Source organism: Schistocerca americana, chromosome 8, assembly GCF_021461395.2.
Source record: "Schistocerca americana isolate TAMUIC-IGC-003095 chromosome 8, iqSchAmer2.1, whole genome shotgun sequence".
Lineage (NCBI taxonomy): Eukaryota > Metazoa > Arthropoda > Insecta > Orthoptera > Acrididae > Schistocerca > Schistocerca americana.
In genome coordinates this window covers 492,084,632-492,149,777 of record NC_060126.1, presented here as the reverse complement: position 1 = coordinate 492,149,777, position 65,146 = coordinate 492,084,632, and the positions used below count along the sequence as shown (strand labels likewise).

At 45.0% G+C, this 65,146-nt stretch overlaps 1 protein-coding gene across 1 annotated transcript; it reads right to left on the bottom strand.

Annotated features, from left to right (window-relative positions):
* Positions 1-14,195: 14,195 nt before the first annotated feature.
* On the bottom strand, positions 14,196-43,699 carry LOC124545940 (trypsin delta-like). Its single transcript, XM_047124902.1, has 2 exons — positions 43,370-43,699; positions 14,196-14,594 (listed from the first exon to the last, which is right to left on the bottom strand). The coding sequence occupies exons 1-2, from the start codon at positions 43,697-43,699 to the stop codon at positions 14,196-14,198; spliced, it is 729 nt and encodes a 242-aa protein (XP_046980858.1).
* Positions 43,700-65,146: the final 21,447 nt, after the last annotated feature.

Sequence of the window (65,146 nt, the reverse complement as noted above, 5' to 3'; positions counted from 1 at the left end):
CAATGCATTTCAGATGCTTCCATTCATATCATAATGATTAAACAAGTAATGATCGCATCATGTAATGTGCTGCAAAAAGCTCGGGGACGTTCTGACTCTGAACACTGGCACGTGTAATTCTTTTTTCTCAACACACCTAACGTGTAATATCCATAGTTATAAGTTTGTTATTACATTTCTAAATAATATCTGTACATACACAAAAAAATGGGAAGAAATAACCTCATTAGCCTAAACAACAGTGCTAAGGTCCCCTGGAATAGCAGGTAAAGGCTGCGTTTTATTCCATGAACACAGAAGATGCAACAAATTTTTGTCTGTCATTCCTTTTTTAGTGTATTGCAGCATGGGATTGCCTTTCTCTATATTCCTGCCATTAACAGATATTCACTAAACTATTGTCTTTGTGACCTACAGTGAGTTCCATCTTTCTAATTTTGCAGTGAAATTTGCTTATTGTCATCAGTGCTTTTTTCTTTCTGTAATTGCTACACCTCAATTCGGCAATTGTCCGCCATTGTACGTATCTTTCGTTATTTCTGTAATGGTAATCTCCTTCCACAAACACGAAATTGGTGGGTTCCTACGAGTTCTGTGTAACAATGACACCAAAGCACCGCCATACATTATAAAATTAATTTTAGGGAAAGGGCATTCAAATTAGACTTTGTGGTAATTCTACTGCAACCATCGCATACCTTGCGTAGAGTCTATGAGAGTAAGATGAGAGAAATAACACTGCATGCAGACTGTCACTATTTCATTTCTGAATATGTCTATAGGGCAGAGAAACATCTAGAATCAAACACTCTCTAGTAACCTACAAGTAATTTCATGAATCTGGACCTGCTTGATTCTATTCCAGACTCTCATAGCAGGTTAGAGCCTCTAATATTCATCCAAGGTTTGATTAAATTATCGTGAAATGTGCAGAACACAGATTTCCTCCGTTTCACCCTCTCTTTCGCTTTTTCCAGATGATGTTTCTCGCTACACTGAAAATCAGATGTACAAAGCTTGCATGCCATTTTATGATGTGGCGCGTAATTTCTCGTTGTGGTTGTAACCTCCCCCTCACTTATCGACCTTAATGACAGTGAAAAATTAAACCGCGTGTACCTAATGGAAATTTGGGAAAAGCAATCGTCACCGAAGTTAATCTGTCGGTAAAGAGGGAGGAAAGGGTTACATCTAAATGAAAGGAAAAATGCAAATGAAACTGGTGGAAATTAATTTTGAAGAGGGGTAAAGTTAATGAAGAAAGTAAATGTGCGGCCGTTACGTTAACAATTAACTAGCGGTAATTAGATATTTGAGATTTGGGGGAAATTACGGTCGCCAGTCCTAAGGACAATTACTATAGTAACTGAAAAAGAAAGGTAATTACACATATAATTAGCACTAGAAGCGTGGGAACTGAAGGTTGACACGTGTAGTGTGAAAACTGAAAGTTTGTCAGAAGTAATAACTTTCGCTGCACTCTGACTTAATTTAGCAAAAGAATTAATAAAACCGGAAAACTGAAAGTTAATTTAGTGACTGAAATTAATAAGAAGCTTTCTTTCTTAAGCACATCGAAATTCAGTAAAATATGGTTAGTCTTGGACTACCTCAACAATCATTTCAAAAGCTACTTGAATCTACGCAATTTAGAAATAAGAGATTTAGCTTTGAACTTGAATTAAATGATTCTGAACAATTAACAATAGTAAGATTTAGTACGTACCAAGCTGAGCTGCAGTCACAGGTAAGCTAAAATACGGTAACAAAACTCGCACTCTTAATTTGTGCTTGTGTAATCTAAATATTGTAGCCAGCTATGAATACTTAAAGTGAACTTTGAAATTAAAGCAGTGAAATGGAATTATGCTGGCGTTTGAATTTCAACGACACTCGGGTTCATTTCGGAAAAGGAAGGGACCCTGCTTGGCAATGCAATTGGGACAATGAGCAACAAAGGTTCATGCTACGTTGCTGTAATTTTGTGATTTGAACAGTTTTAAAAGTTTGAAAAGCTGAGGTCTGCCATACAGTTCTAAAACTTTACGTGCTTCCAGTCTTCCTTGTTGGTTGATTGAAGGTTTGAAGCTGTCGATCGAGGATGTGGCGACAGTCACTCATTGTTGGCCGTCGCTGTTGCAGAAGCTGGATGTTGGCGCGCCTTCTTCTCGAGACGGTCACCAGACGAAACGGGCTCTTGATGTGCGCCAGCTAATGCTTCCCGTCCGCGACACCGTGTCAGAAACTATCATCGCAAGTCGAGCGCAATTACATGCTGCCAAACCCCGAAAGCGCGGCAACTCGCGGGAGCTACACACAACACACCTGCTCCACTCGCTACTCCAGCCAGACTCTCCCATGCTCTGCCCGCGCTCCACGCGGCAGAGTTAACACTACCAAAGATCCTACATACTTTGATTCTTCACACGACCTATCGATGTAATCGTTCGATAGCACTTTTCCCTAGGCAAGACCCAGCGTAAAAATACAAATAATATTTACGAAACAAACCAATTATACATCGACATAAGTGCATATATATATATATATATATATATATATATATATATATATATATGTATATACAAACAGTAAAACAATTACAATATGTAAAGACACAGAAATGTCATATCTTGAGGTAACAAAACAAGGAAAAAAAATAATAGTATAATAGATGGAAATAGGAGGATATGCATTTCCGGCGTTACACGTGCCCCACATTGTCTGAGGATGTTCGTGTAACGTAAACAGACTCAGAAAATGTCCCAAAAAAGAAACAGCGGAAATGCATATGCTCAAAACATCAACAAAATTTAGCATTCGTCTAATTAACCATAAATCAATTTTTAGACCATAATAATTGAGTGGAGACACTCCTAATCTTATTCCACACTGCCATCTTGCACAAAATAAAACAGGTTGGCAACATATTAAAATTCATAGAAAATATAGAAAATGGTTTAGCTATTCCAAAATCATTAAAATTCGTAACACTATGAGAAATGGAATACTATTTGCAAAATTAATTAGAGTGCATGGTCATAAAAACAGGTAGATCAAAATACGCAAATAAATGATTAAATAGACTACACATTTTATATAACCTTTTCATAATTAATATTCTCGTCACGAGAATCTACACTCCTGGAAATGGAAAAAGGAACACATTGACACCGGTGTGTCAGACCCACCATACTTGCTCCGGACACTGCGAGAGGGCTGTACAAGCAATGATCACACGCACGGCACAGCGGACACACCAGGAACCGCGGAGTTGGCCGTCGAATGGCGCTAGCTGCGCAGCATTTGTGCACCGCCGCCGTCAGTGTCAGCCAGTTTGCCGTGGCATACGGAGCTCCATCGCAGTCTTTAACACTGGTAGCATGCCGCGACAGCGTGGACGTGAACCGTATGTGCAGTTGATGGACTTTGAGCGAGGGCGTATAGTGGGCATGCGGGAGGCCGGGTGGACGTACCGCCGAATTGCTCAACACGTGGGGCGTGAGGTCTCCACAGTACATCGATGTTGTCGCCAGTGGTCGGCGGAAGGTGCACGTGCCCGTCGACCTGGGACCGGACCGCAGCGACGCACGGATGCACGCCAAGACCGTAGGATCCTACGCAGTGCCGTAGAGGACCGCACCGCCACTTCCCAGCAAATTAGGGACACTGTTGCTCCTGGGGTATCGGCGAGGACCATTCGGAACCGTCTCCATGAAGCTGGGCTACGGTCCCGCACACCGTTAGGCCGTCTTCCCCTCACGCCCCAACATCGTGCAGCCCGCCTCCAGTGGTGTCGCGACAGGCGTGAATGGAGGGACGAATGGAGACGTGTAGCCTTCAGCGATGAGAGTCGCTTCTGCCTTGGTGCCAATGATGGTCGTATGCGTGTTTGGCGCCGTGCAGGTGAGCGCCACAATCAGGACTGCATACGACCGAGGCACACAGGGCCAACACCCGGCATCATGGTGTGGGGAGCGATCTCCTACACTGGCCGTACACCACTGGTGATCGTCGAGGGGACACTGAATAGTGCACGGTACATCCAAACCGTCATCGAACCCATCGTTCTACCATTCCTAGACTGGCAAGGGAACTTGCTGTTCCAACAGGACAATGCACGTCCGCGTGTATCCCGTGCCACCCAACGTGCTCTAGAGGGTGTAAGTCAACTACCCTGGCCAGCAAGATCTCCGGATCTGTCCCCCATTGAGCATGTTTGGGACTGGATGAAGCGTCGTCTCACGCGGTCTGCACGTCCAGCACGAACGCTGGTCCAACTGAGGCGCCAGGTGGAAATGGCATGGCAAGCCGTTCCACAGGACTACATCCAGCATCTCTACGATCGTCTCCATGGGAGAATAGCAGCCTGCATTGCTGCGAAAGGTGGATATACACTGTACTAGTGCCGACATTGTGCATGCTCTGTTGCCTGTGTCTATGTGCCTGTGGTTCTGTCAGTGTGATCATGTGATGTATCTGACCCCAGGAATGCGTCAATAAAGTTTTCCCTTCCTGGGACAATGAATTCACGGTGTTCTTATTTCAATTTCCAGGAGTGTATTTAACGCTAAACAAGAAAATAATGTACAGCAGATCGACAAAAACATAAATATTGACAGTAGAATTCTTTCAGCTTTCCAGGAAGAAAAACAATTCCGCCTTCCGTACTCGCAAGTACAAAGAATGCCGACAGCGGCACAAGAGCCAACAGCGGCACAAGAGCCGACAGCGGCCCGCCTCGCCAGTATTGTTGCGCCCGCCTGTGCGGCACGCTTGATCTCACTCGCCTGCGTAACGGCGTTTCCAGAACGTCCGTTTCACTGAATTCTTTCGGAAAAACTCACTCCCGAGTAATCTCAAGGAGTCCCTTAATACTATCACAGTGGATAACTCAACACTGTCCGTCATCACACGCATGTACTAGCCTGAAACTTAAAACAGCGTCTAAGTACATTGGCAATGACCAATAAAACACACATTCATTAAATCTTACAGCAAGTTACAAAATCATATTTACATTCCATAATCTACTGTGACTCAGCTGAAAACTTAAACTAGCAGCTTGAATTTTTCAGTTCATTAGATCATGATTAAATTGAGTAAAATTAAATTGATTAATCAAAATAATTACTTATTAATTACAACTTCTTTAATGACCTTGGTCAGTCAAAAGCATGGCAATCTAGCATATCGTTAAATCTTACACTCTATTTTACATACTGTACAAATTACCCATTGTGTGGTATTAATCGATCCTAGGTTGGTACAATTTCAAGTCTACAATGTTCCGTATACCTAATAGTTTTCCAGAGCTTGGATACTCTAAGCAATAAGCATTTGTGTGAGGTATACCAATGACTTTATATGGTCCATTATAAACAAACTTAAATTAAGAGATTTCATTGTCTATCTCGCTCGATTTCTCATGAGCTTTTACAGGTACTAAGTCTCCGATTGCAAACTTAGCAAAACGCGTTTTAGCGTCATGACGACGTATGCGAGCATCGGCTTTTAGCTTCATTACTTCTCGCAAACGATCCTTTTTTACGCCAATACTAATGTCAATCCGAGGAGGGAATTTGATTATCTCTTCCACTAGTCCCGGTTTGTCTGAAAACACACTCTTATTCCTCATTATTACTTCATACAGGCCTCGTCTTTGTTCGTGTGTTACGTTTGACACACCGTCTACAATACTTTCCAATTCACTTTCTACTCTATTGTCAATGCTAAGATTCCTCATGTTACGGCAGTTCAAACTCATTCCTACGTCAATGTCATCCGGCCAGTTAACAATGTGTATAGGCTGGTATTGCCTATGCACACCGTCTCCTGCCTCGTCAAAACCAACTACCATTGTTTTATCTTGGGACGTACATGTCAAAGTTTTGCTTTCGCAATTAATCACTGCACGGTACTTTAATAGCCAATCTAACCCGATAATTACTTCCGTAGTTAAGTCTGGCGCGACGACAAACTCTTGCTCAATTCGTGCCCCACATATCTCGAAGTTCACAAAAATCTGTTTTGTGACCGGTTTACTGGCCTTCCCAGTAGCACCGATAATTTTCACTCCTGTTACTGGCATAACTACGATGCCGGGTCTGTCTTTCAGTAACTCAAATATTTTCCCAGATACAGCACTCAATTCTGCACCGGTGTCAATCAACACGTTTAGTAGTAGGTCGTGCATATTAACAGACACTACTATCTGTCTACACTTGTCCTCGACTGTTTCATTATTTTCCCACAGCAAATCCTCGTCTATATCCAGGTCATTCCAGAAAAAACCATCTGGCTTTGATCCTAAATTCGGCTTGTCTGGCGGCTTTTTCAGCCTCTGTTCACATACAGTTTTAATTTCAACACGTTTGTCCTGAGGTTTAGTCTGTAGCTTCGCCTCCAATACCGAAACCTTTTCCTGTAACTTGTCAACTAGCAAGTGTTGCTTTGCTATCAATTCACTAATTGTCACCTTTGTTGATTCCTCTTTGGCCAGATTGATCTCATCTGCCAATCTACCTGGAGGAATGTGCCCAGTCGCATCTGAAATTACTTCCTCTGGATCTGCGCAACCCACACAGCTACCGTCTGACCGCATAACGTCAGCTCTAACCTCATACACGCTGTAATCTATGTGCTTTTCTACCAATCGTGTCCGGCTATCACTAAAATTTTCGTAATCTTTCTCCTTAATACTCTCGCAATGTTTAAACTGGAGGTTTGCGTCGGATGGGTCGGCTACTTCTACCACTACGACCTTCGGTAAGGTCTGCCGGTTAGGGCCAGAACTTTCCGTTACTACTTCAACATCCAACTCTTGTGGGACGAGACACGACGAATCTTGCTCGTGCTCCCCATTAATATCAACTATTTCTAGTAAAGTCTGCCGGTTAGGGCCAGAACTTTCTATCATTTCACAAACACTATCTTCCTGCGGGACGAGACGCGGCAAATCCTGCACGCGCTCCCCATAAACACTTCTCCCATACAGGCCCTTATAATCTCTTAGTTCGTCGTATAAGCGACCGAACTGCCTCAACCAGACCTCATCCCTCTCTGCATCCCCTCGCTCGATGACGGACGTTTTATCCGACATCTTATCTTCTCTCAACAATTGCGAATCATTCTTAAACTCAATCTCCAGTTCCGCTGTGGGTATTACAGCTGGCACTTTATAATCGATTTCCGGAACACTACTTAAATTGTTCTCACTGACAGTGAATGTATTTTCTACTGCCGTGTATACAGCTGATCTACTACTTGTGGGCGCACTCCTTTCTCTTAACACTGGCACACTCTCCCGCCGTTGATTATTCCATACGGAATTTTCATAACGACGACACCTCGGTCTTCTACTGTTATTGGGCCGCCAAAATTTCTCCACGCCCGGTCGGCCCCTCACCGGCGCGGCTAATGGTTTCCCTGTCTCGTCCCAGCAGATCTGCTCCCTGGATGCTGCTGATGCGGCTGATCACACCCTCTGGCGTTATTACTGTTCTGCGAAGCCCGTATCACGCTAGTATGATACTGGGTTCCGTCGTTCCTGTTATTATTTGCATTTTACCGATTGTCATTACAGCCCGAACCACTATTGTTATTGCTGCCAAGATTGCGGTATGCATTATTCCCATAGTTATCGTTGATGTGGTTGCTGTGGTACCCGTTGTTGTTACCACGGCCTCTACCACTGTCGCGATTATTGCGCCAATAGTCTTCGTCCTCAATTCTTTCCAGGAAATCATTGATTGTCCTGTAATTGCTTCCTACGTAGCGTTTTGTATCATCTGGAAGCTTTTTGTAGAGTTCCCAGACTATTTCGGATTCCGTGCGGCGATCACGCAAATATTCCAACTTGCGGATCCAGCCCTCACAAAACTCCTTCATCGAACCGCGCGAATTCGCATCGAAAGGCCTCGATACGACAAATTCGCGCCAGACACTTTGCTGTTTTTGCTCTGACCAGTATTCAGCCAGAAACAAATTTTTAAATTCATCAAAAGTCAGGTTCGTAATGTTGAGGTTTAAGCCCCAACGCTTGGCATCACCAGCCAACACATCAACAATCGCATTAATTTTTCTCTCATTAGTCCATGATCTGGGTAAAACTCTTTCACAATTCTTAATGAAATCCGTCGCGTGTATACCGCCTTTTTTCAAGGGGTCGAACCGCTCCTCTTTCGTCAACAATTCCGAACTATGTGCATAGATTGGCACATAGCTCTGTTTTTCGTCAAGTTTCTTTTCTAATTCCGACACTCTCGTAATTACTTGGCAAGTGGTTGTCGCAAGCGTTTCCACTTCCCTCTTTTTCTCTTCGCAGGTATTAGCCTGCTTCGTCACTTTGGTATCTACTTCGGATACGAAAGCCTTTAAAGTTTCCACCTTCTTTTGATCCTCTTTTTTCACTAATTGAATTTTTTCCGTCACCTTATTCTCGATGATCGGAGCAACTGATTCTCCTACACTTTTCTCGATTCTGCTAATTTCGGAATTAAAACGAGTATTTATGCTCGCAATATTCGCCCGAACGCCTATCATTTCCTGTTTAAGATTACCGATTTCGGTATTAATTACAACAATATCTTCTTTGATTTTATCAACTTTTGTGTTAACAACTCCAACATTGTTGATAACAACGTTAATAGCTTTGTTCTGATTGTCTAGCATCCGTTCAATTTTTTCAGACTGAGCTTCTTGCTTGGCAGCCCGAGCTTCTTGCTTGGCAGCCTGAGCTTCTTGTTTGGCAGTCTGAGCTTCTTGCTTGGCAGCCTGATCTTCTTGCTTGGCCGATTGACTCTTGATTTCGTTGATCAAAACATTCAATAAATCAGTTAAATTCCGGGAAACTACCGGTTTTACTTCCGTAGCGGCTTCCTCTTTAATTGTCCCCCTGTATTCGTCATCAAGGGATTCAGATTTGATTTTCACTTCCGATTCCGAAACATTTTCTAAAGTTTGGAATTCCATTTCTGCTCTTTGTTGCGTTTCGGCGGTCGCGTCTTTCATGCTAGCCGCCTGCCCCTGAACAATGGGTACCGCGGTGCGCGTTTCCCACTGTTCGACCGATTGTTCCGTATCCAAGTCTACCAAATTTTGGCAATTGTTGCCTTCGCTCATTTTAATAATTTTCAATATAAATGCTAAATCTCAAATATAATTAGGATTACTCCCACTAATATTCTCGCTGACGTATCGACCATTTCGTAACCAGTACTTTGTTACGAGATTTGCACAATGCAAATTCGTGTCCAGAACAACCTCAAATCTGAAGATTGTCCTGTCACCAGGTCGCCACGTGTATCCTCCCCCTCACTTATCGACCTTAATGACATTGAAAAATTAAACCGCGTGTGCCTAATGGAAATTTGGGAAAAGCAATCGTCACCGAAGTTAATCTGTCGGTAAAGAGGGAGGAAAGGGTTACATCTAAATGAAAGGAAAAATGCAAATGAAACTGGTGGAAATTAATTTTGAAAAGGGGTAAAGTTAATGAAGAAAGTAAATGTGCGGCCGTTACGTTAACAATTAACTAGCGGTAATTAGATATTTGAGATTTGGGGGAAAATTACAGTCGCCAGTCCTAAGGACAATTACTTTAGTAACTGAAAAAGAAAGGTAATTACACATATAATTAGCACTAGAAGTGTGGCAAATGAAGGTTGACACGTGTAGTGTGAAAACTGAAAGTTTGTCAGAAGTAATAACTTTCGCTGCACTCTGACTTAATTTAGCAAAAGAATTAATAAAACCGGAAAACTGAAAGTTAATTTAGTGACTGAAATTAATAAGAAGCTTTCTTTCTTAAGCACATCGAAATTCAGTAAAATATGGTTAGTCTTGGACTACCTCAACAATCATTTCAAAAGCTACTTGAATCTACGCAATTTAGAAATAAGAGATTTAGCTTTGAACTTGAATTAAATGATTCTGAACAATTAACAATAGTAAGATTTAGTACGTACCAAGCTGAGCTGCAGTCACAGGTAAGCTAAAATACGGTAACAAAACTCGCACTCTTAATTTGTGCTTGTGTAATCTAAATATTGTAACCAGCTATGAATACTTAAAGTGAACTTTGAAATTAAAGCAGTGAAATGGAATTATGCTGGCGTTTGAATTTCAACGACACTCGGGTTCATTTCGGAAAAGGAAGGGACCCTGCTTGGCAATGCAATTGGGACAATGAGCAACAAAGGTTCATGCTACGTTGCTGTAATTTTGTGATTTGAACAGTTTTAAAAGTTTGAAAAGCTGAGGTCTGCCATACAGTTCTAAAACTTTACGTGCTTCCAGTCTTCCTTGTTGGTTGATTGAAGGTTTGAAGCTGTCGATCGAGGATGTGGCGACAGTCACTCATTGTCGGCCGTCGCTGTTGCAGAAGCTGGATGTTGGCGCGCCTTCTTCTCGACACGGTCACCAGACGAAACGGGCTCTTGATGTGCGCCAGCTAATGCTTCCCGTCCGCGACACCATGTCAGAAACTATCATCGCAAGTAGAGCGCAATTACATGCTGCCAAACCCCGAAAGCGCGGCAACTCGCGGGAGCTACACACAACACACCTGCTCCACTCGCTACTCCAGCCAGACTCTCCCATGCTCTGCCCGCGCTCCACGCGGCAGAGTTAACGCTACCAAAGATCCTACACACTTTGATTCTTCACACGACCTATCGATGTAATCGTTCGATAGCAGTTTTCCCTAGGCAAGACCCAGCGTAAAAATACAAATAATATTTACGAAACAAACCAATTATACATCGACATAAGTGCATAAATATATATATATATATATATATATATATATATATATATACAAACAGTAAAACAATTACAATATGTAAAGACACAGAAATGTCATATCTTGAGGTAACAAAACAAGGAAAAAAATAATAGTACAATAGATGGAAATAGGAGGATATGCATTTCCGGCGTTACATGGTCATTTCACAAAATGTACATGGGAGGAAGTAGTATGTTCACCAGAATTTATTTCAGCAGTAAACCTCTCCCTGATGCACAAATCATCTCTTGTAATTTCTACCACAGGAATTCATTTAATACCTTCTGCCGAAAGAACGATCTGTTGAAAAACAAATCACTGTTCATTAGATGTTGTCTGCATCTTGTGTTAGTCTGATTTGGCGTGGGATCACACTGATGGATAACTCTTCAAAATTGGTCGAAAAAGTGTTTGTAAGCCACCTTCTTTGTGGATGGATTACACTTCCTGAAGACTTCTCCTCTGAACCTCAGCATGTCGTCTGGTTTTCCTACTATTTGCTTTATGTACTCTCTGCACTATAGCTTGCTATGGATAGTTACTTCCGAATAGTTTATAATCGCTTCTGTTTCTCTAGTGATTTCTCGTCAGTAATGTAATAGAACTGTACCAGATCTCTTCGCTCATTTACACTGAGAGCCAAAGAAAGTAGGACACCTGCCTAATATGGTGTTGGATAGACCATGAGTGACAGAACACCTCATGTTCCTGCTAGTAATAAGTCGAGTACACCATTCATTTGTCGTATATTTTTACGAGCTTCAAACGGGAGCAACTACAGTAATGGATAGGAACTGTAATTGCTTTGTACAGATGCGAGCTGAGTTGGTGACCCTTCGCTCACAGCTCCAGGCTGCATTGGCTTCCGTCACACAGCCTGAGGCTGCTGCGAAGGGGCATCACTGGTGGGGTCAGACGTGGGGATATGAGAGACGTTGAGCGCGTCCCACGTGTCCCACGTTCGGTCCACTGCTGTACTGCGTGCACTGAGGTTGACCCCTCACCTGTGGTCAAGTGGGAGGTCATTCCCAAGTCTGGCAGGCAGTGAAGAACTTTCCGAGGAGCCGATCGTAGGGCTTCCTTGGTTCGTTCTGCAAACAGGTTTCAGGCATTATCTGTAGCTGACGATGTCTCTGAGCCAGATGCAGTCGTCCACCCTCTTCCAGAGGGATTTTCTCTGCCTCGTGATGACTGGGTGTTGTGTGATGTCCTTAGGTTAGTTAGGTTTAAGTAGTTCTAAGTTCTAGGGGACTGATGGCCATAGATGTTAAGTCCCATAGTGCTCAGAGCCATTTGAACCATTTTTGAACCAGAAGGCATTCGGCACCGTTCCTCACAAGCATCTTCTAACCAAACTGCGTGCCTATAGAATATTGCCTCAGTTGTGTGACTGGATTCGTGATTTCCTGTCAGAAAGGTCACAGTTCGTAGTAATAGACGGAAAGTCATCGAGTAAAACAGGAATAATATCCGGCGTTCCACAAGTAAGTGTTATAGGCCCTCTATTGTTCCTGATCTATATTAAAGACATAGAAGAAAATCTGAGTAGCAGTCTTAGATTGTTTGCAGATGATGCTGTCATTTATCGTCTTGTAAAGTCATCAGATGACCAAAACGAATTTCAAAATGATTTAGATAAGATATCTGTATGGTGCGAAAAGTGGCAACTGATCCTGAATAAAGAGAAGTGTGAAGTTATTCACATCAGTACTAAAAGAAACCCGCTAAATTTCGGCGGTTCAAATGGTTCAAATGGCTGTGAGCACTATGGGACTCAACTCCTAAGGTCATCAGTCCCCTAGAACTTAGAACTACTTAAACCTAACTAACCTAAGGACATCACACACATCCATGCCCGAGGCAGGATTCGAACCTGCGACCGTAGCGGTCACGCGGTTCCAGATTGTAGCGCCTAGAACCGCTCGGCCACACCGGCCGGCGTAAATTTCGGCGGTAAGCCAGACAAATCTGAAGGCTCTAAATTCAACTAAATACTTAGGAATTACAATTACAAATACCCTAAATTGGAACGATCACATAGATAGTTTTGTGGGTAGAGCCAACCAAAGACTGCGATTCATTGGAAGGTGCAACAGGACCATTAAAGAGACCGCTTACACCACGCTTGTCCGCCATATTCTGGGCTACTGCTGTGCGGTGTGGGATACGAAACATATGGGATTGACGGATAACGTCGAAAAAGTACAAAGAAGGGCAGATCGCTTTTCATTATCGCGAAGTAGGAGAGAGAGTGCCACAGACATGATACGTGAATTGGAGTGGCGATCAGTAAAACAAAGGCGTTTTTCGTTGCTACGGATGCATGAGCTGTTAAGCTTGTTGTGCGACAGTTCTCTCACTAATCTGTCCTTGTTGCTTTTGGAATTGCGTGAACGATATGTTCCCGAAAGTCTGTCTTACAACGCCGGCCTCATACCCTGTTCTACACACCAACTTGAATAGTCATTTTGTTGCCAGTTCTTTCCATGAGTACATAAATTCTGATGGAATGTTGTCTATCCTTTTTGCCTTATTTGACCTCAAGTCGCCCACAGAGCTTCTAATTGCTAATACTGGATCCCCTATGTCTTCCACATCGATTCCAGTTCCTTCTTCTTTCACGTCATCGGACAAATCCACCCCTTCATAAAGGCCTTCAACGTAATCTTTTCGTCCATCCGCCATCTCTGCTTCGTTTAACAGTGGAATTCCCGTTGGCCATTAGATTCTTAATGAAACCATCCTTTTTTTTTTTAATTTCACCGATGTTTGTTTTGAATTTTATATGCGCTGAGTCAGTCCTTCTGACGATCATTTTTCTATCGATTTCTTCACATCTTTCCTACAAACATTTCGCATTTACTGCCCTGCACTTCCTATTTATTTCATTCCTAAGGGATATATTTTGCTGTATTGCTATTTTTCCTGAACCGTTTTGTATGTGTTGAAAAATGTTCAGAAATCAACAAGGATGCGTTTCAAGAATCACGTGAATCAATTTCGGCGTTAAGAAATACACTTATCTTCAAAAGAATACTCTATTGTAACCTTTGCAGTACTTCTCACTTTTCGACAATGAGTGTAGGTGTCCAGTACTGTTAACTGTTGTCAGTTATCTTGCCTACATTGTGTTTCATCAGAGTCAGATGAATAAACTATTCGAGAAATGGATTTTCGGGTAAGGTGTCTGGAAGACCCTTGTCATGCATTAGACGCGTTGGATTACAAAACTAGTATTAAAGAAAAATAATTGATTTGATCAGCACCAGACAATGTTTTTCCTATACAAAGTCAGTTGTATTTCCAGGAATTACACTGAACTTAAACAAAAATAAGCAATTTTTGATACAGTTTGTTGATAAAATTAAAGGTTGTCAGGTCCGAAAGATCCCTGTTATGCATCCAGGAGCTAAACTCCTGTGTTGTTCCTGATCCAGGTTCGGAAGTTGCCCACACTGGCATAGACAGAGGTAGTACTGATGCAGCCAGGCCGGGTCCAGTATGCAACGCCAATCTGCATGTCCCCATATACCAGGGGGCTCCCAGAATCCCCATAGCAGATGGCCATCGTGGGGTCCCCCGCACACACCATGCCCAGCGTCACTGCCGCAACGTCGGCCATCATGTCCCGGCAGGTGTCGCGGTCCAAGACGTGCATGTCCGCCCACTGCAGGTAGGCGGGGTTGAATTCGGTCGCGGTGACGCCCCAGCCCGAGATAGTGACTGGCAGGCCTGCTGGAGCGTCGTATCCATCGGCAGGGAGGTTGACCACTTGTATGTTCGAGCCTAGTGGGAACGACTCAGAAGCCTGAGTACAGAAAAAAAGAAGACCACATCATGTCTACTGCAGGTACGAATACATATTAATGAAATTCTGGGAACGCTGGGAATAGACTGGAACATTCCTTGAAAGTCTCTTCGGGATTGCTGCCGGATCCTAAAATCAACTTGACTCGATATTTCGGCGATCCAACTGGTCGCCATCTTCAGGAAATGCTCCTTCTGCTGATGAGTCCTGCTGAGAGTTCTCGAGTCAAGTTGATTTTAGGATCCGGCAGCAAACCCGAAGAGACTTTCAAGACTTATTACGCTGGGAAAGCCTACGTAATCACATAAACTGGAACACTCTATAGCTGATACAAATGCTACAAATGACCAAAACGTAGAAGAAATTATTGATAGTATTTTTTCAGAAAAATAATATATTTTCCTTAACAAATAAACTCTCCCTTAATTTATTTAATTATATATAGCAAGTACAATAATACCAACAATTAATATACTTCATGAACAGTAACTGGTGAATATGGTATAATGAGCCATGTTTTTGGGATACAAATTGATGAGGTTTTCAAACAGCAGAAAGATATTACTAACATTTTCAAACACTCAAATGCAGCGACTTTTGCACCAAGTGTAATTCTAGTTTGGGAAACAAACGAGGCAGTATCTTAAAATATTTCACATATTTGTACCAGATAATTTGAATTTCAAGTAACAAAAACTGGATATCAATAACCTACAAGCCATTGAAAAGACGAGGATCTAAAGTTCCTATTACCACTTCCAGCGCGCTGATAGTTGCGTAAACGACAGCTTGAGTGCTCATGCCGACAGGCAACCATTTCACAGCAGTTGTAAATAAATAGGCTACCAGGCAGTCTGCGTTCTTGACTTCAGAAGAGTTGAGTCGTCAGTTCCGTAAAATGGGCATTTCGCCTTCTACTTGTTACTGAAACATCAACCAGGAAAAGTATAAGCTACTGGTTTGAGCAGTTTCTACAAACTGGATGTCCATGCGTAGGAAGAAGCGCAAACTGATGCCATGTGTCAGATGAGGACGTGAGAGCAACGGACTGCGATATTACACCCATCAAAAAAAGTTTTGCATCACCCAGTTCCCAGAACTTCTGAAGATAGGCGTTGACTGTGGATATTGTATCACAGACACAGTTCCTTTGACTGTTCAGAGATGTCACTAAACCCGCCCAAATATGTAAACAACCATGCATGAGCAGCGCCTATTAGACGAAGTGGGTCCGACAGCCGATCAGTTCCAATCGTTCCACAAGGAAGGAGGTACACGGCTCGTGTTGTCTGTAGTTCAACCATGCCTAGACGGTCAATACCGCGGTTCGATCGCGTCCGCATTGTTACTTTGTGCCAGGAAGGGGTCTCAACAAGGGAAGTGTCCAGGCGTCTCGGAGTGAACCAGAGCGATGTTGTTCGGACACGGAGGAGATAGAGAGAGACAGGAACTGTCGAAGACACGCCTCGCCCAGCCACCCAGGAGATACTACTGCAGTGGATGACCGCTACCTACGTGTTATGGATTGGAGGAACCCAGACAGCAGCGGCACCATGTTGAATAACGCTTTTCGTGCAGCCGCAGGACGTCATGTTACGACTCAAACGGTCCGCAATAGGCTGCATGATGCGCAGCTTCACTCCCGACGTCCATTGCGAGATCAATCTTTGCAACCACTACGCCATGCAGCGTGGTACAGATGGGCCCAACAACTTGCCGAATCGACCGCTCAGGATTGGCATCACGTTCTCTTCACTGATGAGTGTCGCATATGCCTTCAACCAGACAATAGTCGGAAACGTTTTTGGAGGCAACCTGGTCAGGCTGAACGCTTTAGGCACACTGTCCACCGAGTGCAGCAAGGTGGTGGTTCTCTGCTGTTTTAGGGTGGCACTATGTGGAACCGACGTACGCCGCTGGTGGTCATGGAAGGGGCCGTAACGGCTGGACGATACGTGAATGCCATCCTCCGACCGGCAGTGCAACCATATCGGCAGCATACTTACGAGGCATTCGTCTTCATGGACGACAATTTGCACCCCCATCGTGCACATGACTTCCTTCAGGATAATGACATCGCTCGACTAGAGTGGCTAGAATGTTCTCCAGACATGAACCCTATCGGACATGCCTCGGATAGATTGAAAAGGGTTGTTAATGGGTGACGTGACCCTACCGACCACTCTGCAGGATCTACGCCGATTCGCCGTTTAGGAGTGGGATAATCTGGACCAACAGTGCCTTGATGAACTTGTGGATAGTATGCCACGACGAATACAGGCATGCATCAATGCAGGAGGACGTGCTACTGGGTGTTAGAGGTGCTGGTGTGTAGAGCAATCTGGAGCACCACTTCTGAAGGTCTCGCTGTATGGTGGTACAACATGCAATGTGTGGTTTTCACGAGCAATGAAAAGAGCGGAAATGATGTTTATGTTGATAATGTATACCAATTTTCTGTACAGGATCCGGAACTCTCGGAACCGAGGTGATGCAAAATTTTCTTTGATGTGTGTAGATACACTGGTAACCTGTGGTTGTGTACTTTAAAACTACATGTTTCCGACTGACTTAAGTTACTCATATAAAATTAGTATTTCATGAAATAAAAGTTTATTAAATTGTATCCATTTTTGAATAACCTGGTATGTACTCGTTATCACCCTATTCCCAGTCGCTTAAAACCGACAAACTATTACACCCAACCTCCAAGTCTGGATGTATTCGGACTATTCTTTCACTGTGTCGCCATTTTCACCAACAGTAGTGTACGTTAGTGATCAATTGACTGCGTGACACCTGGTATATTAGAGCCACAGTGACATCATCATCATGACAAATGGAACAGCTTATCATGTCACATGTATTAAAATCATCAGAGTGATCAGTTGCGCGCAGGCAAGTTTTGTGTCAGGTGGACGCATAGTGGATAAAGCACATTTGTTCACGGCTGTATAATTGGTGACAGACGCAAGGAAGGAAAGGCTTAAAGTAACGATAATGATGATGGTATTAGAGATGGAGCACAGGACTGAATTGAGGAAGGATACGATAGGAGTTTGACAGTGTCGTTTTGAAAGGAACCATCGTAGCATTTGACTTAAGTGAACTAGGGAAACCAAATTTGTGAACAGGGGTCAATAATTATACTTGCATATTATTATAAACAACCTGAGTGTGTGTGTTTTGTACTCGATATCGTTTCTTATTATGAGAGGTAATTGTATTTCAGTGGAAAATATTGCATTTTTACTGTCTTGTTGTACCATTATCTTTGGACATGTTTCATCTGTTTCATCTCCGCCTTCTTCCGACACAGCACTGTCTTTGGTCATTTGTAATGAAGATAAACATTGCAGAAGTTCTCCTAGGCATGCTGTTTAAAGTTATCACATTTGGTTTGTCTTTTAGAAACTATCGCCAGCTTTGCTAACATTTATTGGAAGTCACAGCCACCTCTCATTCACAGTGACGTAACAGGTTTTGTGAGGGATGACTTCCCTGAGTTAATCTTGCAAATCCTGATACGAGAACACGGCTCACCGTAATTTTGACTTTCTTCTAGAAAAGCCTTTTTAAGCAGTTGGGGTATTTTAGTCCAAGCAGGAGATCAAAACACCTCTGTTCTGACAAGTAATCTCACTCGAAAGCCGCTGTTACAATCACTATTAATTAATTATAACATTGTTAAAGGCAAATCAGTAACTTTCATAAGACTTTGCCTACATGAAATTTAATTACAGTTTTGCAATTCTCTGATCAGTCGTAGTTATTAAACGTACATCATGACATATTCTGTTTAACCTTTATTCCAGTATTTTCTAATAATTTTCTGATACATTTTTAGCCCTTCTAACGCTTTTTAAGCCGCCTGAATCAAAACATCGCAAACACCGTTTTCATGCCACCAGAATTGGCAAATTTTTGAGGGTTTACCAGTGCCACTTGGATGCAGTGAACTGTCTGCTTTACTAGCTATCGACATAGCATAGATCAACAAGATACTTATTTTGAACCATTAGATACGTCGCAATTCTGACGTACGTCACTACCCATTACGTCACTACCCATTACGTCACAGCCTCAGGCAAAGGACACACATTACGGCAGCAGAATTTATTTGGAGGGTTGTTGTGAGTTCAAATGGTACAAATGGCTCTGACCACTATGGGACTTAACATCTGAGGTCATCAGTCCCCTAGAACTTAGAACTACTTGAACGTAACTAACCTAAGGACATCACACACATCCATGCCCGAGGGAAGATTCGAACCTGCGACCGTAGCGGTCGCGCGGTTCCACACTGAAACGCCTAGAACCGCTCGGCCACGCCGTCCAGCCTTTATCTGCACTTGAGTAAATTGAGAGTCTATCAGTCTGATGCCTCTGATAAAACGTCAATATTTGAACCAGTTTGGTCGCTCCCATAATTTCTTTTGTGTAATTTAATAATTTCCTAAACGAAATAGTGATTCAAGATCAAACTGCTACTTTCACATACTGCAGTTGTGTGTTAACTGTACATAAATGTACGTTCGTCTTCATCTTCTGGTCTGCAACGAGGCGATGCTGTATCGGTGTCGGCTGCTCGTCATCAAAACTTAATTTACTAATTATGACATGGATGTTATTATTGCTCCATGTGTTTACTTTAATGTAAAAGGTACGTGGGCTACCTGCAAACAGTATAGGCTTCTGCCAGGTAGCACTGAACTTAGTACGACTTTCAGTTTAATAACTATGTTGTAGTTATAAATATATGCAATTTTGCAGACGTATGAAAGAATAATCTATTTCTCTGTAGTTTTTTGCTCTACCACAATGTTTAGGTTAACGTGAATTGCATATACCACTACTCTGTATGATTCTCTTGTTTTATGAAAAGTATTATGTGTTGACTAAAAAATAGTTATGATCAAGGATTTTCCCTATTTTGGATGTTTGTTCGGTGATTACTTGCCTAAACTTAGTGAGAATACATTTCTGAGCAATTAAATGAGCTTGAATTGGACGCTAACGCAAAGATAGTGGAGGAAGATACTAATATCCGCTACCGACGGCAAACGGAGAGCCAGAGAAACTACTCTCTAGGCCAACAGTGCCTCCTAAAAACAGCAAAGAAACTTCAGGTTGGCACAACGTGTCTCTCCTACCCAGTAAAAGCAGCAGTGAGAAAGGGGACATGAACAGGCGAAGATGCACGGCAAATAAAGAGGGGGAAATGGAAGAGACGAAAAGGATAATGTGGTGTCACAGCCAGACACCACACTTGCTAGGTGGTAGCCTTTAAATCGGCCGCGGTCCGTTAGTATACGTCGGACCCGCGTGTCGCCACTATCAGTGATTGCAGACCGAGCCCCGCCACACGGCATATCTAGAGAGACTTCCTAGCACTCGCCCCAGTTGTACAGCCGACTTTGCTAGCGATGGTTCACTGACAAATTACGCTCTCATTTGCCGAGAAGATAGTTAACATAGCCTTCAGCTACGTCATTTGCTACGACCTAGCAAGGCGCCATTACCAGTTACTATTGATGCTGTAAGACATGTACCGTCAAGAGCGATGTTCACTATTTATGGATTAAAGTTAAGTATTCCTCAGCTACGTCCTTTTTTGCTAGTATCATTTCCTTGACCTGTTCCAGACCTCACGCCAGCCTGCGTGAGCTAAAACGCGTGCCTTTCGGCTTCCTCTCATAGTGGGTTGGCTCTCTTGGCAATCCACAACAGATATAAAGAAGAAGAAGAAAGAAGACGCAGAAGAAGAAGGGAATGAATCGGAGTTCCTACAGTGGGACAGAGGAGCAAATATATGAATGGAAACCATGAGGACATTCGGATTCGATTGTACTGAACAAAATTTGCGTTAGACGTACCTTTCCTTGAGTGGAAGTGCCCTTTCCTGTTTTTGTCTACTAGATACAGTTACTCGCAATTTTAACGTTTAGGGAACTTGTAAAGGTGCATTTTTAACACTGTAATAGAACGGAGCACATGTCTAAGAAGACCACAAGCTTGTTGACAGGTTTTGTAGCTACACTCAAAATCGACGCAAAGGCGGATGCAGGAGTGGAACGTCTGTCAAACCCTCTGGCTGGGGGTGTCAGGAGACGCAAAAGCTCTTTGCAAGCGGGCCGGTGGAACGCAGGACCACGGCTCGTCTCCATCGAAAACCACTGATCGCCCTGGGGGTGGAGCCAACGGTCCAGCTAGCCCTGTGCGTCTAAAAAAATACGAGAGTACACCAAAAATGGATCCAACTAATCACACTTCTGCATTCCAAACTGAGCCTGTCGTGTTTAAAACAAAAAACTGCATCCTAAATTCAAGAAAAAAATTGACTCTAAGCACAATGGGACTTAACATCTGAGGTCATCAGTTCCCTAGACTTACAACTACTTAAACCTAACTGCCCTAAGGACATCACACACATCCATGCCCGAGGCAGGATTCGAACCTGCGACCGTAGCAGTAGCGCGGTTCCGGACTGAAGCGCCTAGAACCGCTCGGTCACAGCGGCCAACCTAAATTCAAGAGATATAGACAAAGTGAGTTGGTCTTCCACCAAGTCATCTGGAAATATTAATTACTTTTCAAAACAGAAGTTATCATAAAAACCATTAAAAGATAGAGTAGCCTGGAAGATAGAGTAGCCCCTGATTGGCTGACACTTACATACGTTGTGCAATCTAATAAGAGGACGTCATCGAACGACAAGGCACTTCGTCATGGGTCATCATGAGCGGCGGACACGCAGGATTTCTGTATAAAGATGGTATCTGTTCTTTCGGACGTGCCCGAAAGAACTGATACCATCTTCATATATAGTTAAGGCTAGCCGGCCATTGACCTTTCTGTGCTGGATGCACACACATTGCCCGAACTCTTACGGGACTCGGTAAGATTGTCTGCCGCGAGTAATGAGTGTAGTGGCCAGGGGCACTACGAATGTAGTGTGTGGACATCAAGTTGGGAAAGTGAGTCTCACGGGGAGCGTGCAAGGGATAAATCCCTGCAGTCGCACTATCCTGAGCGTCCTCGGTGGCTCAGATGGATAGAGCGTCTGCCATGTAAGCGGGAGATCCCAGATTCGAGATCCGGTCGGGGCACACATTTTCAACTCCCACCGTTCATGTATATCAACGACTGTCGACAGCTTAGGGCCTTGATTTAATTATCATTTCACGCGGGATTTCTTCCTCAAGGAGCATGAACTCGTTGGTAAATTTTACTATAACAATGCGCAGCGTTGGTGAGACGATGTACATCAGTTACCTTGCTGCACTGGCACTGGTTTTCGCTATCAACGTCCTAGCCCTTTTAGTGCAAATAATTAGTGTCAAATATAAATCATGCTTCTGAAATGTTAATCAAAACGTATTGTCGGCGGGGTGTGTCAGTTGTCCTAACTTAGCTTTGTTCATCCTCGGTTCGAATCCCCGATCTTAGCATTTTATTAGTTTCTACTGACGTTGTTGCACACGCTGTATGCAGGCTGTTGGGTGTATCTGTCCAGGGTCGTGTGACAGGACACACAGGTGAAGGTATATGTGTTGCTTGATTAATAAAAAAAAAATGGTTCAAATGGCTCTGAATACCATGGGACTCAACTTCTGAGGTCATCAGTCCCCTAGAACTTAGAACTACTTAAACCTAACTAACCTAAGGACATCACACACAGCCATGCCCAAGGCGGGATTAGAACCTGCGACCGTAGTGGTCTCGCGGTTCCAGAATGTAGCGCCTAGAACCGCACGGCCACTCCGGCCAGCGCTTGATTAATACATAGCAGATCTCAGACTGCCGGATTCTGCAGATTACGGTTTGCACACACACACAAGCTCAACGGTAGAACAGTGTTTTAAACACCTTATACCCAAGACATACGCTTCTGCAATCTCCTGTCTAAAGTCCAAATCAGACAGCTCTTTCCCAATGGCTGCGGTATTGCTAATGTACTAGAACGTTCTGGACGTTACAGTTTCTCGCCAACGGTAGGGAAATCGCACGTTGACTGTCCACACTTTCGAGACTTTGGAATGAATCAGTTGGTTGCAGTGTTTAAACTGAGTTTTATCATTTAAGATTACTAAGTCTAGCCCTCTATGAATAGGACGCAGTGCAAAGGTTGGTTTATACACACGATCCAGTTCGGTAGCCACCTGCATATCTAATTAATGAACCCCCTTTCATTCTTCCAGCTGCCACAAACAATTATACTAAAAGTCACTGAAGGAAAAAAATCGCAAAGCCAAGAAGAAGTGTGCGACATAAGCAGAAGTTGGTAGGCGTGTTTCTACATCTGAAATATGGTATCTATTCCAATTTCACGCCAGTCGCGTGAGAATGGCATTATGAGCGCCCTGTGAGGATGCAAATCACGTTTGCTTTAAATGCACACTGGAACGGTCATGAGCGATAGCTACCTTTGAGATGGGACGTGGTGAGTTGACGTTAGTCAAGACTACACTTATGGCGACGAAAACGCCATTATCAACACCTCAGTGAGATTGAACGAGGTCGTGTAATTGGGATACGAGAAGCTGGTTGTTCCTTCTGTGACAATGTAGAAAGACTTGGCAGGAATGCAGCCACTCTAAATAACTGCTGGCAGCGGCGGTAACGGGAATGTGCAGTCGCAAGAAGGCCGGGCTCCCGATAACTACGCTGCATTACCGAGAATGAAGACCATCGTGCTCGGCGTATGGCTCTGGCCCATCGTAACTGGATCTGCAGAAGCAGTTTGAGCACCAGTTGGCACCACAGTGACACAACGAACTGTTACATAAGGTTTCCTCAAGGACAGGTGCGAGCCAGACACCCCATAATGTGCATTCCACTGACTCCAAACCACCTCTATTTGCGACTTCAGTGGCATCAAGCGAAAGCACATGGGAGGGCAAGGTGGAGGTTGTAAAGACATGGCTTTCCCCGAAAGTCGATAATACTTTTTTTCTTTTGTGCTTACCCTGTCACAGCACGTATGTATAATTTATTTCTTTGTTCTTTTTTTGTTAATACGTCACATTGTTTCTTCATTCATTTTGCTACTGTTTTATATTTTATATTGTACGAACATGAATGTTCTGGTTTTATATGCTTTTTATATCTTTGGTTACGGTAGGAGAAGTACTGTGTCAGAGCGAACGACTATCGATAGACAGCGTGCGAGTTGTTGTCATACGTGGCCGGTTCGCGGGTGGAAAACCGTGGCCAAGGTCGGTGTGAAAGACTGTGATACGCGGGGGAACCATTAATTACAGTGCCTCTCCTGTGTTAATAGGAGATCGTGCATTATTAAGTGAACAGTAAAACCTGAAAAGTATATCGAGTGTGATGCTTTTACAAACTGTGTGAACTTGTGACAATTAGCCATGAATCAGACACCATTGTCGTGTGGAGACACCAACTGTTAGAATTGCGTGGAAGTGGAACAAACCAAAAATGTTAAGTAAAAGAACAGTGCTCTGATTTGATCAAGAAACATTTATTACATCGTCCAAACTGTCTTAAAGACGACGACGTAAATTTAAACTGATGTTTAACGGACTGTTACAGTGATAAATACATGTGACTGTTTTCCTGTGACAGCACGGTGAAAGAACTGTGTGAAGTATTGGCATTAACCGGATATATATCATAAATACTAAAGACATTAATACATTGCCTAATTCCGACCTATCCGCACCGCGTGATTAATAAATCCTTAACAATAAAACGTCGCGCGCGTAACGACAACGCGCATACTGGAACTATTACTATCGCGCCAGTGCTGCCAGCTGATTCGACTACAACGGAGACGTGGACCACCGCCGTAACTGGAATGTTAATGAAACAGGAGGATCCATCATTATCTTCACGCCACGAACCAGGATTCACTTCACACATCGTCCGCGCGGACCACCGCTGACGTCATCGCACTGCCTGCAGCAACAGTTAAGACATTAAAAGAAAGTTATTACGCTCTCTCTCATTTCAAAATTAAGGACAATTGCAGTTAAATCAACTATTTTAAAAATACTGTCACAATATCTCAATTTTGTTAAGTTACAGTAAATATTCTTTCCATTATTTCGTCTTGTTGACGGTGTTGAAAACCTGCCGAATTAAAGTTCAATTAATAATTTTCTTTCAAAATTCTTCTCAGACATTTTGCTGCTCATTATAATTTTATTTTAATGTTTGTTTGTAACTTCTTTTGGAAGGAGTACATATTTTATTTTTTCTGTAGTAAAATTAGCTACCTAGCCGGCCGAAGTGGCCGTGCGGTTAAAGGCGCTGCAGTCTGGAACCGCAAGACCGCTACGGTCGCAGGTTCGAATCCTGCCTCGGTCACGGATGTTTGTGATGTCCTTAGGTTAGTTAGGTTTAACTAGTTCTAAGTTCTAGGGGACCTCAGCAGTTGAGTCCCATAGTGCTCAGAGCCATTTGAACCATTTTTCAAAATTAGCTACCATAAAATTACATGTATTACCAGCTAATGCTTTCCGCCACTACTGCTTGAAAACTGCACCTATTTTCTCATTGCCTGTCAGCTTCAAAACAAAATTACGTATTTCGTGGACATCTAGCAGATGCGCGATGTCTGTGTAGACCCCTACAATAATTTGTTTTTACTTTTGCAGGTTTCCTTGAATTATATTGACTTTAATTGTTCATTTGGCCCCGTTAAAGTGATTATCACATCTATATAATAATTGTACTGAATTACCTAATTAATTTTTTATTATGTAAACATTGGCATACCATATTTAGATTAAGATTGACGCCTTATTGGTTTCACATAAGATTCTGCACGTTCTGACGAAGACTATGCCAATTTTTTTTGTCCATGACTAACAGGTATAATCAGAGTCTTTGTATAGGTCATGTTTTAATATTTAAAAGGTTTTCTTTTTAAAAAGTAGAGAAACAGTTTCTTTACAAGGTCTGTTGTGTTTTCTGATGAAACTGGTCTGCCCTGGCGCCAGTGTCGTCCGTGTGTTGGTTAAGAGGAGGCCAGTTTATGGCATGCAACCAATTTGTCTCCGTACTAGACACATTGGACCTAGATCTGGAGATATGGTGTGGGGTGTGATTTCGCATGACAGCGGGAGCACTCTGACAGTTATGCCACGCCCCTGAACGCAGTTTTGTATGTCGGTCTGGTGATTCGACCTGTTGTGCTAACATTCATGACCAGCATTCTAGCTCTGCCGAGAGTACACATGATGCCTTGTCCTGCTCGATCACCAGATCTGTCTCCAATCGAACACTCATGGGACACCATCGGATGATAAGGGACATCAGCGGTCGACAACTCCAACGTCATCCACAGTCAGCATTAGCCGTCCCTGTATTGATCGACAACGTGGAACAGCCACGGAACTTCACCCTGAAACTGACTTCCGGCACCCATACAATACGATGGTTGCACGTTTGCATGCTTGCATTGAACATTCTGGGGTTACACTGGTTAATAATGTATCAGCATTTCACATTTGAAATGGCGTATCTCGTACTTACATTAACCTGAAATCTTGCAACATTTATCACTTACGTATGTTACTCCCGAAATTTCATTACTGTACATTTATTATTTTTTGGTGGTGTGATTTTTTTCAGTCAGGGTATGTTCATGTTGTTTAGAACCTACTGCGACCCAGGCGATAGAAAAGTGATGCGGCAACCAAAAATTCACAATCTCTCACTCACGCGATGGAAAACTAGAGAACCCAAAACGTCACCATTTATCGTGACGAGTAGCGACTGTGCGAATGGAGAGAGAACAAAGTCCGAAAGGCAGGCCGCCTTCTGATTGGTCAACATATGCGGTCAGGAAATGGAGATAATTCAGAAAATGAAAGGACTATTTCACGAATTTAATCAATACATTAAGTACACTTACCAGCGGTACTGAAACGGTACCGTCAACTCTATTCCATAATATTTGTCAGTGAGAATTTCCGAACGTTATATTAATACGTGAGTCACAAGGCATTTCACTCTTTTACGGTTATGACAAGCCTCTGGAGGAAAAATTAGCTGCAAAATGTGTTTACTTGTTATGTATTGGTATCCTATTAATTGACCTTCCTTGCTATGTACCCTATCTGATTCCGTGAATAAGGCGGCCTGTTTTGAAAGCCTCATGAGGAACCAGGAGGTAACATCTGTGTGCCTCAGCTGTGCCAACGTAACGGCATTCTGACAGTCGGAAGTTATCGGTAGTCTCAGGGTGTGTAGAAGATGCAACTTTTCCTTAAAATAAATTCCAGTTGACACCGACTAATAGTAAGCTTCCCCCACTACTTCCCAGGGAAGACGTCTTCCGGCCAAAATTGTGAACGGTCAAACTGTTTTGCTTCAAGACGCGTGAGTATACAGGGTGAGTCAATAACTATTGCCACCAAGAATAACACCGAAAGTATGATAGGAGCTGAAAAGTTTGTGGGACAAAAGTTGCATGGGACAACGGGGGCCACAATATGACGTTGTTTTTTTGTTGCTAGGTGGGGTCGCGTCAGAGATATAAAGTCAATTTTTTTTATTGGAATGCTACAGTTTGGTACTTATTTTCTGACAGTGGCTATCGAGGTGAATCCAATGATTTGTAACAATAAGGGTTTTGAAGGTCAAGAAGGTCATAAAGGTAGCATGAACGTCCATTTACAGAAGGTGTTCGTAGCGATGACCGTCGGTATTATCAATACAGTGCTGCATCTTCTTATCATGGATCGAGTGGTATTCCTTATCACGTCGGCACTTATCGAAGCACATGCTCTGACAATTCTCTCTCGCGTAGCTTCAGGTGTAGTTGGTACATCTTTATAAACGATGTCTTTTACGAATCCCCACAAGAAAAAATCCAGAGGCGTCAAGTCTGGCGAAAGAACCGGCCGCGACACATCTCCTCCGCGTCCAATCCAACGATTTGGGAATAGTCTCTGCAACTCATTTCTAGCCATCAGCGAAAAATGTGCGGGACACCCATCGCGTTGATATCACATTCTGTTCCTTGTTCCAAAAGGTATTTCTCCCAGTAACAGACCTAATGTTTCTTGCAGGAATGTGATGTACTTCCTACCATTAAGATTTCCTTCGATGAAATAGGGGCCTATAATTCTGTCCTCCAGAATCCCACACCATACATTCACCGACCGCGGTTTTTGGTGTGAAACGTTCCGGAGCGGACATGGATCTTCAGTTGCCCAAAAACGCATGTTATGCAAATTAACATTTCCACGGTACGTGAATATAACCTCATCAGTAAATAAAATCAAATTAATAAATGTGTCATCCCTCTGAATCTAACGTTGAGCTCGTCGGCAGAATTCAATGCGACGCATACAATCCTTACCAGTTATTTCTGATATGGTAAGGATGTTATTTATGGCGATGCAGAAAACGAACAACACGACTCTGGCTCATGCGAGATTCCCTTGCGATTTGACGCGAACTAACACGAGGATCTCTAACACAGTGGCAAGAGTACCAATTTCCGCTTTCTCGTTAGTAACTTTGCTTTCCGATGCGTTAAAGATCCGGTTGTTTTCAATTTAGCATACACATATTTAAATGTACGAGGTGTAGGGTGAGTACGTTGAGGATATCTTTCAGCGTATAAGTCTCTAGCTCTCACTCAATATCATTGGCATTCTCCGTAAACGAGACGCATATCGACTTGTTGTTCGAAGGAATACGTCATTCACATTCGCTTGATTCGACGATACTTGTCTTACCGTTCCTATTAGTGTTGTATTACGAAACCGTCGAATGGTGTTTACATGTCAAAACGCCGTATTCGGCTGATATTTACTATATGCACGATGTACGAGAGAGAATTGTCAGGGGATGTGCTTCGATAAGTGCCGATGTGATAAGGAATACCACTCTGTCCATGATAAGAAGATGGCAGCAGTGCACTGATACCAATGGTCATCGCTTCCAACACCTTCTGTAAATAGAAGTTCATGCTATCTTTTTGACCTTCGTTGACCTTCAAAGACCTTACTGTTACACATCATTAGATTCGTCTCGATAACCGCTATCAGAAAATAAGAACCAAAATATAGCATCCCATTTAAAAAAAAAACAAAGTTAACCTTTACATCTCGGACGCGACCCTACCTAGCAACAAAAAACCAACGTCATATTACGGCTCCCGTTGTCCCACGCAACATTTGTCCCACAAACTATACAGGTACGACCATACTTTCAGAGTTATGTTAGGTGTCAGTAGTTGGTGACTCACCCTGTTTAACGGTAATATTTCTGAGCCTACTGGTCTAGTTTGGTATTAATTAACAGGTGGTTTCAGTTTTTAATGTTGCGTACCTTAATCGTAAGGAAAAGGAACCGTTTTAGGATTACTTTGTTGTCAGTCTGTCCGTCCGTCCGTTTGTTCAGACTTGTTTTTCTCGGGTATGCGTCGAGTCATCAAGTTAAAATATTAAGATACACCTTTAAGCTTGTAAGCCAATGCAATTAAAAGGTACGGCTATTTGTGTCATATACACTACTGGCCATTAACATCGCTACACCACGAAGATTACGTACTACAGACGCGAAATTTAACCGACAGGAAGAAGATGCTGTGATATGCAAATGATTAGCTTTTCAGAGCATTCACACAAGGTTGGCGCCGGTGGCGACACCTGCAACGTGATGACATGAGGAAAGTTTCCAACCGATTTCTCATACACAAACAGCAGTTGACCGGCGTTGCCTGGTGAAACGTTGTTGTGATGCCTCGTCTAAGGAGGAGAAATGCTTACCATCACGTTTCTGACTTTGATAAATGCCGGATTGTAGCCTATCGCGATTGCGGTTTATCGTATCGCGACATTGCTGCTCGCGTTCGTCGAGATCCAATGACTGTTAGCAGAATATGGAATCGGTGGATTCAGGAGGGTAATACGGAACGCCGTGCTGGATCCCAACGGCCTCGTATCACTAGCAGTCGAGATGACAGGCATCTTATCCGCACGGGTGTAACGGATCATGCAGCCACGTCTCGATCCCCGAGTCAACAGATGAGGACGTTTGCAAGATAACAACCATCTGCACGAACAGTTTGCACCAGCATGGACTATCAGCTAGGATACCATGGCTGCGGTTGCCCTTGACGCTGCATCACAGACAGGAGCGCCTGCGATGGTGTACTCAACGACGAACCTGGGTGCACGAATGGCGAAACGTCATTTTTTCGGATGAATCCAGGTTCTGTTTACAGCATCATGATGGTCGCATCCGTGTTTGGCGACATCGCGGTGAACGCACATTGGAAGCGTCTATTCGTCATCACCATACTGGCGTATCACCCGGCGTGATGGTATGGGGTGCCATTGGTTACACGTCTCGGACACCTCTTGTTCGCAATGACGGCACTTTAAACAGTGGACGTTACATTTCAGATGTGTTACGACCCGTGGCTCTACCCTTCATTCAATCCCTGCGAAATCCTACATTTCAGCAGGATAATGCACGACCGCATGTTGCAGGTCGTGTACGGGCCTTTCTGGATACAAAAAACTTTCGACTGCTGCCCTGGCCAGCACATTCTCCAGATCTCTCACCAAATGAAAACGCCTGATCAATGGTGGCCGCGCAACTGGCTCGCCAGAGTACGCCAGTCACTACTCTTGATGAACTGTGGTATCGTGTTGAAGCTGCATTGGCAGCTGTACCTGTACGCGCCATCCAAGCTCTGTTTGAGTCAATGCCCAGGCGTATGAAGGCCGTTATTACAGCCAGAGGTGGTTGTTCTGGGTACTGATTTCTCAGGATGTATGCACCCAAATTGCGTGAAAATGTAATCACATGTCAGTTCTCGTATAATATATTTGTCCAATGAATACCCGTTTATCATCTGCATTTCTCGTTGGTGTAGCAATTTTAATGGCCAGTAGCGTATTTTGATACTCGCAAACTCACTCATCAAAACCTCTGCCAATTGCTTGAAGTTAGACAGACACTGTCTTTTGTAACACTACTTACAAAACCTCAAGTGCCATAATCAAGTAAGGAATTTAAAAAAAAAATACGAGTACAAGAACTTCCTACGTATTGTTCTCACTATGATTGTGTAGGTAAGACAAAAATAATTACGTTTTGTACAGAGGCATTTACGGAGTTATTTTTCCCGCGCTCCTTACACGAATAGTATAGGAAGAGGTTCAAAAATGGCTCTGAGCACTATGGGACTCAACTGCTGAGGTCATTAGTCCCCTAGAACTTAGAACTAGTTAAACCTAACTAACCTAAGGACATCACAAACATCCATGCCCGAGGCAGGATTCGAAACTGCGACCGTAGCGGTCTTGCGGTTCCAGACTGTAGCGCCTATAGGAAGTGGGATTAATATGAGTTTCAGTGATAATTACTCTGTGCCATACAGTTCACAGTGCTGTGAAGGGTACAGGTGCAGCTGAGAACGTAAAAGTACACGTACAGCGATGTGACAAAATTCATGGGAAAGCGATATGCACATATACAGATGGCGGTAGTATCGAGGACATAAGGTATAAAAGGGGAGTATATTGACGGAGGTGTCGTTTTCACTCAGATGATTGACGTGAAAAGATTTCCTGTGGTGTCACCGCGAGACACCACACTTGCTAGGTGGTAGCCTTTAAATCGGCCGCGGTCCGTTAGTATACGTCGGACCCGCGTGTCGCCACTATCAGTGACTGCAGACCGAGCGCCGCCACACGGCAGGTCTAGTCTAGAGAAACTCCCTAGCACTCGCCCCAGGTGTACAACCGACTTTGCTAGCAATGGTTCACTGTCTACATACGCTCTCATTTGCAGAGACGACAGTTTAGCATAGCCTTCAGTTACGTCATTTGCTACGACCTAGCAAGGCGCCATATTCAGTTACTATAAGTACTATCTTCAAGAATGTATTCTGAACAGATAATATTGTGAATCATGTACCGTCAAGAGCGACGTTCATCATTAATGGATTAAAGTTAAGTATCAAATTAATTATGTACGCTTTCTGAATTCTCATTCCTTGTCATGTCCCAGACCTCACGTCAGTATAGTTCTTCCCTCTTCACGCCAGCCTGCGTGAGCTAAAACGTGTGCATTTCGGCCTCCACTCGTAACACGGTGTTGGCTGTTCTGCTAACACAAAATTTCCAACATAATTATGACGTAACTCAACAAACATTGAAAGCGGAATGCTAATTTGAGCCAGCCGCATAGAACATCCAGTTTCGGAAAGCTTTAGGGATTCAATATTCCGCGATGCACAGTGTCGAGAGTGTGCCGAGAATAGCAAATTTCAGGCATTACCCGTCAATACAAAGAGTGCCGTGGCCGACGGCCTCCACTTAACGACCGAGAGCAGTGGTGTTTGCATAGAGTTCTCAGTGCCAACAGAGAAGTATCAACGCGTGAAATAACCGCAGGTATTAATGTGGGACGTACGCCGAACGTACTCGTCAGGACAGTACGGCAAAATTCGGCGTTAATGGGCTATGGCAACAGGTGAGCGACGCGAGTGCCTTTTCTAATAGGACGACGTCGCTTGCGGCGCCTCTCCTCAGCGCGTGACCATATCGGTTGGATCCTAGACTAATGTAAAACTAGCATGGAAAGATGGTTCCGGATTTCAGCTGGTAAGAGCTGATGGTAGGGTTCTAGTATGGCGCAGACCTCACGAAGACACGGACCTCGGTTGTGAACAAGGAGCTGTGCAAGCTGGTGGTTCAAATGGCTCTAAGCACTACGGGACTTAATATCTGAGGTCATCAGTCCCATAGACTTAGAACTACTTAAACCTAACTAACCTAAGGACATGACACACATCCATGCCCGAGGCAGGGTTCGAACCTGCGAGCATAACAGCAGCGCGATTCCGGACTGAGGGAGTGAGGTGGCACAGTGGTTAGACACTGGACTCGCATTCGGGAGGACGACGGTTCAATCCCGCGTCCGGCCATCCTGATTTAGGTTTCCCGTCATCATCATCATAATCTTGGACTGTTTCCAGCCACTGGCTGGGTCTGTCGGGAACACAAGCCTCTCCATCGTGTTCTGTCTTTCCACCATTCCCCCTCTTCCACCTTCTTCCAGTTCTCTCCTCTTCTCGTCACACATTCCTTCACTCCCTTCACCCATCTATCTCTTGGTCTTCCTCTGGGTCTCTTCCCCTCCAGTTGCAGATCAAACATCCGCTTTGGAATTCTTCCCTCATCAATTCTCTTCATGTGTCCATACCACTGCAGTCTTGATTTTTCTATCCTGTCCTGTACTGGTTCCTCCTTTAGTCTTTCCCTCACATACACATTTCGCAATCTGTCTCGTCTTGTTACACTCAACCTGCTCCTCTGGAACTTCATTTCACTAGCCTGTATTCTACTTTTGTCGCTTTTGTGCATTACCCATGTCTCACTTCCGTATGCCAATATGGGGACAAAGTAGGTTCGGTATATAATTCCCTTGGATTTCTGTGGCACCTCCTTGCTCCAAATAAGCCTCCTAATGCATTTGTAGAACTGCCCTGCTTTTCTGCACCTTTCTTTTATTTCCATTGCGTTTCCCCCCTTACTTTCAATCATGCTTCCCAGGTACTTGAAGTTCTCTACCACTTGTAGTTTTTCCCCTCCACAAGTTATATCCACATTTGGCCTATTCTTCTTCCTTGTTGTGACAATTATTTCACTTTTCTTTGTAGAGAAATGCATTCCATATTGTGCTGCCGTTGCCTCCCATATATCTAACTGCTCTTGCACCTCCTTCTCGCAATTTCCCCATAACATCAGGTCATCGGCAAAAAGCACTGCTTTAATTTTATGATCTCCAATTCCATCTGATACTTGCTGTAGGATTTCATCCATAACAATAATAAACAATAAAGGCGAAAGTGCAGCGCATTTTCCAGCTTGAACCATGCAGTACGTTCCCTCCCCACTTTCACACAACTCTCACTTCCCTCATACATTTTTCTGACTTTTCGTGTTATCTCTTCATCTATCCCTTTTGCGTTCAGCACATCCCAGAGCTTGTCCCTACAGATACTGTCATACGCCTTCTCAATATCTAAAAAGGCCATGATTAAGTCCTTCCTGTACTCATAGTGCCTTTCCTGCAGTTGCCTTACCGCAAATATGAGGTCCGTTGTTGATCTTCCCGGTCTGAAACCCTACTGCTCCTCTTGCAGTCTACTTTCAATACTGCTTCTTATTCTCTTCTCCAGGATCTTTTCATAGATTTTTCCACAGTGGCATAGCAGGGTGATTCCTCTGTAGTTCTCACATCTCCTTTTACCCCGTTTCTTGAAGATCGGGACTATAATTCCTTTCTTCCAATCCTCAGGAATTCTGTTCTCCTTCCACACCACCCTCAGCACTCTGTATAGCCACTGGGTTCCTACTTCTCCTGCTGCTCGTATCATATCCACTGTTACTTCGTCCCAACCTGGTGCCTTGCCCCCTTTCATCCTCTTTATGGCTTCTTCCACTTCATTCCAAGTTAGATCATCAATTTCCCCACTATTATAATCGTCTGCTGCCTTAGGCTCTCCATCGCTGTTAGTTACCCGCTTGGCGGCATTCAACAGATCTTCAAAGTACTCCTTCCAAATCATTTTGAGCTCATGCATTTCCTCCACAACTCTTCCATTATTATCCATGATCCTCAGGCACTCGCTTCTGTCGTTCCTCTTATTTCTTACCATGGTGTAAAGTACTTTTTTGTTCCCTTCACTGTCCTCTTCTAACATTCTTGTCCATTTTTCCATCCACTTCTTCTTCTCCGCCCTTACTATGGTCTGTGCCGCTTTCTTGCTTTCCTTATATTTTACCCTAGCTTCCTCTGTTCGGGTCTGGAACCATTCTCTGAAGGCTTTGTTCTTTCGAAGTACTGCCTCTTTACATATGTTGTTCCACTGCTTTTAAAAAGGAAAAAAAAAAGGTTTCCCGTGATTTCCCTAAATCGCTCCAGGCAAATGCCGGTATGGTTCCTTTGAAAGGGCACGGCCGACTTCCTTCCCCGTCCTTCCCTAATCCGATGAGACCGATGACCTCGTTGTTTGGTCTCTTCCCCCAAACAACCTAACCCCGGACTGAGGCGCCTAGAACCGCTCGGCCACAGCAACCGGCCAAGCTGGTGGTGGATCCACAAGGGCATAGGCTGTGTTTACACGGAATGAACTGCGTACTCTGGTCCAGCTAAATCGACGACTGACTGGGAATTGTTATGCTAGGCTACCTAGAGATCATATGCAGCCATTCATGGACTTCATGTTCCGAAATAGTAATGGAATTTTTATGAATGACAATGGACCATGTTACTGGGCCACAGTTGTTCACAGTTGGTTTGAAGGGCATTCTGGATAGTTCAAGCGAATGACTTGGCTGCCCAGATCTTGAAAGGTGGCTACACTGAGTCACAGCGCCAGAGCTTCCGCCAAAGATTACTACTCCGCCGCCTCCACTGGGCCCAGTAGTAGTTCAGAGGATGTAGAGAGCAGTCGTTGTTCTGTTGGGCGAGAGAGCAGACGGTCTAAGTGTTGACTGAAATGTTGTACTGTTCGGTTGGTGTAATGTATAGATGGAAGAAGATGCAATTGTCAGAATATATTTGAGAAAGGAGATGGGCTTTTGATTTATGATGCTGGTGTAATGGAATATTTTCGCCAATATTTAATGAGGTAAAAAAGTATTACAGTTTTCTTTAATAACAATCCCTCTTGCTCACAGGTACAGTCAACGAAGCATCTGGCTCATGTTCATTTATTAGACTTGTAATTCTGGTTTCTTTGTGCAATTATAGTATTTGTGGTTTTTCAATTAGTTCATTGTAAATGGTGTTTAAAATATTTTGTCGTATTGAGAAAGAACCGAGCCAGATATACCGAGTGATCAAAAAGTCAGCATAAATTTGAAAACTTAATAAACCACGGAATAATGTCGATAGAGAGGTAAAAATTGACACACATGCTTTGAATGACATGGGGTTTTATTAGAAAAAAAAACAATGTTCACAAAATTTCCAACAGATGGCGCTGGACAGCAAATCGTCAGTAACTGCTACCGTGACGGGTGAGAGGTACGCCGATATGTTACAGATTCGCATCATCCCCAGCCTGGCTGATAAACACGTGCTGGAACGTACGATGTTTATGCAGGATGGCGCTCCAACCCATATTGCTAGACGCGTGAAAGATCTCTTGCGCGCGTCGTTTGGTGGTGATCGTGTGCTCAGCCGCCACTTTCGTCATGCTTGGCCTCCCAGGTCCCCAGACCTCAGTCCGTGCGATTATTGGCTTTGGGGTTACCTGAAGTCGCAAGTGTATCGTGGTCAACCGACATCTCTAGGTATGCTGAAAGACAACATCCCACGCCAATGCCTCACCATAACTCGGGACATGTTTTACAGTGCTGTTCACAACATTATTCCTCGACTACAGTTATTGTTGTGGAATGATGGTGGACATATTGAGCATTTCCTGTAAAGAACACCATCTTTGCATTGTCTTACTTTGTTATGCTAATTATTGATATTCTGATCATATGAAGCGCCAACTGTCGGATATTTTTGGAACTTTTGTATTTTTTTGGTTCTAATAAAACCCCATGTCATTCCAAGCATGTGTGTCAATTTGTACCTCTCTATCTACATTATTTCGTGATTTATTCAGTTTTCAAATCTATAGTGACTTTTTGATCACCCGATATGTACGTTGAGTCACACTACCACACACAGAACAGTTACACTTGTGCTTTGTTGTTTCGTAACTTTTATAGTTGCAGGGGACTTATTTAATCAATTGTGTTAATGGAAATTCCTTGTCATTCTTCATTTTTATTTTGTGCAGTCAGGTTGCGTGCCAATAATAGTCAGGGCCAACCGGTTACGAAACTTCGTAGCCGGCCACACAGGTAGTAAAATCATTGCATTTATTCATTAATATTAGCCATTTCTTTATAATTAATCCCCCATGCAATCTCCTGACATGAATGCCATCGGACATTTACGGCACAAAATCGAGAGGTCATTTCGTGCACAGTATCCTGCACTGGAAACACTTTCACCTTTATGGAGGGCTACAGAGGCAGTGTGGCTCAATATTTCAGCAGGGGACTTCCAGTGCCTTGTTGAGTCCACGCCATGTCGAGAATGGGCAAGCGCAGGTCCAACACGGTATTAGGAGGAATCGCATGACGTTTGTTACCTCAGTGTATTGCGCACAAGAAGGCGCGTAAAACGCGGTGCTGTTCTCTAAAGAACGGTTCTGCTAGTGCGGCACTGAAGCAGCGAACCACAGTTCAAGTTTAAGGACTGGGAGCGATGCTCGCTGCTCCAAAGACGAACCTCAACTGATGAGGATCGTGGTGAATGGCGGGGCGAGCAGCGATCGTGCAAGTGAAATGCACCAGTAAGATTCAATGGGCTCGTTTCATCAGCACTGAGCCATGCTGGCGAGCAGTTTGGAGAATAAACCAGGGTGTACAGGACCCGGGACAACCGGGAGATCCGGGAATAACCTGGGTATTTTTTCATCCGGGAGAAAACCGGGAAAAACCCGGGAATTTTTTAGAATTCGGGGATACTTTTTGTTTTAGTTTTCAGTTAAATTTTTGTAATTTTGACTGGGAAGAAATAATACTTTAACAGAGGACTGCAGCAATAAAACATGAACAAGAGAAAAAACTAAAATAAAACTTAAGTTACAAAGGAAATGTGCCATGTACACAACAAAATGCAGTGCTAACACAAAAAATGGTTCAAATGGCTCTGAGCACTATGGGACTCAACTGCTGAGGTCATTAGTCCCCTAGAACTTACACTCCTGGAAATGGAAAAAAGAACACATTGACACCGGTGTGTCAGACCCACCATACTTGCTCCGGACACTGCGAGAGGGCTGCACAAGCAATGATCACACGCACGGCACAGCGGACACACCAGGAACCGCGGTGTTGGCCGTCGAATGGCGCTAGCTGCGCAGCATTTGTGCACCGCCGCCGTCAGTGTCAGCCAGTTTGCCGTGGCTTACGGAGCTCCATCGCAGTCTTTAACACTGGTAGCATGCCGCGACAGCGTGGACGTGAACCGTATGTGCAGTTGACGGACTTTGAGCGAGGGCGTATAGTGGGCATGCGGGAGGCCGGGTGGACGTACCGCCGAATTGCTCAACACGTGGGGCGTGAGGTCTCCACAGTACATCGATGTTGTCGCCAGTGGTCGGCGGAAGGTGCGCGTGCCCGTCGACCTGGGACCGGACCGCAGCGACGCACGGATGCACGCCAAGACCGTAGGATCCTACGCAGTGCCGTAGGGGACCGCACCGCCACTTCCCAGCAAATTAGGGACACTGTTGCTCCTGGGGTATCGGCGAGGACCATTCGCAACCGTCTCCATGAAGCTGGGCTACGGTCCCGCACACCGTTAGGCCGTCTTCCGCTCACGCCCCAACATCGTGCAGCCCGCCTCCAGTGGTGTCGCGACAGGCGTGAATGGAGGGACGAATGGAGACGTGTCGTCTTCAGCGATGAGAGTCGCTTCTGCCTTGGTGCCAATGATGGTCGTATGCGTGTTTGGCGCCGTGCAGGTGAGCGCCACAATCAGGACTGCATACGACCGAGGCACACAGGGCCAACACCCGGCATCATGGTGTGGGGAGCGATCTCCTGCACTGGCCGTACACCACTGGTGATCGTCGAGGAGACACTGAATAGTGCACGGTACATCCAAACCGTCATCGAACCCATCGTTCTACCATTCCTAGACCGGAAAGGGAACCTGCTGTTCCAACAGGACAATGCACGTCCGCATGTATCCCGTGCCACCCAACGTGCTCTAGAAGGTGTACGTCAACTACCCTGGCCAGCAAGATCTCCGGATCTGTCCCCCATTGAGCATGTTTGGGACTGGATGAAGCGTCGTCTCACGCGGTCTGCACGTCCAGCATGAACGCTGGTCTCACTGAGGCGCCAGATGGAAATGGCATGGCAAGCCGTTCCACAGGACTACATCCAGCATCTCTACGATCGTCTCCATGGGAGAATAGCAGCCTGCATTGCTGCGAAAGGTGGATATACACTGTACTAGTGCCGACATTGTGCGTGCTCTGTTGCCTGTGTCTATGTGCCTGTGGTTCTGTCAGTGTGATCATGTGATGTATCTGACCCCAGGAATGTGTCAATAAAGTTTCCCCTTCCTGAGACAATGAATTCACGGTGTTCTTATTTCAATTTCCAGGAGTGTAGAACTAGTTAAACCTAACTAACCTAAGGACATCACAAACATCCATGCCCGAGGCAGGATTCGAACCTGCGACCGTAGCGTCTTGCGGTTCCAGACTGCAGCGCCTTTAACCGCACGGCCACTTCGGCCGGCTAGTGCTAATACAAGCGCCTGCCAGTAACGAAAAGGCTTCAGGAAGACTCTGCAATGCTTCATAACAACAAATTGCCTCCGATGAGCACGACGTCACAACTGTTTACATTAGATTCGTGTGAGCAGTTGCGAGCGAGCCCATGCGCATGCATGCGCTTCTGGGTACAAAAGTATGACTGTTAGCTGTATAGGCAAGCAGCAAGATGCTACCCGGAAAAATTTTACTTGCGCGCGCAAGCTGCTATATTCAGTGGGAGCAAACCGGGGTATCTGCCCCGGGTGGCAATTTCAGTCAAGCATTAATCGCCTTGCGGAACAGTGAAGATATTTTTGTCGGTTTGCTAAAGAAATATGGCTTTATTAATCTTTTCCGCTGAGGTAGTCAATTTATTTGAAACGATGTGTTTAATTCCACACCACTGGCTAGTTTCAAGTGTTTGCTGCATTTCATCGCCGGCCGGGGTGGGTGAGCGGTTCTAAGCGCTTCAGTCTGGAAGCGCGCGACCGCTACGGTCGCAGGTTCGAATCCTGCCTCGGGCATGAATGTGTGTGATGTCCTTAGGTTAGTTAGGTTTAAGTTGTTCTAAATTCTAGGGGACTGATGACCTCAGATGTTAAGTCCCACAGTGCCATTTGAGCCATTTTTTGCATTTCATCTTCTAGCACGTATGGCATTATGCCATATTAAAGAACCAAACATGTCATAATACAATGCACTTTAAGCCGAATTATGCATTTTAGTATGGTTCACGAAATTCCTCTGATGTCTTGTTTCTTTTATGACATAATGTATGATCTTTCAATGTTTTACACGTGCGAACATACGGAATTCCTGCGTCATCGTAGCTGCGCAAGCGCGGTGAAGCGTGTTATCTGGCGCTCTCTGGCAACTGCTGAAACGAATCTCTTTCTAACAGGTTGCGGGAAAATATTGCGCCGGCCGGTGTGGCCGTGCGGTTCTAAGCGCGTCAGTTTGGAACCGCGTGACCGCCACGGTCGCAGGTTCGAATCGTGCCTCGGGCGTGGATGTGTGTGATGTCCTTAGGTTAGTTAGGTTTAAGTAGTTCTAAGTTCTAGGGGACTGATGACCTCAGTAGTTAAGTCCCATAGTGCTCAGAGCCATTTGAACCATTTTTGAAAATATTGCGAATGATTGATTGAAAAGCGTTACTTCCAAAGTAAATTTCTTTTTAAGGAAGATGAACTATGTGCGAGAATGTGCGATGAATTTCTTAAATCACAGAGCTTTTGACTCATTCAAAAATCAACTGTTTGAGGAAGGCCTTTTAGAAAAAATTTCGAGCCCGGGAGATCAGACATTTATATCGGTATTAAAAATTTTACTGGCACATTTGTGTGATACATCTTAAAGCGAAACAAGGGCAAAAAAGATCAACATTATACGTGAAAGTTTAGCTTGTCTTGCAGCGTCTTAATCGTCGAGACCAATATTATATGTGGAAGCTGTGCTTTTTTTGTAGCAACACTATGTATATTAATTTACACCATTAAATTTTCCTATTTGTGTGTATGCTCTAACAGTGATAATGCTGTAAATAGTCTTCACGGGTGTGTCGCCGGATGACGTTGTGCAAATCCCACAGTATTTCTTCGGAGCAACTGTCCGACATCATCAGGTTGTTGAACCTCGCTGGTGGCTGGGTACGACTGACAAGATCCGCATGTCGACGCCGCTGTATATAGAGCACGGGCGTGAAGATTGCGCAGGCGCGGAAACCACGCATGCCCAAAATTTGCAGATAGATGGAACCGGACTCAAACGCCCTCTGCCGGGAAACACAGAGCGCCCGTTCTGCGAATGCGCTGACTCTGTGTTTACTTACATGCTGCCAAAGTTATGACGGGTCTGTTATCGAAAGCTCTTTGCTTTCTCGTCGTGATTTAACAGCAGCCAATGCAGGGTTCCAGGCTGTACTCAACTGAAATCCCGCACTCCTGTTGCTAAGGTTATCAGCTGTACGGATATGTATTGCCTCCTTAATGACGCAATCCCAGAAAGAGGATGCTGGGGATAAAACTTCCGTCTTTTCATAAATCATGTGATGTCCTGTGTTCAGACAGTGTTCTGCAATTGCCGACTTCTCCGGTTGGCGTAGGCGTGTATGACGCTGATGTTCATCGCAACGTTCTTGTACTGTGCGACATGTCTGACCTGTATATGCCGCCCCACACTGACAAGGAATCTTGTACACACCACGTCTCCTCAGACCGAGATCATCCTTAACCGAACCTAACAGGTTGCTCAGTTTCGCAGATGGTCGGAAAACACACTTGATGTCATATCTTTCGAGGACTCTTCCGATTCTTGACGACATGGCACCAAAGTACGGCAAGAAGGCCAAGGTGGTGGGTGTCTTCGCATCTTCATTCTGCTCCATAGATTGAACTCGCTTGGGCCTGAATGCATTACGTATTTGTCTCTCAGAATAACCGTTTTGACGGAAGAATGCCTTCAAATGTTGCATCTCACTCGGCAGGCTTTCAGAGTCAGATACCACACGCTCTCTATGAACTAGCGTACGTAAGGCACTACCGCATTGTGCTGGATGATGGCACCTTGTGGCCTGCAAATATACAGGGTGTTTCAAAAATGACCGGTATATTTGAAACGGCAATAAAACCTAAACGAGCAGCGATAGAAATACACCGTTTGTTGCAATATGCTTGGGACAACAGTACATTTTCAGGCGGACAAACTTTCGAAATTACAGTAGTTACAATTTTCAACAACAGATGGCGCTGCAAGTGATGTGAAAGATATAGAAGATAACGCAGTCTGTGGGTGCGCCATTCTATACGTCGTCTTTCTGCTGTAAGCGTGTGCTGTTCACAACGTGCAAGTGTGCTCTAGACAACATGGTTTATTCCTTAGAACAGAGGATTTTTCTGGTGTTGGAATTCCACCGCCTAGAACACAGTGTTGTTGCAACAAGACGAAGTTTTCAACGGAGGTTTAATGTAACCAAAGGACCGAAAAGCGATACAATAAAGGATCTGTTTGAAAAATTTCAACGGACTGGGAACGTGACGGATGAACGTGCTGGAAAGGTAGGGCGACCGCGTACGGCAACCACAGAGGGCAACGCGCAGCTAGTGCAGCAGGTGATCCAACAGCGGCCTCGGGTTTCCGTTCGCCGTGTTGCAGCTGCGGTCCAAATGACGCCAACGTGCACTTATCGTCTCATGCGCCAGAGTTTACACCTCTATCCATACAAAATTCAAACACGGCAACCCCTCAGCGCCGCCACCATTGCTGCACGAGAGACATTCGCTAACGATATAGTGCACAGGATTGATGACGGCGATATGCATGTGGACAGCATTTGGTTTACTGACGAAGCTTATTTTTACCTGGACGGCTTCGTCAATAAGCAGAACTGGCGCATATGGGGAACCGAAAAGCCCCATGTTGCAGTCCCATCGACCCTGCATCCTCAAAAAGTACTGGTCTGGGCCGCCATTTCTTCCAAAGGAATCATTGGCCCATTTTTCAGATCCGAAACGATTACTGCATCACGCTATCTGGACATTCTTCGTGAATTTGTGGCGGTACAAACTGCCTTAGACGACACTGCGAACACCTCGTGGTTTATGCAAGATGGTGCCCGACCACATCGCACGGCCGACGTCTTTAATTTCCTGAATGAATATTTCGATGATCGTGTGATTGCTTTGGGCTATCCGAAACATACAGGAGGCGGCGTGGATTGGCCTCCCTATTCGCCAGACATGAACCCCTGTGACTTCTTTCTGTGGGGACACTTGAAAGACCAGGTGTACCGCCAGAATCCAGAAACAATTGAACAGCTGAAGCAGTGCATCTCATCTGCATGTGAAGCCATTCCGCCAGACACGTTGTCAAAGGTTTCGGGTAATTTCATTCAGAGACTACGCCATATTATTGCTACGCATGGTGGATATGTGGAAAATATCGTACTATAGAGTTTCCCAGACCGCAGCGCCATCTGTTGTTGACAATTGTAACTACTGTAATTTCGAAAGTTTGTCTGTCTGAAAATGTACTGTTGTCCCAAGCATATTGCAACAAACGGTGTATTTCTATCGCTGCTCGTTTAGTTTTTATTGCCTTTTCAAATATACCGGTCATTTTTGAAACACCCTGTAGATCTGTATGCGTTGGCTTGCGGTATACGCTGTGTCTTTCCTTAGTTTCGTGTTCTGAAGGGCTGAGAAGTTCTACGCCGGTGTATAAAATCATAACCATTTAAAGGACTGACAAGTTTTACAGTTCTGAGGAAACGTATACTGTCACTTAACACGGAAGAAGTGTATTTTCACCTGGGAAAAAGTGTGCTTTTTAACCAGGAAATCCGGGAAAAAGCCGGGAATTTTTTTTTCCTTGTCCGCGTATACACCCTGAATTAAACGTACCATAAATGTGCTCTTGAATGTCGGCTCACCTGGATGACGCCGATATCGTCGTCGGCGTCGTCGGTGGACATGTGGAAGTCGGCGTGTTTGATCATCTGCGCGACGTCGAGGCGGACACCGGCGCTGGCGCGGCTGGACGAGCCGACGCGCAAAGTCGTGTAGGCGTCGGGCATCTCCTGGCTCGCGAGGACGCGGTGCGCCGCCGTCAGCGCCCGCGTGCTGCTGATGATCGAGGCGCCGCACCCGATGTTGTCCAGGATCTGCATGGAGGCCATCCAAGGGAAGTCGGCGATGTCGGCCGCCGTGCCGTTGATGACGCGCCCGTGGCCGCGAGTCCTGACAAGGGAACACCTCCCCATCGCACCCCCCTCAGATTTAGTTACAAGTTGGCACAGTTGATAGGCCTCGAAAAACTGAACACAGATCAATCGAGAAAACAGGAAGAAGTTGTGTGGAACTATGAAAAAATAAGCAAAATCTACAAACTGAGTAGTCCATGCGCAAGATACGTAACATCAAGGAGAGTGTGAGCTCAGGAGTGCCGTGGTCCCGTGGTTAGCGTGAGCAGCTCTGGAACGTGAGGTCCTTAGTTCAAGTCTCTTCTCGAATCAAAAGTTTAATTTTTTTATTTTTGGTTTCTGGACAAACTCTTATGTTTTCATCACTTTTTTGGGAGTGATTCCCATATCCACAAGAAAACCTAAATCGAGCAAGGTAGAAGAATCTTTTTACCCATTGGCCAAGTGTACAAGTTAGGTGGGTCGACAACATATTCCTGTCATGTGACGCACATGCCGTCACCAGTGTCGTATAGAATATATCAGTCGTGTTTTCCTGTGGGGGGAATCGGTTGACCTATGACCTTGCGATCAAATGTTTTCGGTTCCCACTGGACAGGCACGTCCTTTCGTCTACTAATCGCACGGTTTTGCGGTGCGGTCGCAAAACACAGACACTAAACTTTTTACAGTCAACAGAGACGTCAATGAACGTACGGACAGATCATAACTTTGCGAAAATAAATTTTTCGCTAGAGCGAAGACTTGAACCAAGGACCTCTCGTTCCGCAGCTGCTCACGCTAACCACGGGACCACGGCGCTCCTGCCCTCAAACTCTCCATGAAGTTGCTTATCTTGCACATGGACTACTCAGTTTGTATATTTTGCTTATTTTTTTCATAGTTCCACACAACTTCTTGCTGTTTTCTCGATTGATCTGTGTTCAGTTTTTCAAGGTCTATCCACTGCGCCAACTTATAACTAAATCTGAGCGGGGTGCGATGAGGAGGTTCCCTTGTGAGCCAGGGAGCCGCCAGCGACGGCGGCGCCAGCAGACACGCCGCGGCGATGACAGGCGCTGCGCGCGTCATGGCGGAGGCCGGGGCCGAGGCGCAGGTTGTAAGGCTGCTTTTGTACCGCCCAGACACTTGTTGGGCACTATCAGACTGCTCCGTGAACAATGCGACCTTTGTCGATATTCAACGTCTGCAAAGGTCATATCTCAAGTGGCATACAATGTACAGAGATATCACACAGCTTTGTTACAAAATTCTCAGACACTCAGTCAGTTATCTATTCTGAAAAGTCAAGTTGTTTTCGAGGACAGAGCTCGTCTTGTTGTCACAAAATGTTCAGACATCGGGTCATGTATCTGTTCTGAAAAGGTCAACTTGTTTTCGAGTGTAGAACTCACCTGTCGAACAGTTACTCGAAAATTTAGGGTGTTGCTTCATAAAAGACGTACGATCACATACTCACCCCAATAACAGAGCACACTGGTCGCTCTGGAGCACTGTTGGTGGTGTAGGACTGGTATTAGGCTGCCACGTGACCCTCCACCGCTGAAATGTCTCATGGCAGTGAAGTGGCGTGCTTGTGCTAGTCGGTTGTATGGAATTAGTGATGTAACATGAATTGACATAGGGATGATACATGCTGTCATAAGGGAGCGGTTGTGTTTTGAGATGTTCGTCATCACACAACAAACGAAGCTGCCTAGTTCGTTGACCGAGCGAGGTGGCGCAGTGGTTAGACACTGGACTCGCATTCGGGAGGACGACGGTTCAATCCCGCGTCCGGCCATCCTGATTTAGGTTTTCCGTGATTTCCCTAAATCACTCCAGGCAAATGCCGGGATGGTTCCTCTGAAAGGGCACGGCCGACTTCCTTCCCCATCCTTCCCTAATCCGATGAGACCGATGACCACGCTGTCTGGTCTCCTTCCCCAAAACAACCAACCAACCTAGTTCGTTGTATCAGTGCAAACTGTCCCACGGGTCTGGAAGCAATGGTGTAAAGCTTACAGTGATGTAATACGGCGAAAGAACAGTGGTCAGAAAAAAAGTTACGATCAACAGGGACAAGACGCAGCTGTCACGCATTGTCGGTGACAGACGCTGCCGAACTTGGTAGGAGTTGCTGGTGTCACTGCCTGCACATCTATCTCAACTAGTTTCCAAGTGGGCTCTGCGAAGGAACCTACACACAATGGACATTTCGAGGTAGTTACTTCGCAAAACGTCGTTGCTCTCTGTGCAACCTACAGCTGCACAGCTTCAGTGATCCAAACAGTACACACTGGGCAGAAGGTGACTGAAGGTTGTATTGGGGTCCGACGAGTTGAGACTTTGCCTCGACTTTGCGACGAGTGCCCCAATAGCGGAATGAGGCATTGAAACTTACACAACGTGTATGTGGAGTGGAGCGGAGCGGGGTGGGGTGGGGGGGTGGGGGGAGGGGCAGTTCTGTCAGGAGGTGCTTCTATGATGTCGTCCAGGTTGTTCTTGGTGCCTTGACTTGGGCCCATACATTCTGTTCGCTGTTACCATGACCTAGGATGTTTATTTCAGCATCCTCCATGACCAGGTTTTGCCTTCTCTTCTACATGGTAAGTATACTGTGGACGACAGCCATGTTGACGGGGTTTGTAGGTTCTAGCTCTACTGGATTTCGTCATCAGCGAGCGACTTTGGCAGGAATCATGGCACACTTAGTGATACTTATGGAGTCTCTTTCTCTATGAGCTGAGGCGATTGTCAAGGTTAGAGGCAGTGTTAGCCAGTATTAGTGTGATGTCTACTGTCGGTCACTAATTTGTTGCTTATTATGCTTATTGAAACATTTGTCTCGAATACTTTCAGGTAACTGCAGTAGTCCTGCCGTCTTGTTTCCACATTTCCTAATAGTGGACGCTACCCAGTAAACATAACAGAGAAGGCGCATTTAACGAAACCAACCACTGACAGAAATTAAAAAAAAAAATGGTTCAAATGACATTTGTCTCGAATACTTTCAGGTAACTGCAGGTGTCCTGCCGCCTTGTTTCCACATTTCCTAATAGTGGACCCTACCCAGTAAACATAAGAGAGACGGCGCATTTAACGAAACCAACCATTGACAGAAATTTAAAAAAAATGGTTCAAATGGCTCTGAGCACTATGGGACTTAACATCTGTGGTCATCAGTCCCCTAGAACTTAGAACTACTTAAACCTAACTAACCTAAGGACAGCACACAACACCCAGCCATCACGAGGCAGAGAAAATCCCTGACCCCGCCGGGAATCGAACCCGGGAACCCAGGCGTGGGAAGCGAGAACGGTACCGCACGACCACGATATGCGGGCAATTACACAGTAATTGCGTTGTTTACCTTATCAGGCACTGCTGGGGCGAGTCAGGCTAAATGTAAAGAACGAAGTTAAAATGAAATCCAGACCATTAGCTGCTTCTGGGACAGTTGAAAATGTGTACCCCGACCGGGACTCGAATCTGGGATCTCCTGTTTACATGGCAGACACTCTATCCAAGTGAGCCATCGAGGACACCGACGATGCGGCTGGTCCCGGCGGAGGTTCGAGTCCTCCCTCGGGCATGGGTGTGTGTGTGTTTGCCCTTAGGCTACTTTAGGTTCAGTAGTGTGTAAGCTTAGGGACTGATGACCTTAGCAGTTAAGTCCCATAAGATTTCACACACATTTGAACTTTATTTTTTTTGACACCGACGACAGAGCGACTGCAGGAGCTTATCTCTGGTACGCTCCTCTTGAGACCGATATTTCCAACTTACTGTCCACACACTACATTTGTAATGCTCCTGTGCACCATACTCATTACCCGCGGCAGTCAATCTTCCGATTCCCGTAAGAGTTTGAGCAACGTGAGTACATCCGCCGTGTAGAAGATCATTGGCTAGTAAGCCTTATCGTACATGAAGATGGTACAAGGCTTACCGGCCAATGCTTTGTTCAGTGCGGATGCACTCACCTTGCTCAAAGTCTTACGGGAATTAGTAGATTGACTGCCACGGGTAATGAGTATGGTGCACAGGAGCATTACAAATGTAGTGTGTGGACAGAAAGTAGGAAAAGTGGGTCTCACGGGGAGAGTGCCAGAGATAAGTCCCTGCAGTCGCACTGGCCTCTGTGTCTTCGATGGCGCAGTTCCACTTCGAGTGCCGAGTGGGAAGGTTGTGTGAAGTTGTCCTTCTTAGTGTTGTTCTGGCTGCCGAGTGAGTCGTAGCGCCTCCGCTCTGCCTTGTTGTCTGTCTGTGTTCGTCTACTTGCAGCGGCGTCGACCGCCCCGCTATCGCTGCCATGGTTTCCACATGTATCCCTACAGAAAGGTACTGTGAGCTTTCCTTTCGATAAAACAACGAGACACGTGCAACCTGTGTCTCTAGATACCCACGATTGGCTTGTCGATACGATTCATGTGAACTCTGATCAGGTTCACATCGCTTATTTTGACGCAGACGAGTATGTGTTTTAGTTGAAATTTATGAATCCCCTTCACGTCGAACGGTTACTGTCGCAACGTGGTTTTCAAGGCCCGTTCAAGCATCGCGGTAATTCCGTTAGTATGGTGTCACTCGCAGACGCTGAAATCGAATATACCGATGTTCGAGTGTTCAACCTCCCGTCGGAAGTTGATGACAACTTTCTAAAGGACAGATTGACTCTTTACGTTGACTTGAAAAACGTCCGTCGTGGACGCTGGTCTACTCAACGCATATTACAGTGGTATAGTGTAAATAGTTCCGTGGCAATGCACGTCAAACGCAATATTCCATCACATTTACAAGTGTGTGGTTACCGCGTCCGTGTCACGTATACTGGTCAAGAGGGAACCTGCTTCCTATGTAATGGAAGTGGACACGTTCGGACTAATTGCCCGCGCAGGGCTTTTGTATTAAAGCCGTCATTAGTGCAGCGTCGCAAATTGAAGATTGCTGATCCTTTTCTTTCCATTCCCGATGTCGGACCCACTTCTGCTTCGGTTCATAATGAACGGACAGTCAATTCTGATAATCATGTTAATGAATTTCCGCCTCTACCTCCGCGACTGGTTCCGAATCCTGTTGCCCCCAGGATAGAACCCGCAACGGTGACAAACTAGCCGTGTCGCACTCAGGATGGTGATAGTGAGGATTTGGCCGTGCCTTCTGCGCCAACTTCCTCCGCATCAATTGTTTCCCCTGCTTATCTCGATGCTACGATACCTACCGTCCGTGGTACGGTGAGTGCCGAAGAAGTTACCTCTAGTATCCCTCCTGCTCGCGAAGTGGCTCCTTCTGAACTGCCTGGGTGTGAAGAGGGAGCGGAGTCGCCCCCCCCCCCACCCTCTTCGTCTTTGTGTCCTCCGTTACAGTCTGAGACGCTGCTGTGTCCTCCTGCTCCTTCGTCTTCAGCCGCCTACTGACTACAGCAACTCGCGAGGAGAATAAAATTAACGACCAAGTATCACCAGAATCCTTCCACCTTAGTGACTGGAACTGCATTACATGACCCTAGTTCTGAGGGGCAGGAAGCTGTGCCTCTGATCCCTCCCACACATCCGCCTGCTGAGGCCGCCATCCCACGTAGCCGACAGAAACAGCGTATCCAACCTGACTGTGTGGTGGCACCTAAGAAATCTAAGAAAAGAGGTTGCGATGACGGAGGTTCTGGTCCAGCAATGTCTGATTCCTCTGTGGATTCTGCAATGGACCTTGACTCTCAGCTGTCTACCTAATTCTGCTCGGGCGTTCCGTACAGCCCTGTATAGATGTGATCAGGGACCCAAGCCAACACCTTCCTTTCCTTAATCATGTGGAATCAGAACTGCGATTCGATTCTCTGCGTCAGTTCATTTATGATTCATGTGCGGACATAGTCTTCTTACAGTATGTGATATTTAGGTTCAAATGGCTCTGAGTACTATGGGACTCAACTGCTGTGGTCGTAAGTCCCCTAGAACTTAGAACTACTTAAACCTAACTAACCTAAGGACAGCACACAACACCCAGCCATCACGAGGCGGAGAAAATCTCTGACCCCGCCGGGAATCGAACCCGGGAACCCGGGCGTGGGAAGCGAGAACGCTACCGCACAACCACGAGATGCGGGCTGATATTTAGGCATTTCTCCTCACCTGGTTTTCGTGTGATCTTTAATGTAGCACCTGAATATTCTACGGAGACCGCCTTATTCTTTCTCGAAGGCATTCCTGTTGCTGAGGTGGAAATGTTGGATTCTGGCAGGGGCATAGGTTGTCAACTTTTTAATCTTAACTTGGTTCTTTTATATGCTCCTTCTGGAACTGGTCACGCAGTGGATCATTCACGTTTTTATAAAGATGGGATGGTTTATCTGTTGCGTAAGATTGCCGGCCGGAGTGGCCGTGCGGTTCTAGGCGCTGCAGTCTGGAACCGCGAGACCGCTACGGTCGCAGGTTCGAATCCTGCCTCGGGCATGGATGTGTGTGATGTCCTCAGGTTAGTTAGGTTTAATTAGTTCTAAGTTCTAGGGGCCTGATGACCTCAGAAGTTGAGTCCCACAGTGCTCAGAGCCATTTTTTTTGTTGCATAAGAGTCCTCGGGGTATTCTGTTGGGTGGTGATTTTAACTGTGTGTTGCGTCCTGCAGATCAATCCCCAATTTTATTTTCTGTTGCGAATTACAAGAACTGGTCCGCTCCTTACGCCTGCAAGATGTCTAGGTATGTGTATACCCGACGTTAGTTAAATTTACTCACTCTACTGCGACTTCTAGTAGCCGGTTAGATAGGTTTTACTTATCAGACAGCCTGTGCGACTGCATTCTTAATGTTGAAGTCATCCCAGCTTCCTTTACGGATCACTGTGTTGTGACTACAACCATCAATCTAGAAAGGCAACCAGTCAAATTGTTTCGCACTCCGTCGATGTTAAACGTCGCTCACCTAGCTGACCCCTCTCTCGATGACGTGATCTGAGCGTTATGGGATCGTACTCTACAGGCCTCTGGGAAGTACTCTTCCATCCTTGACTGGTGGACACAGCTTGCAAAACCGAGGTTCAGGCAATCTTTGATACCTCTCTGTGCTGGCAAAGTGCGAAACTTTCTGAGAACTTACGAATATTACTATTCCATCTTGCGTGAATTTGGTGATGCTGCGGATCACGCCCCTCTGCGAATAGCGGATGTTAAGAGTGTCAAGGCAGAATTGTAGACATTGATAACAATGCAAATGGAAGGGTTGAAAATGCGATCCTAGCCACGTCATTGGTGACAGAAGAACTGACTTTCTTATATCATTTGCTTTCTGCATCAGACCCGTCGCCGACGCGCTTGTATTCACTCTCTCACGACAAATAATGGACGTATCGCACCGGAGAAGCTGATATAGTTCGTGTCTTACACAAATACTATGTAGACATCTACGACAACGACGAGTCCAGTGCAACACTTTACGACCCACGAGTCATCATCTTGGATACGACAATTACACGAGAACATAATGAACGCTCTCAGCTGCATTTCAGCCTGAGGAAGTTTACAAACTTATTGTGGGGTTGCCTTCTCAAAAGTCTCCGGTTTTGGATGGACTCCGCAAGGGATTTTATGTGCGGTTTTGGCCGCTGTTCTGTGCTGCCTTTACCTCCATTTTGAACAAAGTGTTACAGGGTACAGTAGTGCCGACCTCGTTCAAAGTAGGAAAAATTCTTTTAATCCGAAAACGCCCTCGACCGGCTTTCCCCGATAGTTCTCGCCCAATTACTTTGTTAAACTTTTGTACATGGTTGCACGTTCAGAGGCCGTGAATAGTTAAACGTGAGAGAAAACAGCCCTCGGTCACTATTTTTAACGAATTATGCGGGTTTCAACAATGCTAGGAGTGTCTTCTTCAGAATTTAAATCAAAGAATGGTCTATAACATGGTCACAGAATTATGACTAAAAACGTATTGATTTAAATTCTGAAGAAGACACTCCCAGTAGTGTTGAAACCCGGTTAATTCGTTAAAAATAGTGACCGAGGGCTGTTTTCTTTCAATTGTACTTTGTTAAACTTTGATTATAAGACTGTGGCGAAGGCAGTTAATAGTAGGATGTTGGCTCTGATGGAGATGATTGTTGCCAAACATCAAAGCTGCGTACCTGGTCGTACCATTCTTACTAACCGACCGCTGTGGACGAGCGGTTCTAGCTCTTCAGTTCGGAACCGCACTGCTGCTACGGTCGCAAGTTCGAATCCTGCCTCGGGCATGGAGGTGTGTGATGTCCTTAGGTTAGTTAGGTTTAACTAGTTCTAAGTCTAGGGGACTAATGACCTCAGATGTTAAGTCCCATAGTGCTCAGAGCCATTTGAACCATTCTTACTCCTATAGTCGAGTGTCGTGACATGGTTTTGGTTGCTGCTGTAGCGCACCGAGCGCGGTGGCGCAGTGGTTAGAGACTGGACTCGCATTCGGGAGGACGACGGTTCAATCCCGCGTCCGGCCATCCTGATTTAGGTTTTCCGTGATTTCTCTAAATCGCTCCAGGCAAATGCCGGGATGGTTCCTTTGAAAACGCACGGCCGACTTCCTTCCCCATCCTTCCCTAATCCGATGAGACCGATGACCTCACTGTCTGGTCTCCTTCCCCAAACAACCCAAGCTGTAACGTAAGTCCCTTGTGTCCTTGGTTTCCTAGACTTTAATAAGTCGTTTGATCGTGTTAATCACGAATTTTTTCTTCGGATTCTGGAGGCAGTTGGTATTACTGTTGACACACGGCGAGTGCTCTCAAATCTCTTTACGGGGATTTCAGCTTCAGTGGTTGTTAATGGCCAACTGACGCCCTCCACAAATATCCGTCGGGGAGTACCTCAAGGATGCCCGCTGTCAATGACTTTGTGTTGTCTCTGGAGCCCCTCTTCTTCGGATGCTAGCATCCCACCTCAATGGTTGGAAGGTTTCCGGAGGGACTATAGCTGTTCGGCCTTACGCAGATGACGTGATGGTTCTACTCCGCAATTCTGCGGAGATACCTCGACTGGAGGCTGTAATCGGTCATTATTGTCGGAATTCAGGTGCAGTACTTGTTGTTGTTGTTGTGGTCGTCAGTCCTGAGACTGGTTTGATGCATCTCTCCATGCTACTCTATCCTGTGCAAGTTTCTTCATCTCCCAGTACCTACTGCAGCCTACATCCTTCTGTATCTGCTTAGTGTATTCATCTCTTGGTCTCCCTCTACGATTTTTACCCTCCACGCTGCCCTCCAGTACTAAATTAGTCATCCCTTGATGCCTCAGAACATGTCCTACCAACCGATCCCTTCTTCTAGTCAAGTTGTGCCACAAACTCCTCCCCAATTCTATTCAGTACCTCCTCATTAGTTATGTGATCTACCCATCTAATGTTCAGCATTCTTCTGTAGCACTACATTTCGAAAGCTTCTATTCTCTTCTTATCTAAACTATTTATCGTCCATGTTTCACTTCCATACATGGCTACACTCCATACAAATACTTTCAGAAACGACTTCCTGACACTTAAATCTATACTCGATGTTAACAAATTTCTCTTCTTCAGAAACGCTTTCCTTGCCATTGCCAGTCTACATTTTATATCCTTTCTACTTCGACCATCATCAGTAATTTTGCTCCCCAAATAGCAAAACTCATTCACTACTTTAAGTGTCTCATTTCGTAATCTAATTGACTCAGCATGTCCCGACTTAATTCGACTACATTCCATTATCCTCATTTTGCTTTTGTTGATGTTCATCTTATATCCTCCTTTCAAGACACTGTCCATTCCGTTCAACTGCTCTTGCAAGTCCTTTGCTGTTTCTGACAGAATTACAATGTCATCGGCGAATCTCAGAGTTTTTATTTCTTCTCCATGGATTTTAATACCTACTCCGGATTTTTCTTTTGTTTCCTTTACTGCTTGCTCAATATACAGATTGAATAGCATCGGGGAGTGGCTACAACTTATGTTTTTCTTAAAACTATATATTTAGGGAAAGAGATTCATCTGATCAATCTGAGACTTGACAAATTAAACGTTAATAAACTGAAGCATATATTGACAATATTTGGAAAAGCAACTGTAATTTTTAATTTCATCCATTATGGCGCAATATCTTTATGCTACGCACAGACGCGTTATTGTGATGTGGCGCTAGCACAAGTGAACTCGGGTATGTCCCGGCACACGCGCTCGCTTCTGTATCTCTCAAATAATGCAGCGCTTGTTTTGCCACAAGTTGACCCTGAACGTAAGTAAATGGAACATATTCCGCATATATACGAAAAGAAATCCACTACTGTAAAACTACACTATCGATGACAAATTGCTTGAAACAGCATGTACTGTAAAATATCTACGTGTAAATTAATATCCAGAGTGACCTTAAGTGGAATGATCAAACAAAACTAATAGTAGGAAAAGCGATGCCAGACTAATATTTATAGAAGAATATTAAGAACATGTAAATCCCAAGGAAGGCGTGAGTTACAAGGCGCTTTTTCGATCGATTTTTGAGTATTGTTCACCAATCTGGGATCCCTACCAGGTAGGACTGAGAGGAGAGATAGAGAAGATCCAACGAAGGGCAGCGCGTTTCGTCACGTGTGGCGTGCGTACTGTAAGACCTTCGGTACACACACCATCAGATTATTTGACTTGTCGCTCTAGCGAAGTAGGCGAGTGTCAGCAATATGTCTCGTGGTCTTATCGTGGCGTGTTTATCTTATGCCGTTAGGTCAGACGATAGAAATGCCACTTGCACGCTTAGAGTAGCAGATTGACGGTGACCAACTTTAAACAGAACTTGATAAGTTTCACACACATTTAATAAAATAAAAACAATCATAAACCTAACTTAACTTGATTCTGGATGCTATTTACAATTGACAATCTGAAGTTCCTTTGGTCTTGGTACGTTAATCTTATTCTCGCATATCTCTGATACTTGACAAAGTGTCTATATATTTATCTTCATGGCTATGTACAGGAATATGATAATCTTATTAGGCTCAGACTGAAACTTGACTATCGACTGGTACAGACTAATGCAGACTCGTACAGACTAATGCAGACTGGTGCAGACAAATGCAGACTGACTAATCGGAGGTCTGTACACTCGTTATAATACCTCGCTCGTTCAGGTATGACTGAGCGAGTGTGATCCGCGAGGAGAAAAGGTTCTACTTCAGCAGCAATCTCATTGGCTGCGTGACATATTAATACGCGAATCGGCGGAAGCAGAATTTGGTCCGTCTCTAAGACAGCGCCATCTCGTAGTGCGGAGACGGACAAGCGCTGCGCCTGCGCTGTTGTGCATAGCGGGGCGCGCTCTAGTGGGGAAGTTGTGTACGCGGTGCTACGCGGAAGTATGTACACAACATCACGGTATCGTTTAGTCGGCGCAAGAGCGTTACAGGAATGCTCAACGAACTCCAGTGCCAGTGTAGAGCAACTTAACACCAGCACAGGAAAGGTTCAGTTAATGAAAGGACTAGGCCACAATTCTCAAACATGATTGACATCATTACAATATAACTCTCTCAGAAAGTTTCATTCCTTGGTAATTATTAGAAAAAAGGCACAGAGCATAAAAATTGAAGACATAGTTTCTCATAAAAACACTAATCTAATTAAATATAGAAATCTCTAAAACAAATTCAAGCTGACAAGTAAATGACTTAAGAGTTAACTTCTGCAATAGTTCAACACAGGATCATTAAACAACATTAAACAAACTCGTCGTTTTAAAATTAAGCCACCACTCACGCAACTACAAATGCATCAAGAGATAGTGGCTATAATTAGAAGCGTATAATTAAAGCAGGATTACACAGCTTTCCTTTCATTACACGTGAACTGCCGCTCTTGGTACGAGCCCTTTTACTCTCCAACATTCAACAGGCCCAGCTCACCCTTCTCCTCAGACAGGTCGTTGTACACACGGGAGAGATCACAAAGTAATAAGACAAGCTTCTAAAACACATAGAGAGATGGTATTAATTCAACAAGCCTCAAAAACATGTTCATACGTGCTTCGGGGAATACAGGCCAGACAATAATGGCAATTTAAACTATGGCCTGGAAAACTTCTAGCAACCAATTGGTCCGGTAAATAAAATAAAAAATTTAACCACACTTGGTAAACCATCAACACACAGGCATTTCACTACTAAAGAAATCGTTCACCACTGGCAGTTGGCAATATCCATAGCACAGATCGAAGTAGCTGACGAGAATTTCGAATGAGGCAACAAGAAGCAGCAATTGGTTAAATCACGTTGTTACCACAGTTCATGGGCTGAAAAAAAAAAGAAAAAACTAATCCATGGCTCCAATGCCGTCGTGAGCAGAAACAAGGCTGTCTACTCAGAGTCCCGTCAACCAATGAACGTCAGAATCACCAACGCCAATACCAACGGTCTCAGTTCCACGCGTTGCGAGCTTATACTGCCGCCCAGCGTGTTTCCAAACACAGTGCTTCAGTCTGGAACCGCGCTGCTGCTACGGTCGCAGGTTCGAATCCTGCCTCGGGCATGGATGTGTGTGATGTCCTTAGGTTGGTTAGGTTTAAGTAGTTCTAAGTTCTAGGGGACTGATGACCTCAGACGTTAAGTCCCACAGTGCTTAGAGCCATTTGAACCAAACTCAGTGCACGGGCGACTCACGCCTCCTAGCGGCTCCGTGTTCACTAGCTCTTCACGTGCCTCGCCTCAGGCGCGCGCTGTATAGGCAAACTTTACGCCAGACGAGGTCGATAACCGCTACGTCGATGTGCACACACCAGGCATACGCTACAAGAAAGACGTTGTGCATCACAGAAAGGTTTACTATTGAAATTTCTGGAGAGTACTTTCCGAGAAGAGTCGGACATCGTATTACCTCCTCTAACATACATTTTGCGGAATGGCCACAAAGAAAAAATTCGAGAAATTAGAGGTAATAGGCCTACAGAAGCTAACTGATAAAGCATTCTTTCCACCCACAATGTGTGAATGGAACAGCTAGGAAGAGATCAGTTAGTGGTACAAGAAGGTCCATGCGCCGCACAAAGTTAGGTGGCTTGCACAATATGATGTACACTCCTGGAAATTGAAATAAGAACACCGTGAATTCATTGTCCCAGGAAGGGGAAACTTTATTGACACATTCCTGGGGTCAGATACATCACATGATCACACTGACAGAACCACAGGCACATAGACACAGGCAAGAGAGCATGCACAATGTCGGCACTAGTACAGTGTACATCCACCTTTCGCAGCAATGCAGGCTGCTATTCTCCCATGGAGACGATCGTAGAGATGCTGGATGTAGTCCTGTGGAACGGCTTGCCATGCCATTTCCACCTGGCGCCTCAGTTGGACCAGCGTTCGTGCTGGACGTGCAGACCGCGTGAGACGACGCTTCATCCAGTCCCAAACATTCTCAATGGGGGACAGATCCGGAGATCTTGCTGGCCAGGGTAGTTGACTTACACCTTCTAGAGCACGTTGGGTGGCACGGGATACATGCGGACGTGCATTGTCCTGTTGGAACAGCAAGTTCCCTTGCCGGTCTAGGAATGGTAGAACGATGGGTTCGATGACGGTTTGGATGTACCGTGCACTATTCAGTGTCCCCTCGACGATCACCAGTGGTGTACGGCCAGTGTAGGAGATCGCTCCCCACACCATGATGCCGGGTGTTGGCCCTGTGTGCCTCGGTCGTATGCAGTCCTGATTGTGGCGCTCACCTACACGGCGCCAAACACGCATACGACCATCATTGGCACCAAGGCAGAAGCGACTCTCATCGCTGAAGACGACACGTCTCCATTCGTCCCTCCATTCACGCCTGTCGCGACACCACTGGAGGCGGGCTGCACGATGTTGGGGCGTGAGCGGAAGACGGCCTAACGGTGTGCGGGACCGTAGCCCAGCTTCATGGAGACGGTTGCGAATGGTCCTCGCCGATACCCCAGGAGCAACAGTGTCCCTAATTTGCTGGGAAGTGGCGGTGTGGTCCCCTACGGCACTGCGTAGGATCCTACGGTCTTGGCGTGCATCCGTGCGTCGCTGCGGTCCGGTCCCAGGTCGACGGGCACGTGCACCTTCCGCCGACCACTGGCGACAACATCGATGTACTGTGGAGACCTCACGCCCCACGTGTTGAGCAATTCGGCGGTACGTCCACCCGGCCTTCCGCATGCCCACTATACGCCCTCGCTCAAAGTCCGTCAACTGCACATACGGTTCACGTCCACGCTGTCGCGGCATGCTACCGGTGTTAAAGACTGCGATGGAGCTCCGTATGCCACGGCAAACTGGCTGACACTGACGGCGGCGGTGCACAAATGCTGCGCAGCTAGCGCCATTCGACGGCCAACACCGTGGTTCCTGGTGTGTCCGCTGTGCCGTGCGTGTGATCATTGCTTGTACAGCCCTCTCGCAGTGTCAGGAGCAAGTATGGTGGGTCTGACACACCGGTGTCAATGTGTTCTTTTTTCCATTTCCAGGAGTGTAGATGAAGTAAATTCTGGGATGAGGAGGTACGAGGCATTTCATTACATAACTATAGGAGTCCAGTCCCAGACGCTTACAGTCGTCAGGAGACAGCTGGCCAGGATGCGTTGCGAGGGGACTTAGTTATGTTGTAGAGCACAGAGAGATCATCACTGACAATAACACATTTATTAGGCATTAATACAGTATTATCTTCCGCAGCACAGCGTCTCAGCTGTGCAGATGGAGCTGTGCATCGTCAGCAGCGGAAAACCAGCGTTTGCTCGACTTTTAGTTCAAAATGGTTCAAATGGCTCTGAGCACTATGGGACTTAACTTCTGAGGTCATCAGTCCCTTAGAACTTAGAACTACTTAAACCTAACTAACCTAAGGACATCACACACATCCATGCCCGAGGCAGGATTCGAACCTGCGAACCTGCGACTGTAGCGCCTAGAACCGCTCGGCCACCCCGGCCGGCCGACTTTTTGTTCCGCCAGTGTTGCATAACGTAGAGCAGTGGCTGCTACGTCACGGGGAGACCGTAGACCTGCGGAATCCGGCGGCCTCCAGCTCTGAGTATCGATCTCAAAAATGCTCTCGTTTACACTGAAGATTTGCACTCGGGAGTCTGGCCTCAGGCCAACCTGAAAGTACTCGCTGCCACACAAGGCTGAGGTCTCAGCCCCCATTTGGGAGACAGGAGCCGGCAGCATCACTGTCTGCCGCAGGAACACGGGGAGCAGTTGCAGTGCTCTCACTCTCGAAGGCGGATTACGGACGGCGTCCAGGTCACGCAGGTGAAGCCACCAGCAGACCTGCAGGGTGACGGCGGCCTCCGCGCCCCATCATTTGCCTCGGAAGTTGGCAGTGCAGCTGGCAGCAGTAGCGTCCTACCAACTGGACTCGTGCTTCCAGGGACGATATTGAAAACACCTAGGTGTGCCGAGGTTCGACCTCCATAGCCTCCCGTCACAATGAATAGATGCAGCTGCCACACGGGCTGAGGCTAGCCACTGTGCTGTCAGCAGTCAGCCCTCAGCAATCAGCAATGAGACATTTGTCAGCGTATTTATGTTGGCACTTCCCGTGTGGTCTGTGGCAGTGAGGATGGCTGTGACGCGTGTCCTGCTTTTTCCTCGCTGTCAGCTCTCCTAGTGAGTTCAGTCTTTCTCAGATTTATCTTTCAGGGGCTCTTTTCTGCCTGCTCGACACCTAGATATTTATTGTTGCGTTGGGTCTAGCTTTCCTTACGAAACTCTCCTTTGTCACTAGTTTAACGGTATCTCTCGGCTTTCATGATGTCATTATGCTTCGCTTGCAGACTTGGGCTCTCGATCGTTCCCCTGTGCTGCGATAGATTCCGTGTTTGCCCCAACTCGCTCAGCATTTCTCTCAAGCTGGGAGTCTGCTGCTCACTGACACAGGCGGTTCAGCTTCTGGAAGCTGCCAAGGTAGAACTTGAACAAGTTTTTAGTGTCCGCCAGGGGTACTATCCTGGGGTATAACAGAAAAAAATCTTCATACACTATCTGATCAAAAGTATCTGGTCACCTATAGTAGACATTAACATAGGGTGTGTCCACACTTCGTCCTTACGATGGCTTGGGCTTGGAGACAATTTCTATTAGGTGTCTAAATGCCCATCTTGCTCAAGAGACGAAATCAGAGAAGGTAGTGATGTCGGACACTGGGTTTTGGAGCGAAATTGACGTTCTAACTCACTCAAAAGGTGATCCATTGGGCTAATGTCGAGACTCTGGCCGGGACAGTCTATTTTAGGAACGTTGTTATCCACAGACCATTGTCTCACGGATGCTGCTTGATGACAGGGTGCATTATAATGCTGATACAAACAATCATCCAAACTGTTCCTCAGCTTCACGGAGTACACAGAGCTGTAAAATGTGCTCATATCCCTTTGTATTGAGCGTCTTCTGAAGTGCAGTAAGAGGACCATACCCTGCCCGCGAAAAACAACTATGTACTGTACCATCACTGATTCTCTACATCGCTGTTGGCACTACAAGTAGTGACAGGGAACGTCCTCTAGATATTCATCAAACTCAAACACTTCCATGGGATTGCCACACGGTGTGGTGAGAGGCACACGATTTTTACAAGCACCCTCTGCAGTGCTCAACGATCCCTGTACACCAGGACATGAGGTCTACCTGGATTTGCTTTAGCAGTGATATTTCTTCGCGTTTCCACTTCACAGTCGCATCGACAGTAGTTGACCTGGCGGCTTTAGAATGGTAGACATACCCCTGGCGGTTTCGTTAATCAGAGCACATCCAACGACTGGTGCACGTTCGAAGTGGCTGAGCTCTCCTGACCAACCTACTCTGCTGTACTGCCTCTCTGCTGACAGCACTGTACTACCTGTAAATGGGGAGGGGCTGCCTCTCGTGACTTCTGGTGGCAAATTCCGCACTACATACGTGTGTCCGAATGCTTTTGATCAGACAGTGAATATGAACAGAATAGGCCGTCGACTCGGCTGTGAATATGGGTGCGAAGAGATTGAATGCCAGACATATTGTTCGTCACTCTATTCATTTCAGAGACGTCTTCCAATGGGTAAATCTGAAACGGGGAAGAAACAGTACACAACACAGCAGAGAAAGTACCCAGGAGCAAGCTGGAGATCTGTCTTCAACGCCAAGAAGAGAAGAGCACTGATTCATCGCAAACGAGTGTCTAACAAGGGAACCTCCCCATCGCACCCCCCTCAGATTATGTTATGATGTGGCACAGTGGATATGCCTTGAAAAACTGAACACAGATCAATCGAGAAAACAGGAAGAAGTTGTGTGGGAAAAAAATAAGCACAATATACAAACTGAGTAGTCCGTGGGCAACATAGGCAACATCAACGATATTGTCGGCACAGGAGCGCCGTGGTCCCGTGGTTATCTTGAGCAGCTACGGAACTAGAGGTCCATGGTTCAAGTCTTCCCTCCAGTAAAAAGTTTTTATTTTCAGACAATTATCAGAGTTCAGTCACTCACACATAATCAATTTCGCTCTTCAAAATTCCAGGACGTGTTCAGATTTGCTCGGACATATGCACGATTTGACGGTCTACACGCAGAAAAATTTGAAAACGTTAAAAACATATGTTTTGACAGAGCACAGAGAAAACTGTGCGACTGCGAAACTGTTGCATTCATTTCTTGCAGTTTACGTGACACACTCTTCTGTTTTCATCACTTTTTTGGAAGTGATTATCACATCCACAAGAAAACCTAAATCGGGCAAAGTAGAAGAATCTTTTTACCTATTCGCCAAGTGTGCAAGTTAGGTGGGTCGACAACATATTCCTGTCATGTGACGCGCATGCCGTCGCCAGTGTTGCATAGAATATATCACACGTGTTTTCCTGGATCAAATGTTTTCGGTTCCCATTGGAGAGGCACGTCCTTTCGTCTTCTAATCGCACGGTTTTGCGGTGCGGTCGCAAAACACGGACACTAAACTTATTACAGCGAACAGAGACGTCAATGAACGAACGGACAGATTATAACTTGCATAAACAAAGTAAGTAAACTTCTCGCTCAAGGGTAGACTTGAACCAAGGATCTTTCACTCCGCAGCTGCTCACGCTAACCACGGGACCACGGCGCTCCTGTGCCCAGCTATGCCTTGATGTTGCATATGTTGCCCATGGACTACTCAGTTTATATATTTTGCTTATTTTTTCATAGTTTCACACAACTTCTTCCTGTTTTCTCAACTGATCTGTGTACAGTTTTTCAAGGCCTATCCACTGTTCCAAATTATAATTAAATCTGAGGGGGGTGCGATGGGGAGGTTCCCTTGTAAGTGAAGATTGCGGCTCAGACATGTGTTGAGATGCATGTAGTGGGGTATAAGCGTTGGGGAGTGCCAGAAGTAACGTCAGTGGTCCATGTTATATGGCTGCACAATGACCAAAGGGAACCAGAAGCCTTGCTGCAGCGTGTGTCCTTACTGGAATCATGGAGGAAAATACAAAGCTGGAGTCACACTGTGTCGACAGAGGTAGAAAGTGGCACACATGTCAGTGGGAACTGCCGAAGCTACCATATTTGAACTATTCACCCTTGTCGTGGCCATCTGGACTGCAGGAACACCGTCCTGACAAAAGAGCTTGGTTTCATGTGAACAGAGTCAGAAGTAGGACAACCTTAGGAGATGTCATTTGTTTCCTGAAAAACACATTTCGTAAGCATAAAAACTTTACAGCGGAGAAGATTGAAACTAATGTGTGCAATTACAGTTTCAAAGTTACTGTTGACTTTGAGCTAAGAGATAAAGTAATGGATAGCACAATATGGCCCTAAAATATTATGATAAAGCGTATTGAATTCCGAAGAATGACCAAATCCCTGTGAAATAGGCTCCTCTGTGACGAACAGATACTAAGAGCAAATAAGTGAAAACGGGTCATGTACTACTCAGAATGTGAATCCTAAAGCTACAATCAGTACCGTTGTACAATGTGTTAGATCTAAACTTGATGTTTCCAGACTGTGACTGAGCAAAATCTCCGCTATATCCTTTCTATCAAGAGTGCTAGTCCTGCATGGTTCGCAGGAGAGCTTCTGTAAAGTTTGGAAGGTAGGAGACGCGGTACTGGCGGAAGTAAAGCTGTGAGGACGGGGCGTGAGTCGTGCTTGGGTAGCTCAGTTGGTAGAGCACTTGCCCGCGAAAGGCAAAGGTCCCGAGTTTTAGTCTCGGTCCGGCACACAGTTTTAATCTGCCTGGAAGTTTAAACTTGATGTGTTTTCAATCCTTGTAGAAGAAGAGTAGTCAGATGTGCTGTATCTATTGGAACACTGGTTATCAGCACAAGAACTTGATTGCTACAACTATATTGAATACCTAAACTTGGTAAGTACATTGTGCAGAACTGCTACTTCCTTTAGTGGTGTATCTATATATTTCAACAGAAAACTCAGTATTAAAGAGATTGATTTAAAAACTGCTCTGTGGACCTAGAGTTAGAGTTGGCTGCTTTAGAGTTAATAGATCATAATACAGTTGCTGTCTCAATATACCATTGCGCAAATGGCAAGTTTGAAAATATTCTCAACCAAATGGAATACTGTTTATGCTACTTAATGTTCTTGAAAGAAAGAAAATTGCATTGTATCATGAATTTCAATGTATACTTTGCTGAAGAGATCACTAAGGGGATAGAATTTATAAACCTAGTATCCAGTTATGTGCTATTTGCAGAAAACCATCTACTAACCAGAGGTGATGCCTGCCTTGATACTGTGATCACAAATATAAATATTTGAGACCATGAGAGGACTGTAGTAGACCCAATGATCTCTGTCCATAGTGCATTAGCTACGCAACTACATACACAAAACGATATAAAAATCAACCAACTGTTACCTGGCATTGTAGTTATATATTCAGGAAAAAGGATCCTGAATAAAGACACATGAAATGCTTTTCAGACAGCAGTATCAGCAGTAAAGTGACAGCCTGGGTTGCAGGAAATGGCAGCAACTAAAGAGCTTTTCCAGATCATCAAATCCAAATTTGACTGTATCTATCCACAGAAGATCGGAAAATGTCGCACAAGCACATCACAACACAGCCATAGCGTGGAAGATGAAAACATGGTGTACTGACAAACTGAAAAATTAAAATTCGTAGTACTGTTACTACATGATCGCTACAAAACAGCAATAGAGCCCTGTATAAAGAAAATGTACTACCTCAGATATTCATAAGAAATAAGTCAGTACAGAAATGATGTAGAAGAATCCAAAGAGAAAAGTAATGATAGGTTCATTCAAGGATTTCACAATCCATCCAAGGCAACCTGAGATCTGATAAATCAACAACTGTTAGTTGTTTTACTGACATAGTGGAAACACTATAAGTACAATCCCAGACCACTATATAGACCTGCAGCTGCTGTAATAAATCACAAATGATTCACAATGATTAATTGGAGGAAATTACAGAAATATGTCTTCAAGAAAATTAGCTACGAAATTTCCAAACCATTAACTGCAGTAATTAATAAGTGTTTCACTGATTGTGTATTTCAAGACTTCAGAAACTTGAATGGACAGTGACATTTTATAGAAAGGGTAACTGAGCCATAGTAGCAAGCTTCAGACCAATCTCAATAATTCCAATCTTCGCTAAAGTCATTGAAACTGCAATGAAAGACCAAATATCAAATTAATTCGAAATTAGCAAATTCTTCACTGATGCAGAGCGTCTTCCCGGAAAGGCAAGTTTAATTCAACAGCACTAGATCTGGCTACTGGGGTAAAGCACAGTTTTGAGAGAAAAGAGTCTGTAGCATTGACAATTTACGACCTTAGTAAGGCGTTTTACTGCATTGCTCATAAGGTACTCCTAAACAAGCGCAGTAAATTTGGAGTGGGAGGCACTGTTCTGGCAACTCTGAAATCTTATTTGGGTAACATAAGGCAGATTGTATCAGTCCAAGGAGCACTATCATGTGAACGGAAGTTGGAATATGGCGTCCCACAGGGTTCGGTAATTGGCCCTGTCCTGTTCCCAGTATTTGTAAATGATTTAAGCTCTCATGAGCAGTACCTATATTCGCAGACCACACAACTGTATAGTCGAAAGGCATTGATGATAGAAAGGCTAAAGAAGAAGAAGGTGTTTAGTTTAACGCTACAAAGGAATGGTTTGATATAAACAAAATGAAAATTAAAGAAGAAAAACCATAAAAATTGGTATGTAGCCTCAGTGACAAAGGAAACCTGAACAGTGCAGGAGCTGTGAATCTTCTGGGGTCCATGGTGAATACTAAACTCACTTAGAAAAAACACACTGCACATGTGAGTGACAAACTCTTCTGAGGAGACTGAAGCATGTGACAACTGATGAATATCTGTTGATAGTAAATTATTAACTGTCCCACAGCCATGGATTGTCACTATGGGGTCACTCTAAGGGTGTAAGAAATTACTACTACTACAAGAAAAGCAATTAGGATCATAATATCAACCAGAAAATTGGACCACTGCAAATCTATCTTCTCACGTCTAAGAGTGATGATTATTTTTAGTCAATATATC

What these genes read in the sequence shown, in the direction of transcription:
- LOC124545940 (XM_047124902.1), bottom strand. Translation starts at nt 43,699, where the DNA reads ATGGGGAGGTGTTCCCTTGTCAGGACTCGCGGCCACGGGCGCGTCATC. An exon ending in ACGATATCGGCGTCATCCAG is followed by an intron (nt 14,595 to 43,369) that starts GTGAGCCGACAT and finishes TTCTGTACTCAG; the next exon opens with GCTTCTGAGTCGTTCCCACT.